This window comes from Petaurus breviceps, unplaced genomic scaffold, assembly GCF_028583685.1.
Source record: "Petaurus breviceps papuanus isolate PSGF00001 unplaced genomic scaffold, PetGlider_PUasm1.0 183, whole genome shotgun sequence".
NCBI classification, from domain to species: domain Eukaryota; kingdom Metazoa; phylum Chordata; class Mammalia; order Diprotodontia; family Petauridae; genus Petaurus; species Petaurus breviceps.
In genome coordinates this window covers 26,903,855-26,975,943 of record NW_027185791.1, presented here as the reverse complement: position 1 = coordinate 26,975,943, position 72,089 = coordinate 26,903,855, and positions in this window count along the sequence as shown.

Genomic DNA, 72,089 nt, shown 5'->3' with positions numbered 1-72,089 from the left:
TGGAGGGGGGGGAAGGGCTAGGCTCGGCTCCCAGAGTGCTGCATTGGCCACTTACTTCTGGCCCTAATTATTAATTCCTAACCCTAATTCTGCTTCCCTGTGCATTTTGTGGGTTCTGTAGCTCTAAAGTTTGTTCAGAGTCATGTTTTACATGAATTGGGGGAGTTGGAAGCCAGAACCCCACAGAAGTCCTGTTTCTATCCCACTATCTTGACTCTGCACCCCCCCCCCAATTTTAGTATTCTATTCACTATTCTCATTATGTATACAATTTATATTTTGCAGTAAATATTCATCCATTTCATTTAGATTGCCAGATGTATTGGCATGTAATTGAACAAATTTTTCCTATTTATTTCTTTAATTTCATCTTCATTGGTGGTTAATTCAGTCTTTTAATTTTTGATATTAAAAGTTTTGTTTTCTTCTTTCTCTTTTTAAAAATTAAATTACTCCATGGTTTACCATTTTTAAAATAAATCTAACTCTCAATTTTATGATTAGTTCAATGGTACTTTATTCTTATTTTTATTAATCTCTTTTTTGACTTTCCAAATTTCTAACAGGTTTTAACTGGAGATTTTAAAGTCTTTCTGCCTATGTTTGTTGTTGTTACATGACCAATTTTTTTTTATCTACTCTTTCTCTAATTTATTAATGTAAGCATTTAGTAATATACATTTTCCCTTAAATATTGCTTTGGTTACATCATATAAATTTTGCTATGCTTTCTCATTGTTATTTTTAATGTATTTTAAAATTGTTTCTATGACTTAGTTGGTTACTCATTCACTTTTTTAGGATTATGAGGTTAATTCTCCAATTAATTTTTCATTTTGCTTTCTGTAACCATTTATTTTGGTAATTTTATTACACTGTGATCTCAAAATGATGTATTTAATATTTCAGCTTTTCTGAATTTTGTTATTAGGTTTTTATGATTTAATTAACTGGTCAGTTTTTGTGTAGGTGCCATATACCTATGAGAAAGAAAGGTATGTTCCTTTTTTCCCATTCCATTTTCTACTGAGTTCTATCATATCTAACTTTTAAAATTTCTATTATCTTAATATCTTTCTTATTTTCCTTGTTTTTATTTTTTTGAGTTTTATATGATTTTGAGGGGAAAATTTGAGATCCTTCCCTAGTATAGTTTTACTTTCTGTTTCTTCTTGTAATTCATTTATCTTTTCAACAACCTTTCATCCCTCTTTCTTATGCCCTTCCCCTCCTACTTCTCTATAGAGTAATACAGATTGCTATACTCAACTCAGTATTCACATTATTCCTTCTTTCTTCAATTCCAATGACATTAATGTCCAAGTGTTGCTCTCTCTTCTTTTCTACCTCTCCATCTTTCCCTACCTTTTAAAGGCAATTTTTTGTCTCCTTTATGTGGGATCACCCCCCCCCCCATGCTACCTCTCCATTTTCTCTTCTCCTAGGTCATCCTTCTTTCTCATCCCTTAATTTTATTTTTGACATAATCATCCAATCATTATTCAACACATTTGTGTGCTCTCTATGTATACTATTTCTAAGTTTACTAATAATTATAAAGCTCTTAGGGTTCACAAGTATTATTTTCTCATGGAATATTGCCAACAGTTTAACTTTTTTGAATTTCTTATGATTTCTCTTTCCTGTTTACCCTTTTATGCTTCTCATGGATTTAGAATTGGGAAATCAATTTTTTTTTCTGTTTAACTATGGTGTTTCATAAAAAAAATTTAAAATTCTCTATTTTATATATTCTGTTTTCTCCTGAAGGATTATACTAAGTTGGCTGAGTATGTGAATCTTGGTTTTAAGTGTAGTTCATGTGTTCTCCAGGAATTTTATATTCCAACCCCCCCAATATTTTAATGTAGAAGTTTCTAAATCTGGTGTTGTATTATCTGTGGCTCCATGATATTTGAAATTTTTTTTTGGATGCTTGTAGTCTTTCCTCCTTTACTTGGGAGTTCTGGAATTTGGATATATTATTCTTGGAATTTTTGTTTTGGTATCTCTTCTAGGAAATGATTGGGGGATTATTTCTACTGCATTTTAATTGTTTCTTTCTGTCTATGTGCAATATTTTTTTTCCTTGACCTGGAAAATCTAGAATTTGACTGTTATCTTCCTGGGGATTTTTATTTTGGGATCTCTTTTACCAGGTGATTGTGGATTCTTCTACTTTCTATTACTTTTCTTTCCATTTATATTGCTAGAAATCTCTGCTTCTAGTATATCAGGAGAGTTTTCCTTGATTTTTCTTGAAATATAATGTCTAGACTCCTTTTTTGAAATTTTAGCTTTAATTTAGATGATTAATTCTTCAATTATATTTTCCCAATTCACTTTCTAGGTCAATTGTTTATCCAATGAAATATTTCATATTTTCTTCAATTTTTTTCATTATTTTGATTTTGTGTTATTATTTCTTGATGTCTCGTAGAGTAATTAGCTTCCACTTGCCTAATTCTGATTTCTAATGAATTATCTTCTTCAGTGAGCTTTTTTTAACCTCATTTTTCATTTGTCTAATTTTACTTTTTAAGGAGTTATTTTCTTTAGTGAATTTTATACATATTTTTACAAAGCTGTTAACTCTTCTTTTCATGATTGTTTTGCATCACTTTCATTTCTTTTCCCAATTTTTTTCTTAACTTCTCTTATTTGATTATTAAAAATTTTTTGGACTCCTTCAGGAATTTTTTTTTTGACCTGACACCAATTGACATTTTTCTTTGAAGTTTCAAATATGTCCATTTTGATAATGTTGTCCTCTTTTGAGTTTGTGTCTCGATCTTCCTTATAGCCATAGTAACTTTCTATGGTCTGAGTATTTTTGTTGTTTGCTTATTTTTCCATCTTATTTTTTGACTCTTTATTTTATGTTATAGTTTGGCTATGCTCTTGGGCTTTAGGGAGCACCATCCTAAGCTTCAGGTTTTTCATGCTATTCCATTGAGAGCTAGTTCTGAAGGTCTATAAATGTTAATTCCAAAGTTGTATGATCTAAGGAGGCAAGTGTCTTTCAATTAATTAACATTCCAACTTGTTGCTCCATACCTTTACCATGTATGGAATGATAACTGTTAATGTTGCCACTGCTGATTCAGTCACCCTTGAGTCTTGTTCCTGACTTGTCAGGAATCTGCTCCATGTATGCATTCATGTATATGAGTGCATGTATGCATGCATGTATGTGTGCATATGTAGATACAAATGCATATAATATGTGCATGTGTTTGTATGTTTGCTTGTGTGAATACCCACACTCATTTTAACATTATTTTAGATTCTTTTTTTTAATATAAGATAGCTTTAATGGCCAGACTTTTAAAATAGATGAAACTAAAGATGATGTTAGAAATTAGAACTGTGGACTTTTTTTTAAAAGACCATGCCTTAATATCTGTATGTATGTATACATGTGCATATGTATGCATGAGTATGTATGTATGTATTGTGCATGTATGTATGTATGTATTAGAGAATAAGAGAATTGAAATGTGGAATTTTTTATTTAAGAATATAGGAAAAAGTGGAAACAAAAGAACAAGGCAAGGAAAGGACTAAGTTTGAAAGCAGAAATCTGAGAGTAAATTAATCAAATAAATGACTCAGAATGTATTCATTCTTGACTCACAAAGGTAACTGCTTAAAAAAATCAGATCTAACAGGCAGAATATATCTTGTCTATATGACATGTAAAATATGAGATCCTAAAGTTTGGGAGACAGTTATAATTGTAGCAGACTTAGAAGCACAAAAGCATTTAAAAATCATATTGGGTGTCATTTTTCCAAACAAATCTGATTATATGTTCAACATGGACTTCCAAATCCTAAAACTGATGAAAAATGAAACAGTCATGGAAGCTATGACTCATAGTGCTGCTATTGTAACTCCTTAGGCAATGGAGACTTGTGTATTAGCAAGCACCGTAGCACACATAGGATGGCTTGCTAGCATATTTCATTGATCTGCTTTTAAAGGAAAGATTGCTCAAAAAGGGGTTAACAATTATATTTTTAATTACATTCACTAGTTCAAGAGAAAGGTTAGCACACTGAACATGGAGAAAATACAAGCAGAGAAATTAGCAGAAAGACCAACAGATAGGACTGCAGTTGTCTGAACATAGCAATAATGCTATACATTTTATATATGTCATTGAATGAAGGGAGCACGACATCTAATCAGTCCAGGGGTTCTGAAGATATGGCTCCTTAGAGTCTTGTCCAGGAAATCAAAATATCCTTCTCATGAACAAACCCCCAAAGCAAAATGTCAATCTCCCAGAATATATAACAAAGACTCAGCCAGTGACTTACTCAAAGTCAGAAAGCATGAAACCTACTTAACTAAGCATAGATTTAAATGATCAGGGTTCAAAAGAGATTAATCCTTCAGATGATTACACTTTAGTCTGAGCCCGGGAAACTGAACTTCAAAAAGAAAAGAAAAATCCCACCTTGCTTGCACTTTCAACTTGTCACCACAGAGTTTAACTTATTATCTATTTAATTAATAAAATTCTGCTTTTTCATATGAGAAACATGGTCCTCAAGGCACAAACACAATAAACAACTAAAGTAAATAGTGATCAGCATGTCCCAGATAATTAATTGTCAGTTCAGATAGTTTGGTCAGTCTGTCTCTACTAGACAGTATTCAGGTGATATCTGCAGAGGTTACTCTAGCAGCCAGCTGCAGGTTTGATTGTTGACATTATGAAAAGAATAGTGGCACAGTCTGCTTTCAAAATTTGAGCAAGTAATGCTGTCTCTTTATCACTCAATTATCCTATCAAATAAGTATGGATGATAATTTCTTTAGTATTAACTCGTAGGGGAATTATGAAAATCAAGTGAACTAATAAGTCCATAACATGTTATCATGTTTTATAATTAAAAAGAGATCTTATCTATGTGAGTAATTATTATTAACATATATTTAAGGGTGGCATTGCTTTCCCCCACCCCCACCAAACTTTTGATGTTTTTTTATTCTGTTCTCTGGGTTCTTATTCTGATCTCCACCACAATTGCTAGTCTTAACTAATTTCTTTTTCTATTTTGATTTTGCAACCTTGCTCAGATTTTTGACATTTTAAATCATCATTTCTACTCTTTCCTGTGCCCAAATATGCACACATACAATATGTGTATTTTTATGTATAGAAATACATATTTTGTATGTGATCTTTATAGAAACATAAAGACTATATATGTATACATACAAATATACATATATATATATACAATAACATCTAGTATATACAAAGGCAATATGTACTACATACGTGTCTATATATAAAATTAAATATATTACCTATATATGTACATATATAGATATATTTTTCCATCCATGTCTATCACCTGTCTTATCTCTCTATCTCTGTCATCTACCTATATTTATTACCTTTTTGTTAATCGACTGATTTTGGAATTGAATAATCAATTATTTGCCAATTTTCTTTTGACAATACTGACTCCTTTTGGTACTTTAACAACAAATAATTCAGATACTGCAGCTCAGCAAGGCCTCATCCAATCAAAGCATTATGTCCTATTCAGTTGCCATTAAGGACTTTGTCAGGTTAGGGTAGCGAAGGAGTACCTAAAATTAAAGCCCCATTGAATGCTCTTTACTTTTAAATTCAAAGCTTGCAGGAATGTAAATGATGGTGACTGAGTCTGCACTAGGCAGATAATGAAAAAAAAAAAGAAACTCAATCCTCACCATTATAGACATTAACAAAATTATTTTGATTCTTTCAGACTCATTAATATAACTACACTCAGGGTCTGGGGAAAGTAAGTTTGGCTAATAAACATTTTTTGAACCTAGACTAAGCACTGTGGAAAACCTTCAATGTTTTTTTTTTTCTCATCAGGGAGCTAGATATTTGAATTCCTTATGGTTGTTTGATTTGAGGAAAGAGTTATTGAGATCAGAAATTTAACTCACTTTCTTTGGTTCATTGATATTATTACTTTTTCTGTTTTCCTTGGCAATTTCAAGGGAAAGGGGAGGGGATGGTGAAAGGCTAATACTCTGGGCTTTGAATGCTTCCTTCCTACTGATTGAGGCTAGGGAAGCTTCATATAAAAAAGAATGTTTTGTTATGTGGAAAGGGATTAGTTTTTTGGCCACTAGGGTCTGGTTAAAAATGAAACACCAGTGTCCTCATTTTTCAAAACCAGTTTGTGTCATGGCTAAGCAGCAGGTAAGGAATTAAAATATTGGAATTTCATGAAAGAATAGAGTCTCCCTACTAGAGAGTTTTACAGATCCCCATCCTAGCTATTGTTTAAGCTCATATTCAGCTTTAAAGGAGCTGAGAAAAAAGAATATTTTTCTAAAGATTTGGGGGAAGTAAATATCTTTGAAAAAGTGAAAAAGTAATGATGGATTACTTTAAGCTGGACATCCCCATGAGTTTCAGAACCAAATCAATAGCATCTGATGGGCACATGTTCCAGAACAATTTTACAGTTTTATTGACAGCCAGGAGGGTTAGAGAAAATTATGAGCTCCTCCAAACACAGACATACAGATTTTTCTGAAAATCTGTCTTCTCAAGAAACAATATTTTTGACAAATAGTTTGTGTTTCATAGTCAGACATAATAACAATGGATTATTTATGAGACTGGAGGAGGATGAATGAAAAGAAAGAATCAAATCAAATTCTATCACCATATTGACATATTTTTATTTATTGGATGGTAATGAAAGTTCCTCATATTCACACTACTTGGGCCATTGAAATGAAATGAGATTCTTATCTTAACTTGAAAACTTTGTTCCCTGAACATTAATGATCCTTAAGTATCATTTTCATGAGAAAGCTATATATAAAGAATGAATTAGTGTCTAGTTAAATGAGTTTTAGATTGCTTGTATTTCGAAATGTAACAAATAATTGTGCTAAAATGATGTACAATACCTTATATCTTGATAGTATCATGGTAACAAGGAACATGAGGTTAGACAGATTTCAGGAGACAGTGGAGGACAGCAGGTCCTCTTGGTCCACGGAGTCATGAAAAGTCCCATAGGGCTGAACAACTGAAGAATAACCACAACCTAACATTTTGCTACCATTCATTCATTCACTCAACAATTATTTATTAAAGACTGTAAAGGTAAAAACTTGAATTCAAGCAATTCTTGTCTTACATATTTACTGTGTACCATGTCCAGCAGGTTACAGGCAGCACAAAACATGTATTACGACAGAACAAGCATTTATTAAGCAATTACTCTTTGTCAAGCAGTGTGCTAAGCCTCAGAGCTACAAATGCAACCAAAAAGAAAGATAATCTCTGCCCTCAAGGAGTTTACATTATAATGGGAGAAGACTACATAGGAGAGGGAACTAAAAAGGTAAACTGGAGGAAGTCACATATGGGAGCAGGGTGACAAAGTCCACACAGTTAACAGCAGAGCCATGAGGGGAATGCAGCATGGCTGGCTTGGATTTGCACCCAAACTAGAGACGCCAGGAAGAAGTTGGTCATGGCAAAAAGGGGTCCAGTCTGTCAGAAGGAATGTAATTGAATCATGGTTGCAAAATAAGGAGAGTCAGAAACCTCCAATATATGTGTATGCTCAAGGGTAAGTCCTTCTCTCAGTGACCAAGACAATTCTCAAAACAAGTAAACAAACCTGTAAGTTCTAGAAGAAAGAATGACTTGGATTGGTGAACAGTTTTCATGATGAGAATTCCCTACATCAATGAAATCATGGGTTACCACCCCCCAAATTTTAAAGATTAAAAAATAAATAAGATATAGTTCCCTCTTCAATGAGATTGTAAACTACTATGTGAATTATGCTATATCCCAATAGTCAGTTTTACATTCCATTATTGTATTCATCATTAAAAATATAGTTTTAGATCTATATCTATATCTATATCTATATATGTTTGTGTAAACACACAACTCACACACATGTTAATTTAGTGCCCTTGGAAATTCATATTCATGAGAGTGAGCAAGATTTTAGCTGGAGCCATATTCATGTGTCAGTAGAAATTTTGACAATGTGGAAAAAAGCAGGAAGAGCATATAGAAGTTAATTTTTAAAAGAAAGAAACCACAGTATTCAGAAGAAAAGAGGTAGTCGTCTCATTCTTCTAAAATATATTGCATTTGAGGGGTGGCCAGGTAGCACAGTGAGTAAGAGCACCAGCCACAGAGTCAGGATTACCTGGGATCGAATCTGGGCTCAGAAACTTAGCACCCACCCAGAAACACCTGCCTGTGTTACCTTGAGCAAGTTACTTAAACCCAATTGCTTTAAATATGTATATGTATATATATATATATATATATATATATATATTACATTTGGCTTTAGTTGTCACGTCTGGAGGACAGTCAGATCATTGTGAAAACTAGAAATTATGTCACACAAGGACCTATTGGAATTGCTAGCTTGAAGAAGAGAATACTGGGGGTAAGCATTACATTACCATGGTGCAAAACATTAATCATCAGGTATTTTTTCTTCTATTTATCAACCTATCACAATTAACTTAATTGATCCTCAGACAATCATAATCTATGGATCAAATTCCAGGCCTTTCCAACTTGGTAGAACCGTCTAGAGGTTGCATTCCATTATAATAGGTTTTGAATACCAAAGTCAATCTACACATTGTTATAGAGTAATTAAGTTGGATTTAATTGTAAGATATGTACTTTTTTTTTTAAAGCAATTGGGGTTAAGTAACTTCCTCAAGGTTACATGGCCAGGTGTTTCTGGGTGGGTGGTAAGTGTCTGAGCCTGGGATTCCATCCCCAGGTCATCCCGACACTGGAGACAGTGCTCTTACTCACTGTGCTACCTGGCCTCCCCAAGATATGTACTTTAAAAAAATGTAGACTCCCAGGATAAGTGAATAATAAGATGGAGAGCTAAATATTTCCTCTGTTCTCCACAATCTCTCAAACTTCTCCAGAACAGAAATTATATGAGAAAGATAAAGCAACTCCAGCTCTCTCCATGGTCTAGCACAAGTGGAATTCAAGAAGTTTAAAAAAATTGAAATCATGAATTGAAACTTACTCTGAAATCACTCAGAAACCCTCCCTGACCTCCAATGCCACCATCAGTTAGACTTCACTAGCCCCAAAGACACAACACAGACTTACATCAAAATGAACCCTATGCCCTGATCCCACTTCTCTCTTTCCATTGTCAATGACTCCATGCTCTAGAAATGTTGGGGGCCTTCATAGGCATCTTGGCTACAGATCTTCAAGAACAAAAACCTAATTAATAGGTGGCTCTGATCTTACAAAGTTCTGAACTGCATGTGCCATGCAAGGCACTGAGGAATATGTGGAGTGGGACAGGTCACTAGGTCTGGACACTGGGTATGCAGGCACCTATGTAGCCCTCCATCAAAACTGAAAATAGTAGCACAACAACCAGTTGGGGCAGTTCTACCCATGCAAAAGTCAACTGGGGAAGAGATCTAAGCTGGTGAACAGTGAAGTACCCAAAGTGGGAAGGGGATGAAATCCATTGAAGTTCCAGACCAAAGGAAACAACAAGCAGAGGGGAGTAGTTTACAAAGTGAGTGAGTATAAAGAGAGTTTAAAACTCAAACCTACACCTTCTAACTCCTCAATCTGCTTCCCTTTCCACTATACCATATTGGTCTTTCCCTGTATGCTGACACTAAACACACTCCAGCTTTGATGACCCTCTCCCCTAAATGATGGTTGGATAGAATAAAAGGTCACCCTCAAAAATAGTTCAGCATTACTTCATAATAACAGAATATATTTTCCTATCTCCAATATCACATATCTTTTAGCAATTTTGTAGTAAAGCATTTCTACTTTCTACATATACAGAATTTCTGTACTTGATATCAATCTAGATTTAGAGAAGCAGAACAAATTGTGTACAAGGAGCACAATCACATAGACCACAGTTTAAATATTTTTTTCTTTGATCTTACTAGCTCTATGATAATGTGAAAGTCAGTGTCTTACAGATCCAGTTATCTCATCAATAAAAATGGGTATAAAATATTACCTTCCCCACAGCGTTGTTTTGAGGTTCTAAAGAGATAATATAAGTTAAAATATATTATACATTTTAAAGTATCATGTAATCCATGCAGGTGTACCTCAGTAGCAGTGCTACCCACTTCTATACTGGAACACAGTGGACTCTTCAGCATGTGACCATTGCTTATTGTGGTAAAGGAATTAGAGAGATATTTTCTTCCCTCCCTTTTTCTTTTGGGTACAGTTTTGGGACTCTACCAGGTATTCAGAGGTAATGTGATCCAATCATTGGTATTGTGATTCTCTGATCTACTGTTGCCATTTTTATCAAATGATCTCAAAGAGCTTTGAAAGCATTACTGGCAGTTATTGCTGCTTTTCTCCATTGAATGCACAGTTTATCTCTCTTTTGGACCTGTTTCAGAAAACCATTTCTATTTACATTTTTTGCCTTGCAAAATGCTAATGTGATTCCTATTGTTCAACTTTTGGTAAACTATATGTCATACATAAATGATTCTGTGACATTCTTTGAGAGACAGCTACAAAAGGGGAGGGGTAATTTTAAATCACCTATCTACAAAAATGCTGATGTGCTCTAGTAACAAGACAATTTAACATTTATAATGCATAATTCACTCCCAAGCAGTACTGGTTGTTAACATAAGATAAGGAACCTGGCTTCTTTAGTGTATAAGCCAGTCTAGAGTCTTTCTGTGAGCAATGAAACAGAGAGTGCCAACTCTTGGACAAATAGATGTTCTATGAAATTAGAGAAATCAATAGCGCTGCATTTAAACAAAGGATTGAAAAGAATTGAATTCTGAGCATGGTCTTTAATGTATGTAAATGAATTTACTGAAATTGTAGAGACCTTTGTAATTTCTTTCTTTCTCCTTCCCTCCTTCCCCTCCCATTGCCTCATTTACTCTTCTCTCTTTTCTTCCTTGTGGTTTAAACAAAAGTGAGAATGGTTCTCCCCCCCTCTCCAATCCAGCTGCACTTTGTATATAAGCATGTGGTATTAAGAATATGTGCCTGTCTAATAAGCTTAACTCCCTGCCTTTTCTGCTCACAGGCCAGTCACCAATCATTCTCTGAAGTGACCATTTCCAAATTTGTCTGCTACCCAATAAGTTTGAGTTCTAAAGTCAGGCACTGGTCATCTTATTGGAAGTAACATAAAACATCTTTGTTTTTAGAATAAAAGAGAAACAGCACAAGTAAAATTTTGTGGAATAGAATAATGTTTCCCCCCAATTTGTTTATGCAAAATTTGGAGGGTTATATTTTTATTTTAAGAATTTGCTCTGGGGGAGAAGATTCAAGATGGTGGAGTAGAAACACAACTTCCTTGCAGCTCTGGCTCCCACCTCCCCCCAATTCATGTAAAAAATGACTCTCTACAAACTTTGGAGCTGCAGAACCCACAAAATGACACAGAGAAGCTAACCTCCCACTGAGGACAGCCCGGAAGGCTGTATAGCAGCAAGCACCCCAGCACCCTCACGTGGCTGTCAACACAGGTTCTCTGATATGCTTTGCTAAAGGAAAACAACTCAAAATGGCTTAACAAGCTTACTTTAATCAATCAAACATATATCATTTACCTAGTTCAGGGGAAAAAATGTCAGCATCCTGAACTTCAGAGTATACAGACAGAAGTTACAAGACAGAGAAACAGATCAAGCAGATAGGCTTCCAAATTGTCCAACCATTAACACCCACATCAAATCACAGTTACCAGAGAGGGAAGCATCAAAATCTGGGTTTTCAAAGCTGGAAGGCTCTCAAAGTCTTCCCAGAGTCTCATCTGGTCAAATCAAACATCACTTCTCAAAGTGAGCCACAAAGTCAAGCCTCCCATCAGGGCTTATATAGCCTTCTCCTGGCTCAGAGAATATAACAACCCTCTTGACCCACTGACCAATCACAAAGCACCAAGGTGAGGGCATTCCTGAAAAACAAGGCTACCACCATGGGCTCCAAGTGCACTTAACCTAGGGGCAGAGAAAATCATAAAAATTTACATTCCTATAACAGCCTGGCAGCAAGGGGCCAGAGCAATGCTCTGTGAGCTAACCCCAGTTCACTAGATCATGAGGTCTAGCCTCAGGGAAGCCTGACCAGCCCCTGGCTGGAGGGACTTCAGATCACCAGCAGCTGTGGCAATTTCCAGAATTATGAACCCATAGATGCCACAAAGTGAGAGGTCAGCGCAGTGTGGACTTTGGGACCTGGGAATTCCTTAGTGCAATCTGACCATGGTCCCTGGGGCAGGAAGCAGCTGAGGTGGCAGTCATGCAGTTGCTTCCAAGTGGCACCTTCAGCTCCTGGCCTGCAGATTGTAGGGGGACCAAGCAACAAGTTTGAGGGATAATTGCTCTTACTTTAACCTGCTTGGAACTGGATTGCTATCCAGGGTGGAGGTCTTGGGGTGTGTGACCAACTTGCCAGAGGGTGTTGAAGCTTCAGAGAGAGCATGCAACTAATACCTTTGGTAGCTGAGAAAACCCCAGCATTATGGATAAAGCTCCCATTTCTGGTAGCAGAGTTCTACTGAGGCAAAAAACCCAAAAGTCAAGTAATTGAGTGGCAATATGAGCAAGCAAAGGAAGCAAAGTAGACAGAGCAACCCAAATTTACACTACTATTTTGGGTACAAAAAGGATTAAAGGATGTAGGGAAGGAAGACAGTGAAGTTAGATCTCCTGTACCAAAAGTGTCAAAGAAAAATATGAACTGGTTACAGGCCATAAAGAAGCTTAAAAAGGATTTTGAAAATCAAACAAGAGAAGTGGAGGAAAAATTGGGAAGAGAAATGAGGATGCAAGAAATTTATGAAATGAGGGTCAACAACCTAACTGAAGAAAATAACACCTTAAAAATAGACTAACTCAGATAGCAAAAGAGGCCCAAAAAGGCAAAGAGGAGAAAAATGCCTTAAGAGGCCAAATTTGCCAGATAAAAAGAAATACAAAAGGTCACTGAAGAGAATCATTCCTTGAGAATTAGATTGGAGCAAATGGAAGCTAATGAGTTAATGAGAAATCAGCATAGCATTAAACAGATCCAAAAGAATAGAAAGTAATGTGAAATTTGTCATTGGAAAAACCACTGACCTGGAAAATATCTAGGTGAGATAATTTAAAAATTATTGGACTACCTGAAAGCATGATCAACTAAAGAACCTAGAAATCATCCTTCAAGAAATTATCAAGGAAAATTGCCCAGATGTTTTAGAATCAGAGGGCAAAATAGAGGTTGAAAAAGTCTTCTACCAATGGGGTGGCTAGGTGACACAGTGAATAAGAGCACTGACCCAGGATTGGTTCCATCCTGAGATAATTAATAGCCACACACACACACACAAATACACACACAATGGCTGTGTAACCTTGAGCAATTTAATTAACCACAATTGCTTAAAAAATAAAAGAAAAGAAAGAGTCCACCTATGACCTCCTGAAAAAGACCCCCCCCAAAAAAAAACCTCCTAAAACTATAATAGCCAGGTTCTGGAATTCCCAGACCAAGTAAAAAATATTACAAGCAGCCAGGAAGAAACAATTCCAATATTGTGGAAACACAGTCAGGATAACTCAGGACCTGGCTGCTAAAAAGAAATAAAAAAGGAAAAAAGAATTTGCTCTGATGGAAGACAGTTGTCTTATATATAAGAGTTGCATTACTCACTAACTAACAGGGAACCTATTAACCTGTGCTTGGGAAGACCTTAAGAGTAATCTTTAAGAAGTTTATTTCAGAATTCTGGGGTAGCTAGTATGATGAACCAGAAAGGGGCAAAACAGCTTCACTCTTTTATGGCCTTCATAGTTGGGAGCATGAATATGGGTTCACCTGAGCTCAGAATTAGAGTCCTTTATGGGAAGGGATTCCCTGGTATATATGTGAGATATAAATGATAATTTAAACTTTACTATGTAGTAACTATTAACACTGAAGGGAGGATAACTGGTTAATTCTTTAAAACATACCATTACTTTTCATTAGACAAAATAGATCCTAACAACATAACTATGTTAATATTTTTGAGAATATAAGAACTGAAAAGTACAAAGAAAGTTACTAACTTTTGATCATACGCTTTGATTGCATGATTCCACTACCAGATACATAATTCAAGGATGTCAAATAGAGAAATAATTGTATACTACATACAAAAATATTCATAACAGAACTCTGTACTCCATCACAGGAATGGAAGGAAAATGAGTGCTTATTTATTGGAGAATACTTAAATAAACTACAGTATATGATTATAATCAAATATTACTCTGCAGTAATAAATGATAAATATTATGAAAACATGAAAAATTTGAATAAAATTATGTAATATGAAATAATCAGAACTAAAAGAACAACATAAGAAAATCACAACATTGTAAACAAAATGATCACTAAATATAAGCCAGAATATGAATGACTGAAAAATTAATAATGGTCCTGCAAGAGTAAATGAAGTAGAAGTACTTTCTTTTATAGATTAACAGCAGATTACTGTATTGACAATGTAGTATTCACAATACCTACAGTAACTATAAATATGCTGATAAGGTTAGTAATAAAAATATAACAGGCTTTCTACATGGGGGGACAAAACTAGAACTTTTATTCAAATACCTGAAAACTGAGTCCCAAAACCAGAAAGTCAAAACCATCACAGTAGCTAGAGAGTTGGCACACATAGTTAATGCAGTAAACAACCACATTCTCAAGCCTTCAAAACATAACAGGTTACCTCAGGCAAAGGTCCTCGCCCCTTGTTCATGGCAACTGTTCAGCATTCATGCAGCTTGCTCCCAGCAGTTCCAGCCCTCCATAGTTCCTGTCCCCAGCAGCCCTCAGCAGCAATCATTCGCAGAAATTCTGACTGGCTCAAAAAAAAAGGAGTTTACACCACTGCTGCTGATGCCATTGTCACCCATGCTTCCAGTCACCACACTAGCTCCAGCTTTACTCTGACTTCCTCCTGCCTGACCCCTTCCTGCTATGTCAGCAAGTCAAGGCCTTATCTAAAGTAATAAAAGCAGAGGTAGTAATCCTTATCTCAGATAAAGCAAAAGCAAAAATAGATCTCATTAAAAGAGATATGGAAGTAAACTATATCTTGCTAAAAGGCACCATTGAGGATGATCCAATATCATTACTTAACATATATGAACCAAGTGGTATAGCATCCAGATTCCTAAAGGAGAAGTCAAGAGAATTAGAGGAAGAAATAAGTAGCAAAACTAAACTAGTGGGGGACCTTAATCTCCCTCTCTCTGAATTTGAAAAATCTAACCTCAAAATAAACAAGAAAGAAGTTGAGGCAAATTGAATTTTAAAGAGGTTAGATATGATGGATGTCTGGAGAAAACTGAATGGGGATAAAAAAAATGTACCTTCTTCTCAGTGGTATATGGCACATAAACAAAAATTGACCATGTAATAGGGCATAAAAACCCCACAATTCAGTGAAAAAAGGGAGTTATAGTAAATGGATCATTCTCAGGTCATGATGCAATAAAAATCATATGCAATAAAGGGCCATGCAAAGATAGACTAAAAACTAATTGAAAACTAAACAATTTATTCTTAAAGAATCAGCAGGCCAAAAAAAAATTATAGAAACAATCAGTAAATTCATTCAAGAGAATGACAATAATGAGATAACATACCAAAACCTGTGGCATTCAGAAATGCAGTTTTTAGGGCAAGTTTTATGTCCCTGAGATCATGCATGAATAAATTAGAGAAAATGAATGTAAATGAATTGGGCATGCAATTGAAAAAGTTACAAAAAGATGAAATTAAAATTCCCAATTAAATACTAAATTAGAAATAATGAAAATCAAAAGAGTGATTAATAAAATTGAAATTAAGAAAACTATTGAATTAATAAACAAAACTAAAAGCTGGTTTTATTAAAAATAACAATAAAATTGTTATACCCTTAGTCAATATGATAAAAAAAGGAACAAGAAAACCAAATTATCAGTATCAAAAAGAAAAGAATGAATCTACCTCCAACGAAGAGGAAATTAAAACAATAATTAGGAAATATTTTGCCAAACTGTGTTCACATAAATTTGAGAATCTTAGTGAAATGTATGAATATTTCCCAAAATATAAATTACCCAGATTTACTGAAGATGTAGTAAATTACTTAAATAACCTCATCTCAGAAAAACAAATTGAAGAAACCGTCAGAGAATGCCTTAGAAAAAAATCTTCAGGGCCTGAAGGATTTACTAGTGAATTCTATCAAACATTTAAAGAACAATTGATTCTAATACTCTACAAAAATTTTGGGACAATTAGCGAAGAAGGAGTCCTTACAAATTCTTTTTGTGACATAAATATGGTATTTACACCTAAATCAGGAAGAGTTAAAATGGAGAAAGAAAATTAGAGACCAATTTCCCTCATGAATATAAACAAATTGTTAGCAAAAAGACTACAGCAACTTATCACAAGAACAATACACTTTGATCAGGTAGGATTTATTCCAGGAATGTAAGGATGGTTTAATTTTAGGAAACCATCAGTATAATTGATTATATTAACAATAAACCTAGCAGAAACCACATGATTATCTCAATAGATGCAGAACAGGATTTTGAAAAAATACATCCATTCCTATTAAAAAGACTAGAAAGCATAGGAATCAATGGAGTCTTCCTTAAAATAATAGGTAGAATCTATTTAAATCCATCAACAAGTATTATATGTAATGGGGATGAGCTAGAAGCATTTCCAATAAGATCAGGGGTGAAACAAGGTTGTCCACTCTCACCTTTCTTATTCAGCCTGCTATTAGAAATGTTAACATTAGTAGCATTAGAGAAGAAAAAGAATTCAAATGAATCAAATTAGGCAAAGAAGATACCAAGCTATTACTCTTTGCAGATGATATGATGACATACATAGAGAAACCTAGAGAACCAAGTAAAAAACTACTTGAGACAATAAATAAATTTGGCAAAGTTGCAGGATATAAAATAAACCCACATAAATCCTGTGCATTTCTGTATATTTCTAATGTAACCCAAGAGCAAGAGATAGAAAGAGAAATCCTATTCAAAGTTATTGTAGAAATTATAAAATATTTGGGAATCTATCTGCCAAAACTAACCCAAGACCTATATGAACACAACCACAAAACAGTCTAGAATATGAAGGGAATTAATGAAAATTAATGCTAGGGAAATTGGCTTAGTCATACCTGATTTTAATCTGTATTATAAAAGAGCAGTCATCAAAACTACTTGGTACTGGCTGAGGAATAGAGTAGTGGATTCATGGAATAGATTGGGTAAACGAGACTCAACAGTTAGTGTGTACATTAATCTACTGTTTTATACACCAAAAGACCCCAAGTTTTGGGGTAAGAACTCAGTGACAAAAACTGCTGGGAAAACTGGAATATAGTATGGCAGAAACTGGGCATAAACCATTATCTATCACCATATACCAAAATCAAGTCTAAATGTGTGCATGGTGTAGGTATAAGTGCTGATACTGTAAACAGTCTGGGAAAGCAAGGAATAGTTTACCTCTCAGATTTATGGAGAGGAGAAGACTTTATGACCAAAGAAGAAGTTGAGAGCATTATAAAATGCAAAATGGATAATTTTTATTACATTAAATTGAAAAGCTTCTGTATAAAGAAAGCCAGTGTAACCAAGATTAAGATGGAAGTGGAAAACTGGGAAAGAATTTTTACAACCAATGTTTCTGATACAGGCCACATTTCTAAAATATACAAAGAATTTTGTCAAATCTATAACAATGCAAGTAATTCATGGATGGCGAGGTGGTACAGCGAATAGACCACAGGCCTTTGGTCAGGAGGACCTGAGTTCAAATCTGACTTCAGAAACTTAATACTTACTAGCCATGTGACCTTAGACAAGTCATTTAATGTCAGTTGCCCCTCCAAGAAAAAAAAAGATAATACAAGTTATTCCCCAGTTGATAAATGGTCAAAGGATATGAACAGGCAGTTTTCAGAGAAAGAAATTAAAGATATCTATAAATGTATGAAAAAATGCTCAAAATCACTATTAATTAGAGAAATTCAAATCAAAACAACTCTGATGTACCACATCTCACCAGTCAGATTTGCTGAGATGGCAAAACAGGAAAATGACAAATGCTGGAGAGGATGTGGAAAAAGTGGAAAACATGCATTGCTGGTAGAGTTGTGAACTGATTCACCCATTCTGGAGAGCAATTTGGAACTATGTCCAAATGGTTATAAATAATTTTATATCCTTTGATGCGACAATGCAACTTCTAGGGTTGTATCCCAAAGAAATCATAGAAGTGGGAGGAAGACCCTTACTTACAAAAATATTTATAACAGCTCTTTTTTTGGTGGCAAAGAATTGGGAATTAAAGGGCATGCCTATCAATTGGGGAATGGCTAAACAAGTTGTGGTATATGGATGTAAGTAAATACTACTGTGATATAAAAACACAAGGAACAGATGGACTTCATATTTACATGGGGAGGCTTATACAGATAGATGCTGAGTGAGAAGAGCAGAACCAGGAGAAATTTGTATGTAATTACCAACACAATATATGTGTGATGACCAATATAACTTGATAGACTGGACTCTTCTCAGCAATTCAGGGGTATAAGTCAATTCCAAAAGACTCAAGATGGAGAGAGATGTCTACATTCATAGAAAGAACTAGGAAGAACAGACCTTGAATGCAGATTGAAGCAAACTACCTGGTATCTTTCTTTTTCTTGTTTGGTTTAGTTTCCTCTTTCCCATAGTTCATTCCATCTGATAAAATCTTTCTTTATAACCTGACTAATGTCTAATTTGAAAGTATTGGCAGATCTCATAGTTGATTGCATGCTGCCATGGTACAGGGAGGGCAAGAAGGGGGAGAGAATTTGAAACTTAAGGAATGGTGGAACTAAACCTTGTAAACAAAAAGTAAACAAACGAATTAATTAAAAAAACATGTCTAAAAAGCAGCCTTATGTCCAGAAGCTGAAATGTAGTGTGAGGAAGTAGGTCAACTGAGTGTAAACAGATCCATTTGGTTTTAAGCCTCTATGTGGTGATTGTTATGCTTGTTTATCTTTTTTGTAATTAGATAAGGACTCAATGGTTTTTCTTTGGGAATTATGTGTTGCTCCACTAAATATGAAAAACAACTACTAATGATGTGTTCATCTCTCTAAAATTATCTGGCAAACAATAGATTTTTTAAATTGTTAATAACATTAGGGATTTTAAACTTTAATAATTTCCTTTGATCAGAAGTTTAAGTCATCAATCACTATTCAGAACTTAGATATAACTTGTATATTTCCCATTTTTGTTTATTATTCAGTCCTTTTCAGTTGTGTCTTTATCCTCATGATTTCTTTTGCTATTTTTCCTGGCAGACATACTGGAATGGCTTGCCATTTCCTTCTCTAGATTATTTTAGAGCTGAGGAAACTGAAGCAAACAGGATGGAATGTCTTGCCAAAGGTCAATTGGCTAGTGACTGTCTGAAACTAGATTTGAATTCAGGAAGTAGAGTCCTCCTGGCATCAGACCCAATGCTCTATTTACCGTGGCACATAGCTGTCCCTTAGGCAGAATCATAAAAATTCATCAGGGGTCCATTCTGTTTCTGAGTGACTACCAGAACTTCCTCTTGCATTTTCCACAATTGGATACTCAAGAATCTCATGTTGTCTCAAGAGCAGTGCTGATTGATAGAGATTTAACATATTTCCCCCTCAGAAAGAGACACCCAGCTAGTTAGAATGGGAATCTTGTCATAAGCACCTGTATAACAGAGTTGCCAGGAAATTTAGGTGTCAGATTGATGATTTCTTCTAGACAATGTGAATGTTATTTCAACTCATTCATTGATAAAGTTTAACTGTATGCAGTAAAAAGTGTAGGTATAATTGGTGTTTTCATTCCACTAGTTTGCACAAATAATATCAGTTTTATGTGTATGTTCTACGTTTCATCACTTGATTTCATCCTATTGTAAGATATAATATTTATAAAGTGTTTATTATGCTGCCTGGCATATAGTAGGCAATATATATAAGTGCTTATTCCCATCTTTTTGTTCACCAGGTGACTGTTCTAGTCCTTCTTTCATCTTCCCTTCTCACTCAATAGAGAAAAAAACCCAATGAAACAAAACAAAACAAAAATACCACCTAGTTCTTGTTCTTTGCTTCACTTTCCTTGTTTGGACAAATAAAGCACCACCATATAATGTCTCTGTACAAGAAAGCTTTGGGATCTCTTTCCTAATGTCATCAATTCCTCCTCCTTTCCTGGTGGAATGAAATATTATGAAATTATTAAAATTACAAAGTGATGAGACTGAATTTTTTTGGCTGATTTAACATAATCTCATGGGGAAAAATAACTTTTACTAGCCTGTGACTTATTTGTACCCTGATCTGTTTCAGTATCTTTTCTTTCAGATTCTCCACCTGTGACTCAGAGTAGTAACATTTACCACCAATGTTTCCCCTTGTCTTCTTATGGCTATGATGAATCAAAATGTTCTATATAGATTGGGGAGGTATGCATTCTGAATTAATTTTTTTTACAGTTTTTGATTGTGGTAATAAAAGGTTAGACTAGTTAAAAGGCAACATATTCTACAAATATCTTCCTCTTCAACCTCAGCTACATTTTACTAGACAGAATCAGTGCTGTGTGTGTGTGTGTGTGTGTGTGTGTGTGTGTGTGTGTCTTTTGGGAGAGAAATGAGAACACACAAGTGAGTTTTCCAGCATTATTTCTTTAACTTTCACAGTACACTGTATAAACTTGTCATTTAACTAGTACTCCTATCACCATAGTAAAGTCAGAGCCTGGTGGGGGATAGGGCCCCTGTGTGAGTACTTTAAGGATTAAATTCCTCTGGATTTTACTTTATCAGGATTCTCACTTTTTAGTTTGTGGATTTAGCTATAATTACTTTATATCTGGTGTTTAATCCACACCTTTCTCCTTTTTTTTCCAGAAGGTGAGAGAGCTGAATTTGAAGAAAATGATATCTTGCTGCTCCTTTAAGTCAATTCTATTACTTTATTTCTTGATCCATTCATGGAGGTTACAATCTAATGAGATTATAGAGTGTAAATAATACTATTATACATATAAAACTTCATCATATCAATTGATTAACTGGTCAGTTTGATTAAAATATCTGGCTCTTCTGGGATTATATAAATTGGATTGGGATAGAATCCATCCTTTGCATAATTCTTCCTTATTCAAGGTTAAATGTTTGCAATTTCTTTAATTGTTCTCAAGACCATTCACCTTCCTATTTTCCTCCTGAATATTCCCTACAGTTTATCAGTGACTTTTTAAAAATCAAATGAAGATTTTAACTCTTACAAGAAGATTGCACATTAAAATTAACTGTGCTCTATTTTCAAATTTGATTTTATGGACAATGTTGCTGACATGGCTATTTTGCAAATAGAAAAATTACTTGCACTTATCTTAATTACTTCAATGTTTCACAAAATTTTCTCTATCATAATCACTTTCAGAGATTACCAAAATATTCATATGACCCTATAATTCATTCTTTAGACACACACACGTAAAAATATACACACAATCTTCTTTTTCTGATATCCACTATTATCATATAGTATTCAGAATATCATGCAGGGAGATGACCCCAATATAAGTATGGTCCAACACTGTTTTGCATGTATATTTTGGTCTCAATCCTTTTATTTTCTCTCAATCATCTGAATAATTTACTTTGTGTTTAAAACCTTTTCTTGGAAAACATTTATTTAGTTTTTTAAAAAATATACTATTTATAGGATCCCTGAATTACAGCAAGACACTATTTAAGCTCCATTATAATTATACTGATTTTATATGGTAAAATAGCCTCAGCACAAATACAAAATGAAGGTTTGTCCGTGGTCGTCATCTATGCCTCTGACAGCCAATCCTCCTCTTTCAGTGTTCTTTCCTCCCTGTCATTTATCAAAACTCTTGTACGCTATCATAATGAACTTATTTTTCATTATCCGAGAAGAAAGCTCTAGAATAATCATCTGTTTTAGGCTAAATTGTTCTTGCCAATGTGAGGCAAGATGACACAGTGGGCAGGATCCTGGGTTTGAAGTGGGATAAAGTGGTGAAGATTCCCACTCATAATTTCCTGACTAGGCAATGTCAATCAATTCACTGAATGTCTCTGTGATTCAGTGCAATTATTTCAAAAATAAAGTGGTTGGACTAGGTAACTGGCAACTAAGCCATTTTCCAGGTTTGTATCTCATATCTTTCTCACAGAAGTATTTGACTCTTGAAAAGACATTGAGAAAAATTCTCAAAAAAGAGAAATGAATCACTAACATAAAAATTTTGAAATCAGAGGAAGAAATTTAAACTATCCAAGTACTTGCAAATACACATCTCAATGTCATAAATGTTTTTCATCTGGAGTTTGTCACATTCTCCTCTGATGATTTGTACCTCAGCTCAGGCCATTCTCCCTACCTTCCTTTCTGTTCCACCTGTTAATGCATTCACCTTTAATATCCAAATCAAATGCCATTTTCTCCTCAAAGCCTCTACTTTGCACCACTGACAGAAGGGATATATTCTTTATTATCTCCCATAGTAACGTTTTTGCACTTCAGCCATCACACAGTGTCTTTCATTGTCATTATGTGTGAATGTCTGATCTCTTCACTTATATTTTTAGCTCCTGGTACTCAACTGTCATACCTTACTAATTTTTATATCATCAGATCGTTGATTTAGAACTGTTAAGATCCTTGGTGTCATTCAGTTAGATCCTACATTTATGCAAAAATCTAAACTCAGAGATGTGAAGTCACATATCCAAGAGTCACAGATAGAGCTATTAAAGGCAGAATTGTTGCCATTTTGTCTTTTCAGTTGAATCTGACTTTTTGTGACCCCATTTTGGGTTGTCTTGGCAAAGATACTGGAATGATATTTCATTTCCTTCTAAAAGCCATTTAATAGATAAGTAAATGAGGCAAATAAGGTTAAGAGACTTGCCCAGAGTCTCATAGCTAGTTACTGAGGACAGATTTGAAGTCAGGAAAATGTGTCTTCCTTATGCTAGGTCTGACACTTAATCTACTATGCCACCTAGCTGCCCCATGGATTGGGTCCTGGTATTCTCTGATGAAATATTCTTTCCATTAAACCAAGAATCTTCCTCATCCATAGAATCTAATGCTTACCCAGTGCACAATAAATAACTGTAGACCAGATGAAGGAATCAATTAATAATAATGTTTATGGAATGGCATAGTGCAAAATGCATTGCTCTTGGATCCAGAAGACCTGGTAGAAGATGGCATCATCCATCACAGTAGGACCCATCTATCTCTTTCATAATTGATATATCTCTCCCAGAACTTAAAAAAAAGCTAATAGTCTTCATAGTTAATAGTTATATAATGTTTTAGCATTTGCAAAGCCCTTTGTATATGTCAAGTTATTTGATCTTCACACATCTGTAAAGTAGATATTACCCCTATTTTACAGATAAGAAAACTAAACCCAAGTGATGCTTAGTGATTTTTCAAAATTAAGTGTCTGGGACAGGAATTGAACTTAGTTATGTATGTCTTCAAGCCTGAACCTCTATTCACTATGCTCTTTATCTGCCTTTCTCTCCCCTACAGGTGTTAGAATCTCATCGTATTTAGTGCCATCTTGGATTGTGCAAATTCCTTCTGTGAATTGTACTGTAAACTAGAAAGTGAAATGCAAAAAATATGTTTTGTAGTTTATTCTTCTCCTGATTATTTGTAACCATTTACACTTATGGCTCCTTGTAAACATCCCTCATGGAAAAATTTCCTGGAAGGAGAAATTTGTAAATGAATAAACAATTAGGATTTTGAATATTTGTCTCATAGTGAACTTTGGAGTCAGCATTAGTATGCAAAATAAAATACAGGATAATCAGAACTACAGCCCATTGGAGAATCAGAAATGGCATGTATAGAGTGTCAAATTGTAAGGGTTATGGGATTTAAAGATCTTCCATGCCCCGTTGGACTTGCTGACGTGGCAGGAAGGGGCAGAGCAAGAGAAAGCGAAAGCCAAGCTAGCATTCCTGCGGTGGCTGGTGGTGGTGATGGCGGCGGCAGCAGCAGAGGCAGTGGCAGCGCGAAGCCCTTTTTGAGTTAGGACTACTAAGGACTTTCTGCTAAGGACTCCTGCTGAGGACTGCCAGGGGCCGCGCTGCTGGGAGTGCGCTTCCAGGACGCTGGGTGCTTGCTGTGAGTGGGGAGAGGAGGACCTTTGCCTGAGGTAGCCTGTTCTGTTTTAAAGGCTTGAGAATGTGGGTGCTTTCTACTTTATCTACCTGTGCCAATGTCATAACTACTCTGATGGCTTTCACTTTCTGGTTTTGGGACTCAGTCTTTTGGTATCTTAATAAATTTTCCAGCTTATTCCCTTATATGACAAGCATGACATATTTTGTGATGGATAATTATATCAGCATATTTGTAATCTCTATAGGCATTGTGAATATGGCATTGCTGATACACAAATGAAGTAAAATATTAATACATTATGTACCAGTGATTGTTGTTATTTTCATAAAGGGTCCTTGAGTATTTTCATCTGTTTCCATTCAAATAATATTGGATTCTAATAATAATTGCTGAAATCTTGGCAGTGTAGAATAAGAATGAATGGAGAAATGCATTCTTGAAGCCTGAATAAATTTTTGATTCTTACATATATACCAGAGCATAAATCAGATAAATTTCTGACCATTTAATATAATTCCTCAGCCTTTTCTTCCCTCTCTATTCTTCTTCTCTGTATCTGCTGCGCTTTCTTTTATTCAAAGGGTTTCTAGTGGTGGAAGCATCCACTAAGCTCCCCATATATGACATTCTTGCATTGTCAATCTCCCCAGAGTCTTCAGAAAAACAGATTATTGTCTTCTTTTTAGAATGTTTTCTAAGATATTGATTTTTTTCTAGTTCTTCAATTTACTCTTTAATTATTAATTTGGTATTATTTTTTCTTTTAAAAAAATCTTTCCACAAGATTTTGAGTTACAAATTTTCTCCTCATCTCTCCCCCACCCTCACCACAAGATGTCAAGCCTACTGAATACTCCTTCCCACAATTTTCTCTCTCCTATATGCCCCCAAATGTCCCCTAACTTTCTAGTAGAGCAAGACGGATTTCTACACCCCAGTGCCTGTATACCTTATTTTCCAGTTGCATGTAAAAATGATTTTTAACATTTGTTTTTAAAACGTTGATTTCCAGATTCTTTTCCTTCTTCCCTCCTCATCCAACCCCACTGGGAAGACAAGCAATTCAATATAGGTTGTACATGTGTCATTATGTAAAATGTTTCCTCTGTAGTAATATTGTGAAATGCTGTGTTTCTCTTCATCCTATCCCACCACCCACTTATTCTATTTTCTACTTTGACCCTGTCATATTTCAAAAGTATTTATTTCTAATCACCCTCTCCACCAATCTGCCTTCCTTTCTATCGTCCCCCTGCTTGTCCCCTTCCTCCCCTTCTTTCCTATAGGGTAAGATACCCAATTGAGTGTGTATGTTATACCCTTCTTAAGCCAAATTTAATGAGATTAAAGTTGACCCATTTCTGTTCACCTTCTTGTTCTTCCCTTTCATTTTAACTTTCTCATTGACTCTTTTATATGAGATAATTTAACCTATTCTAGCCCTCCCTTTCTCCTCCCATTATATTCCTCTCTTACCTCTAAATTTTATTTTTGAGATATCATTCCTTCTTAATTTAACTGATCCTGTGCCCTCTTTCTATGTATACATGTACACAGATATACACACACTCAATATGTTTTTATATACACATACACCATCCTATACACACATATACATATATTCCCTTCAACCATATTCATACTGAGAAAAGTCTAATGAGTTATAATTATTGTTTTTCCACATAGGAAAGTAAATAGTTCATCTCTAATAAGTTACTTATGATTTCTTTTTACTGTTTACCATCTCATGCTTCTCTTGCTTCTTGTATTTCAAAGTCAAATTTTTTGTTCAGCTCAGCTTTTTTCATCAAGAATACTTGAAATTCCTCTATTTTGTTGAATTACCATATTTTTGCCTGAAGCATTATACTCAGTTTTCTTGGGTAGGTGATTCTTGGCTTAAATCATAGCTCCTTTGACCTTTAGAAAATCATATTCCAATCCCTTTGATTCTTTAGTGTAGAAGTTGCTAGATCTTGTGTTATCCTGGTTGTGTTTCCACAACACTCAAATTGTTTTTTACTGACTCTTTGTAATATTTTCCCCTTTACCTGGGAAGTCTGGAATTTGGCTCTGATATTCCTGGGTGTTTTCTTTTGGGGATCTTTTTAGGTGAATTCTTTCAAATTCTATTTTGCTCTCTTGATCTAGAATACCAGGGGAATTTTGCTTGATAATTTCTTGAAGGATGATTTCTAGGCTCTTTTTATGATCCTGGCTTTCAGGTAGTCCAAGCTTTTTAAAATTATTTCTCCTTCTATTTTCCATGTTGGTGGTTTTTCAAATGAGATATTTCACATTGCCTTCTATTTTTTTCATGTGTTTGGATCTGTTTTATAGTATCTTGATTTCTCATAAAGTTTTTAGCTTCCATTTGCTCCAATCTAATTTTGAAGGAATGATTCCTTCAGTGAGTTCCTGAAATTCCTTTTCCACCCAGCAAATTTGGCTTTTTAAGGCATTATTTTCCTCATTGGCTTTTTGGACCTATTTGGCCTTTTGATTTGGTCTATTTTCTAAAGAATTATTTTCTTCAGTGTTTTTTGAGTCTCCTTTAGCAGGCTGTTGACTCACTTTTTATGATTTTCTTGCATCATTCTCATTTCTCTTCCCAATTTTTCTTCCACTCCTCTTACTCGATTTTCAAAACCCTTCTTCAGTTCCTCCATTGCCTGTAACCATTACATACATAGTATGGAGAAGTTTCTATTTATTCAGTAACAAACGAACACAAAACAAACAGAAACCAAAGTACAGCATTCACAATGTTATAACATAACAACTCACCACTAAAGTGATCACATAGTTTTCACCAAAGTGGCTATATAGTTTTAAGCAAAAAGATATCATTCAGTATGTCCTTAACTCTATCATTCTTAAGGAACAAGCCTCCTTAAGGGACACAAAGTATAAAGGTAAAAGTTCTCCACCCCTAGATCACATTGTCTTAATCTTTCAGTCAAAAAATCTTCTTTCTTCTTAACTGGAGAATAGTTTTCAATAACCCTTAACTCACTCATTCTTAAGATGTACACAGTACAGAATACAAAGTTCTCCCACCCCTAGGCCACAGGAAATCATGATCTTTTCAGTCTTGACTTGAAGCTGCCTCTCAGATTCCATGGTTCCTCTTCCTTTGTCCCAGTTCTTGCCTGAATTCACCCAACTGTCACCTGGATCCACAGGTAGGTAGCTCTCAGCTCCTTGTCCAGTTCCCATTCCATACTGAAGCTCAGAGTTTGTGGTCCATCCCAGGGCCTTCAGTTTCAGTTTCTAGGAAATCAAAACTTAACAGAGCCAAAACAACATTCAAACACATTTTGGCTATCATCATCGATTTACTCTCTGCCTATGAAGTCAACACAGAACCACAAATAAATTTGGAGAACTCAACACAAATTGTCAGTATAGTCTCAGAACCTTGAAAAACCCTCCTTGAAGAATTCTGTAAACAGACAACAAGAAAATCCTCTTTCAGGACTTCCAGGAAGGTCCCAGGGCTTCTGTACAAAGTATTACAAACACAAATCAACACAGATGGAACAGAGTGCCAAGATACCACAATTTTTCTCCTTCACAACTCTGCCATCACAAGTGTTCCCTTCTCAGTTCTTCTCTTTCCTAGCTTGGGCTTCTCCTTATATATGGTTATTAGCTCCTGTTCTGCTTCTTCCTGTTGCATCAGGAAGTTCCTCCCACTGTGGGTTTCACATGTTCTATTTGTTAACAAAAACTTGATATAATCAAGGGCAAGTCTCAACTGAAACAAGGTTCTAAGTACTTGTTTGCTTGCCATTACTACAAGTCACTTAACACCAAATGCTCTGCCTTCCCCCCTTCAAAAAAAGAAGCAAAAAATAAAAATCTAACAGTAATTATAACTAATTAAAAATTAACTTTCTCTTTTTAGAGTTTATATTTTCTTAGGAGAAAGACAATAATGTCACTTAACCTAAGTAACTGGGAGCCATTGTATTTGCTGTAGGGTTCAGCTTATTTGAATAATAGTGTCATATTCACTTATATTGTTGTAGTATATATTTTCTTTTGTTTATACTTTTTTCATTCTGCATCATTGTATATACCTTCTCAAGGTTCTCCGAATTGTTTTATATTTATATTTCTTTACAATTCTAAAATTTTATTTAGTTTCATATACCACAATTAGATTAATTCTCCAATTATTGGGTATATAATCCATTACCAGCCTGTTTCTGTCCATTAGAAATATTACTGCTATGATTTTTTGTGCAAGAAAAATTTATTTTTATCATTAAAAACTTTGTTACAAAAACTCACTAGGAGATCTGCTATATCTGAGGTTAATAATAGCTTAGTAAGTTTTCTTCTAATTTTACAAATTGTTTTTCAGACTTTTTGTATAATTTCAAATCTAGATTAGCTTTGCATTGCTGTATGGTGCACCTGTCTTTCTACACCTTACCAACATAACATTTATTTTAAAAAATAATGTCTTTCTTAGTTCTGTTCCTGTGAAATAGTCTTCAAAATTCATTTGTTTTAATTTCTCTTATCATTAGTGATATTGATCATTTGTGATATGCACATGAAAATGTGCATATTTTATTTTGAAAAATCTTCATGCCATTTGCGTACTTCTCCATTGGGGAACTCCTCTGAGGCTAATAGAGCTGGATCACGTAACTACGGCTTTTGTGGCAGATTTTTCAGACATTAGATGTAATATTTTTTCACAATCCTGGGTACATTGACTGTAGCTCTTGTTTATTTATTATATCACAAAAATCAGCTTTATTTTGTAATAAATGTCATTTAATAAAATGTTTATTTTATATTGTCAATGGGCATCTGGTATAGATAGGTACTTTTCATTCCTACTTAGATATAAAGGTTTCTTTGACATTAATCACATAATGAACCAGCAAATAATTTTGCTATTATTTGCTTAAGTTTCATAAATATTATTTTGGTAAATTGATTGGTGTATTGCTAAATCTACAATTTTGTGCAAGCAGTATAATTTTAAAATTATATTGGAACAGATGTGTACATGTCTTTGTGAAAATTTTGCTGGGAAGTTTTAATTATAAAAGCCATATGTTAATTATAGAATTATTATTTCAAATAGAGTTTATCATTCTTTTTCTACATATAAGAATTATGCAGAAATGATTATCTGGTGGTTTCCTTCTGCATGCCACTTCTTTTATGAAGCTGTTAATTGTTTTGATTTGTTTCTTCCTTTTTGGAAATTTTTTATTCCTGATGCTTAGCACAGGGTTGGGCACATGGTAAGTGCTTGATAAAAACATAAAAACATTTTTGTCCTTGAAAATTTTTAGTTTATGCTAAATTTTGGAATAATTACTTCTAGGTTATGAACAGTTTAGTAATTATCCTTACGTAGTTTCAAATACATTTCACAAATTTTAGATCAAATCAAAACTCGGCTAAAATATTCATTTGTCTTCCTGTTGTCTTTACAACACTATTTACATCTTTTGTCTCCTATACTAACTTGGCAGGCATGGAATGACACTTTAGAATTGGTTTAATTTTATTTTCTCATTTATGTGAGGGGGAAATTATGCTGTATTCTCTGATATAGACTTCACATCTCAAACATATTGAAAACATTCAGATTTAGAGAAGTAAAAGCCATTTCTCAATTGATAAATGGGCAAAAGATATGAGCAGGTTCCAGGCAAAATAATCAATGCTATCTATAGTCATGAAAAAAAATGCTCTGAATCACTATTGATGAGACAAAAACAAATTAAAACACCTCTGAGCTATTACTTCCCACCTGTCAGATTGGTTAATATGATAGAAAAGAAAAATTACAAATGGTGGAGGCAATGTGGGGAAATTAAAATAATAACACACTATTGGTAATGGTGCATGCTGATTCAAGCATTCTGGAAAGCAATTTGGGATTATGTCCACAGTAATATAAAATGTTTTACCAAGCAATACCACTACAATATCTCTATCTCAAAGATATTAAAAAAGAAAAGAATCTATGTGTAAACATATTTTTATTGGTTCTTTTAGTGGTGGCAAAGAATTGGAAATTAAGAAGATGTCCATCAATAGGGTAATGGTTGAATAAGCCATTGTATTTGAATATTTGGCATATTATCATGCTATAAGAAATGATGAGCAGGATGCTTTCAGAAAATATGCTTACCTGAACTAATTCAAAGTGAAATGAGCAGAAGTAGGACAACATTGTCGACAGTTAACAGGAACATTGTATGAAGATCTACTATGAATAACCTAGCTATTTTCAACAATACAATGATCTAAGCCAATTCTATAGGATTTATGATGAAAAGTGTTGTCCATCTATGGAGAAAAAACTGGTAGAGCCCAAATGCAGATCAAAGACACATTTTTTTTTTTTACTTTTTTATTTTTTGTCTGTGTTTTTTTCCACAGAATGACTTATAGGGAAATGCATTTGCATGGCTACACATGTATAACTGATATCAAATTACTTGTCTTCTCAATGAGGGAGGATGGTTAGGGAAGGAGAAAATTTGGAACTCAAAACTTTCAAAAAAGTGTTAAAATTTTTTTTACATGTAATTGGGAAAAATAAAATATTAAATAAAAAAAGAAAATTAAGCATATATAATTATGCTATAATACTATTCTGTTACATTCATATAAAATACTTTTTAAGCCATTCTCCAAAATTACATGAACTTACTTTGTCTTCTATTTTTGTCTTATCTTTTTTTTTCTTCAGGTTTTTTTAAAGCAATTGGGGTTAAGTAACTTGCTCAAGGTTACATAGCCAGTTATTTCCGAGTGTGGTGGTAAGTATCTGAGCCCAGATTTGATCCCCAGATCATCCAGACACTGGAGCCGGTACTCTTACTTGCTGAGCGAACTGGCCACCCCTATTCAGGTTTTGTTTTTGTTTTTGTTTTTTTTTTACTAATTTCTTGGGAGGTAATATTTTAGTGTAGATATCTTTATTTTCCTTCTTTTCAGTTATTCTTAGTCTTTTGGCACATTTCTTGTTTTAGGATGGTGTAGGGAAGCTTAGTCTTTGCATAATTTCTGATATGGTCAATTTAGCAGAACTAGAACATAGTGTCATTGCTGCTATTCAAAGCAAGGTTTTTAGAAGAAAAAAAGAGAGTTTAACTAGAGATTAAAGGGTGGTGAATTTTTCAACCAGAACTTAAAATGCAGGAATGACAGGCTTCTGATCAGGAGGAGATAAAAAGAGTTAGAAAATGTATTTGTCTGAAATCCTATCAATATAATAAAGATATTTTTACATGGAAAGAAAACAGAAAAACAGAAAGAAATAGAATTGCTTTCATATATTTCCTCAGCTAAATTAATGGGGAATTACAATGAAGTAAGTAAAATAACAGGGATATGTCAAGAAATTCAGAAGAAATAAAATCTGAATTAAATCCATAGTCAAAGATGCTTATGTAAATTAATCAATGCACAGGCATCAATTAAAGTAAAATAAACAATGAAATCCAAAAATCAAATTGCACATCATAGATATCACTGATACTTTGGGGATATATTAATGAGGGGAAAATATTATTCTGGAACAGTGTATCTTATTCAGAAATGAATAGTACAGGTAAAAAAATCATTTTAAGTATGATACTGGCATAGTAAGTGCCAATAAAAATATGGAAGTTTTAAAAGAAATCTACAGCCACTAAATAAGAATATTATTGGAAATCCTTTTGATGAATATCTATTGAATTAGAAACAGAAAGAAAATATTATTAGGGGGTTCTGATGACCACATAGGCTAAAAGAAACTGCAGATAAGACGTTTCAGCAATAGATCACAAGCTTTACACAGACACATGAGAAAAGTGATGGTGGACTTAAATCATATGAATATCTTTTGCTGACCTTTCATGAAAAAGTAGAGTAGACAGTACTTTATTTTGACTTACCTTGATGAGAATGTTTCAAATAAGAACATTATCTTATGAAACCACAAATAACACACTGTCAAATCTGGTGGGAATGCTGGAAACCTTAAAGGAAAGTGAACATTCCATCTTAGATTTAGTGATAGAGAATTTTACAAAGTCTGGTATGCATCCTACATTTTTGGAGAAAGATTTCAACATGACCAGTGAAAAGAATGACAAAGATCCCATGAAAAAAAATTGTCTACATCTCGAGTCAGTCTAAGGATGAAGGAAAGAATAAAATGAAAATAGAAAGAGTTTTAATGAATAGAAAATGAAAAGAAATTCTGCATGGGACAAAAGTGTATCTACAAGAAACTCATCAGATAACAACTTTTAAAAAGACATAAAAATATAAGAAAGAGAAAAGATAATGGAGAGGAAATAGAAAAGTTTTCCATAATGCCATAAAATAGCGTCAGGCATGCTAAAGCTTAGTTAGAATGAGCTGAGCTTAATGAGTAAATCTATAGAAACAAAAATGGGGCTTATTTTAAATGTCAGAAAAAAAGATGAAGTAAAATATGTAGGACTACTCCTTGGGGCTGTCAATGATAATGAAGGAAAGGCACCACTGATCACCTCAACTTTCTGAATCATCTTCAGATGAGAAATGACAAAACAAAGCAGAGTTACATGAAACTGATACCCAAGGTATTTAAGGAAGTTGCAAGATAATAAAAAACGGACCTTGATGAGTTCAAGTCACCAGGGCAATGTGAAGCAATGTAACATTCATAATTATGATACTATAATAACTGCACGATCATTGAGCCATTGTCAATGATTATTGAATGACTGTTTGTGCTAGGGAATTTTAGGATAATGTCATCATTTTATTCAATGGTGAGAAAAATGGATTCTGTAAAATTCTGTAAAAAAAGTCAGTGAATTTAACTTCAATTTTCAGACAAATTCTAAATTTTATTATGAAAATATAAATATTGAACATCTAAAAAAAGAGCCAGCATGGCATAATTATAAAGAGGTCATCCAGAGTAATATATTATTAATTTAAAATACTTTACAAACTTTGAAAAATAAATTTTAGGGAATTGCAATTGTTTCTCTCCAAATTTAATTATATTTTTATTGTCTGAAAATATGAAGATCTTATTTATGAAGAAATAAATCATTTCTAGGTTCTACTCTTGCTTTGCATAATTATATTCTAGAAAGACATTTCAAGCTTATAATTGTGATTGATTTCTTCTTGGATAAAGAGGTGGGAATGCTGGCATACCTAAAAACTATACATAGAACTGGTGATTTAAATACATATTTGCACAAAATCACATAAGTACATTTCAGAATGACTCTTCTGTTTTGCTATTTCTTTTTAGAGAATAGGATTCTGTATGACTTTTTAGTACACATACACATATGCACACAATAACATTTCAATAAAGAGATTAGTTTTAGTGATATTGCTGCAGATTAAATGGCATATCCAAGGATTATCTAGGTGACTAAATTTTGATCCCAAATGAATTTCTAATAATTGGTTTGTAGTTACCTTCCTACTGCCCAAGGAAAGAATCATAATTTTTATATTAGCCTAATAAAATGGTGCTATTATGTTAAATCTCATAAAAAGAAGAGAATGAAACTCAATACTTAACAAAATTTTTTGTAATTCTGAAATTCAGAAAAAGAATCAGCACTTGTTATGCTACATCATGGTTTTATTCTTGGAAAGATTTTATGGTTATTGCAATTCAACAAAATACTTTATTTACAGTTGAAAGACTACTTCTCTCTCCTTTTTTTCTGAAGACCTCCCACTCAACATATCTGCAATGTAAAAAATAAATGGTACTTGGGGATAGACCTCTTTTTATCTTGTAAAAAGGGAATAAATACAAATAATCTTTGAACTCAATCTGAAAAAATTCCTAAACTTTGCTGTCTCTGTAAACATTTCATATTTCAAATCAACGCTGTAATTTTAATAAGGTATTAGGTAAAAGTGAAAATTTAGAAAACATATGGCTCTTGTATTCATGGGTATGAAAATATACAAAATATCATAAAACAAACATTAGGTCATAAATCTGGGAAGAAAAATGAGTTAGACACTTTACTTACTAGATTTGTGTCTATGGACATGCTTCATTTACATTTATGCTCCTAGATCTTATTTCCTTATGAATGGTATTCAATTGCTTAAAATTTTACTTTCATAAAGTCTTTTTTTTTTCTCTTTCCAAGAATGCAAAAACTTCTGAAGATAACATCTAATTATTTCAGAGTAAAGATTACATCATTTTTAGATATGCTTTCCAGTTAACAAGAAAAATTCAAGGCAAAAAGGGAGAAGGATCAGGGTTAGAGAAAAAAATGGAAGATAGAGAATCACTCAACCAGGCTCTCCCAAATTCACTTCCAAACAACTCTAAAATAACACCTCAAATTAATTATGGAGTGGGAGAACTAACAAAAATTTAGGTGAAATAATTTTCTATCCCAAGACAATTAAAAAAGGCAGCAGAAAAAGTTAGTCTCACAGGATGGTAGAGGACCCAGGGCTGCAGAGCACACATTGAAGAGTGGTGCCTGTGTGTGTGTGTGTGTGTGTGTGTGTGTGTGTGACTGCACTGAAACAGCAGTAGCTTCAAAAGTTTAAGTCATTTAGGTAAAAACTAGATAACTGAGAGAAGTCATCAAGTTTCCTGAGCTCTGCTGTCTCCATTAGAAACAATATTTAATTAAGCCTTTAGAAATATTCTGGCATGACAGCACCTACAGAAAGAGGGAGTGACATGATTTTCCAGCTTAAGATAACTTAGGACTTGAGGAAAGATCTGTGTCACTTGGGTAAAAGGGGAATGCAGCTCAGCAAAAATGATGTCCAGAAGTGCCAGTGGGAGGATCTTGGTCACAGCAAACATTCAGTCCTGGCTCAGCAGTCTAGTGGCACAGCAAGCCAACTGTGAGACCTCCAGCCCAAGCAGAGAAGGCAAACTGTCAGCTCTGAACCTCTGGCACAACAGGTAGAACAAGGACAGGTACCCCAGTGCAGTGGGAAAGCCATGAGCCCTAATGGAAATGGCACAGGAACCAGTGAACAGACCTTTAGCCTCCAGTGCAAAAGATTGGGACAAGTCCCCCTTTGCCTAAGAAGCACAACATAACTTTCAAAGTCATGAAATAAGCTAAAAATGAGCCAAAAAAAGAAAGAAAACCAGAAAAGAGTCTAAACCATAGAGTTTTACCATGGGGACAGGAAAGATCAAAACACAAACTCAGAAGACATCAGCAATGTCGAACTGAATATATGTGAAGCCTCAATGTGGGATATGAATCAGTCTCAAGTCCAAAGAACCTTCTTAAAAAAAAAAAAAAACTTGAAAGGGATTTTAAAAATCAAATGAGAGGTAGAAAAAAATTTGAAAATAATGAAAGTTATACAAAAGAGAGTAAACAGCTTGAAAAAGGAAGAACAAAAATTGAAGAAAAAAATTCTTTAGGAGGGTGGAGTCAAGATAGAAGAGTAGAAACAGGACTTCCACAGGACTCTGGTTTCCACTTCCCCCAATGCATGTAAAAGGAGTCTCTGAACAAACTTTGGAACTACAGGACCTACAAAATGACACAGAGAAGCTAACCTCCCACTGGGGACAACCCGGCAGGCCAGGAAGGGGTCAGAGCAGCACTCTGGGGTCCGACCCCAGCCCTGCTGAGCCAGAGGTTTTAGCCTCCAGGCAGGCCTGACCAGCCACTGACTGAAGGGACTTCAGATCACCAGTAGCTGTGGCAGTTTCCAGAATAATCAACCAATAGATGCTAAGCACAAAGTGAGAGGGCAGTGCATTGTGGACGCTGGTATACATTAGTTTGTGAGTGCAGTCAGCCTTTGCCCCCGGCACGAGAAGCCACTGAGGCGATGGGGCCATGCAGCCACCACCACGTGGCAGCTTCAGCTCCTGGTCTGCAGATTGCAAGTGGACCAAGTGACAAATATGAGGGATAATTGCTCTTGCTTTAACCTGCTTGCATCTGGATTGTGGTCTGGTTGGGAGGTCCTGGGTGTCCAACCAGCTTGTCAGAGCATGTGGAGGCTTCAGAGAGGGCACCCAACTAAGACCTTCTGCCACTGAGAAAACCCCAGAGTTTGGGATGAAGATCCCCTGTCTAGTAGCAGAGTCCTATTGTGGAAAAAAACCCAAAAGTCAAGTAATTGAGTGGCAACATGGGTAAAGAAGGGAATCAAAGCTAACAGAGGAATCCAATAGAATTCCATTTTGGGGGACAAAAACAATCAAAACACAGAACAGGAGAAAGACAGTGAAGTAAGAATTCCTTCACCAAAATATTCCAAGAAAAATATGAGCTGGTTACATGCCATAGACGACCTTAAGAGGGGTTTTGAAAACCAAATAAGAGAAGTGGAGGAAAAATTGGGAAGAGAAATGAGAATGATGCAAGAAAATTATGAAATGAGAGTGAACAAACTCACAGAAGAAAATAACACCTTAAAAATAGACTAACTCAAATGACAAAAGAGGTTCAAAAAGACAATGAGAAGAATACTTTAAAAGGCCAAATTTGCCAGATCTAAAAAGAATCTCAGTGAAGAGAATCATTCCTTCAGAATTACAATGGAGCAAATGGAACCTAGGGATTTTATGAGAAAACAAGATACTATTAAACAGGTCCAAAGAAATAAAAAAAATAGAAGGCAATGTGAAATGTCTAAATGGGAAACCACTGACCTGGAAAATAGATGGAGGAGAGATAAAATAAAAATTATTGGCCTACCTGAAAACCATGATGAGCAAATGAACCTAGAAATCATATTTCAAGAAATTCTCAAGAACAATTTCCCTGATGATTTAGAACCACAGGGCAAAATAGAGGTGAAAAGAATCCACCAATCACCTCCTGAAAAAAGATCCCAAAAATAAAACTCATAGGAATAATATAGCCAGGTTCCAGAATTCCAAGATGAAAGAGGGAATATTATAAGCAACTAGGAAGAAAAAATTTGAATATATTGGAAACACAATCAGGATAACCCAGGATCTGGCAGCTTCTACACTGAGGGATTGAAGGGCTTGGAATATGATGTTCTGGAGGGCAAAGGAGCTGGGATTAAAACCAAGAATCACCTACTTAGCAAAACAGGGTATCACATTTCAGGGGAAAATATGGTCATTCAGTGGAATAGAGGATTTTCAAGAATTCTTCATGAAAAAAACCAGAGTTGAATAGAAAATTTGACATTCAGATCCAAGCAGCAAGAGAAGCATGAGAAGGTAAGCAGGGTAAAGAAATCATAAAGAACATTTCAAATTTGAACTATTTACATCCCAATATGGAAAAACAATTATTTTAACATTTGAAACTTTTCTCAGAATGAGAATAGTTTAATAGACTAGAAATGTGTATATATAATATATATGTATATATATATATATATATATGTATGTGTGGGTATGAATATATATATATATATATATGAGAATATATGGGTGTATGAATAGATATGTGAATTTTTGTATATGTGTGTATGTATGCATGTATATATATGTGTATGTGTGTGTGTGTTTGTGTTTGTGTGTGTGTGTGTGTGTGTGTGAGAGAGAGTACAGGTATACATAGATAGAGGGCACAGGAAGAATTTAATTGGAAGGGATAATACTTTGAAGGTGAAATTAAGAGGTAAGAGAGGAATATAATGAGAAGAGATGGGGAGAGCCAAAATGGGGTAAACTATTTCATATAGAATAGGCAAGGGAAAATGGTCACAATGGAGGGGAAGAACAGGAAGGAAAAAGGGAATGGCTCCACCCTATTCTCATTGAATTTGGCCTAGGGAGGGAATGACATACACACTAAATAGGGTATCTCACCCTATAAGAGAGTAAGGGGGAAGGGGATGAGAAGGGAGATTATGGAAGGGAGGGCAGGCTGTGGGGGAGGGAAGTTGGAAGCACCCACTATTGAAAAGGGACAGGATCAAAGGAGAGAATAGAACAAGTGGGAGGTGGGATAGGAGGGAGGGAAATATAGTTAGTCTTTTACCATATATCCAGCATGGAAATATCTTCCATAGCTCCACATGTCTAACCTATATTGAATTGCTTATCTTCCCAGGAAGGGTGAGGGACAAGGGAGGATGGGAACGAATCTGGAATTCAAAGCTTTAAAATCAAATGTTTAAATATATATACTGATATTAGTATTATTTTACATGTAACTGGGACATAAGATATACAGGCATTGGGGCATAAGATACACTGTGTCCTACTGGCAAATTGGAGAGAATATTGGAGAAGACATGGGATAGAGTAGATTGGAGGAGGAGATATCCAGTGGAATCACTATTTGGGGTGGTGGGTAGGGGGAAAAAATAGGGAGAAAATTTCTAACTCAAAATCTTGTGGAAATGAATGATGTAAAATAGAAATTAAAGCATTTGATTAAAAACATCTGTCAAAAATATAATTGGCCAAATTGGGGGAAAAACAGTGAAGATAACAACTCATTAAAACTTAAAACTGGCCATATGGAAAAAGAAGTACAATAGCTAACTGAAGAAAACAATTCATTTCAAATTGTGCAAGTGGTAGTTAATGACTCTATGATACATTAAGAATCAGTCAAACAAAATGAAAACAATATAAAACAGTAAAAAGGCTATATACCTCATTGGAAAAACCACTGACCTGGAATATCCATCCAGCACAGGTAATTTAAGGATTATTGGACTACCTGAATGCTGTGATAAAATAAATAAGAAATTCTCAAGGAAAACTGCTCTGATAACCTAGAAACAGAGTGTAAAGTAGAAATTGCAAGAATCCACTGATCACCTCCTGAAAGTGATAAGTGAAATGAAAGCTCCAAAATTCCAAAATTAAAACTCCAAGGCATATTATAGTCAAATACCAGAATCATCAAATTAAATAGGACATATTGCAAGCACTCAGAGAGAAAGAATTCACATATCAAAGAACCAGAGTCAGGATTATATAAGATTTAGCAGCTTCTAAATTAAAGTGTCAGAGGGTTTGGAATACTATATTCCAGAAGGCAAAGAAGCTTGGATGACAACCATGAATCACATATCCAGCAAAACTGAATGTAATCTTTCAGGGGTAAACATGGATATTAAATGAAATGGGGAACTTTCAAGCTTTCCTAATGAAAAGACCAGAACTGAACATAAAATTTGCTATACAAAAACAAAATTCAAGAGAAGCATAAAAAGGTAAACAAGGAAAAAACATGTTTTTCAATAAGATTAGTTTTTATATCCCTTCACAAGAAGCTGATACTTGTAACTCTTGGGAAGTGTATAACTATTAGGTTAGAAGGAGTGTACACAGACAGAGGCTGTGGGTACAAGTTGACTTTGGTCTGATGATACAAAAAGATCAAGGGGTTAAAAAGCACTATACTGTGAGAAGAGGAAAGGGGGATTCTCAATAAAGGAAATTACATCACATGAAAAGGCACAAAAATCTATTACACTGAATGGAAAGAAGAAGAGGATGGACATTGTTTGAATTTTACTCTCATTGTATGTGGATCAAAAATGGAATAATGTACACATTTAGTTGGGTATAAAAATTGATCTTACACTATAGTGAAGAAGGAAGGGAAAAGGGAAAGAAAAGGGACGGGGTGATAGAGGGATGGTAGATTAAGGAAGGCAGTGATCTGTAAGAAACAATCGGGGGAAGGAGAGAAAAGAATAAAGAGGGGGAATAGAATGGAAGGAAATACAGTTAGTAATAATAACTGTGAATGTAAATGGGATGAGCTCTCCCTTAATATAGAAATGGATAGCAGAGTGGATCAAAAAACGTAATTCTACAACATATTGTTTACAAGAAACATGTTTAAAGCAGCAAGATACATACAGAACAATAGTAAAAGTCTGGAGCAGAATATATGAAGTTTCAACTGAAGTAAAAAAGAAATCAGGGGTAGCAATCCTAATCCCAGACAAAGCAAAAGCAAAAAGAGATCTAAATAAAATCGATAATGAAGGAAACTACATCTTGATAAAAGGTAGTATAGATAATGAAGTAAATACTAAACATATATGCACCAAGTGCAATATTTTCCAAATACTTTTAGAGAAGTTAAGTGAGTTTCAGGAAGAAATAGAGAGGAAAACTATGCCAGTGGGTGACCTCAACCTCCCTCTCTCAGAGTTGGACAAATCCAAACACCAAATAAACCAGAAACAAAAAAAAAAAGATGAAGAGGTGAATAGAATTTTAGAAATGATAGATATAATAGACCTGTGAATAAAATTGCAAAGGAATAGAAAGGAAGGTACATTTTTCTCAGTAGTACATAGCACCTATAAAAATTAACCATATGTTAGGGCATTAAAAATTCTCAGAAAGGAACACATATTAAACGCAACCTCTCCAGATTATAACAGAATAAAAATTTCATTAATAAAGTGCCATGAAAAGATAGACTAAAATTGATTGGAGACTAAATAAAAACAGTAAGAATTAAAACTTTTCTTAATTTGATAAAAAAGAAAAAAACTAAATTAATGGTATAAAAAATGAAAAGGGTGAATTCACCACTAATGAAGAGGGAATTAAGGCAATAATTAGGAGTGATTTTGTCCAACAGTATGTGAAAAATATCTGACAATCTAAGTGACAAGAATGAATATTTACAAAACAATGTAAATTACCAAGATTAAAATAAGAGGAAATAAAATTCTTAAGTAACCTCATTTTAGGAAAAAAATGAACAAACTCTCCATGAATTTCCTAAGGGAAAAAAAAATTGCAGGGACAGATGGATTTATGAGGGAATTTTACCAAACAAAGGAAGGACAATCAATTCCAATATCATATAAACTATTTTCAAAAATTAGACACAATGTTGTGCCAAATTCCATTTATGATACAAACATGGTTCTTTACCTAATCCAGGAAGAGCTAAAACAGAATAAAAATATATAAACCAATTTCCCTAATGAATATTGACACAACATTTTAAAATAAATTATTAGCAAAGAGATGACTGCAACTTATCACAATGATAATATATGACCAACTGGGATTTAAACCAATACTTCAGGACTGGTTCAATATTAGAAAAACTATCAGCCTAACTGACCATATCAGTAACAAAACTAAGCAAAATCATTTGTTTATTTCAATAGATGCAGAAAAAAAAAAACTTTAGGCAAAATACAGTACCCATTTCTATCAAAAACACTAGGGAGAAGAGGAATAAATGGAGTCCTTCCTAAAAGAATAGGTAGTGTATTTATAGCCATCAGCAAGTATTATATATAATGGGGATAAGCTAAAGACTTTCCCAATAGGATTAGGGACAAAACAATAAGACCCATGGAAAGCCAAGGACAAGCAGCATTCTAGAGGACTGCTGCTGTGAATTGCTTTAAGGATCTGATCACATAGTATAGTGAACTCTATTTTTTCAGCAGTAAACTAAAGCAAAACATTCACAGAAACCAAAGTACAACATTCACAATGATACAATATAACAGTTTACAACTAAAGAGGCCACATAGTTTGAAATGAAAGATAGCATTCAGGATACAAAGTACAAAGGTCTTAATCTCCTCAGTCAGAAAATCTTCTTTCATCTTGATTGGACAATAGGTTCCAGTCATTATTAATTCAATCATCCTTAAGGGATACAAAGTTCTCCCACCCCTAGGTCACAGTAAATCATGATCTTATCAATCAGCACTAAGTACTCAAAGAAAAGTCCATTCATCTTGGCTTGAGGCTGGTTCCCAAATTCCGTGGTTCTTCTTCCATGCTTCCAGCTCTTGCCTGATTTCACCCAACCATCACCTGGATTCACAGATAGGTAGCTCTCAGCTCCTTATCCATCTCTTCATCCTGTTCCTTGTCCAGTTCCTCATCAAGTTCCCATTCCAATTTTTTTTTTTGCATTTTGCAGGCGCAATTTAGGTTAACTGACTTGCCCAAGGTCACACAGTTACTAAGTGTTAAGTGTCTGAGGTTGGATTGAACTCAGGTCCTCCTGACTCCAGGGTCAGTGCTCTACTGTACCACAGAGCCATCCATCCCATTTCATATTGAAGCTTGTGGAGACCAGTCCACCTCACGCCTTTCACAGTTTATGTTTCTAGGAAGAGAAAGCTTAAAAGAGATGCAACAACATTCATTCACATTGCCAGCACTATCATCAATTCACTTTCTTCCTGTGAAATCAACACAGACCCACAAATAAGGTCTGAGAAACCAACACATCTGACAAAATAACAACAACACAAAAAGACAAAGTGCCAGCTGCCACAGCCATGCTTCTTCCCAGATCTGCTTAGTCCAGCTGTGCTTATTATTATTTTTTTAGTATGGTCTTTAGCTCTTCCCTGTTCTGCCCACCTCTTCCTTCCTTCCTATTTGGTCTTTGGCAAGTCCCTCCCACTGTGGGTGTCACAGGATCTGTTTCCAACAGAAACTTGATATAAACATGGGCAACACTCAAAGACACTTGCACTGAAAAAAGGTTCTAAGTACTTCTTTGCTTGCCTTTACAATCCATTATCAACACTATTACCCAATATGGTACCAGAAAAGTTAGCTTTAAGAATAAAAGAAGAAAGAGAAGTTGAAGGAATTAGAACAGGTAACAAGGAAATAAAACTATCTCTTGTTGCCAAACTTATGGTGATATACTTAGAGAATCCTACAAAATCAACTAAAAACCACTTGAACAATTAAAAACTATAGCAAAGTTGTGAGATATAAAATAAATGGATATAAATCTCCAGTGCTTCTATATATTAACAACAAATCCCAGCAGCTGTAGCAGCAAGCACCCCAAGCGCGTCCTCAGGGTTTGCTGCCCATACAGGTTCTTGGATCTGCTTTGTTAAAGGAAAGCAACTCAAAATGGGTTAACAAGCTTACTTTAATAAATCAGACATATATCGTTTACCTTGTTCAGGGGAAAAAGGTCAGCACCCCAAACTTCAAAATATACAGACAGAATTATCAAGACATTAACAGATCAAGTAGAAAGCTTTCCAAACTGTCCAACCATTACATCCATACCCAGTCAACATCTGGGTTTCCACATCTGGGTTTTTCAAAGCCGGGGGACTCTCAACAACTGCTTCCCAGAATTCAGATCAAATCACAGAACACTTCTCAAAGTGAGTCCCAAAACAAAGCTACACATCAGGGCTTATATAGCCTTCTCCTGGCTCAGAGAATGTAAAAACCTTATTGACTCACTGGCCAATCAAGAAGTATCTACTGAAAAACAAGCCTCCCACCCCAGGCTTCAGGTGCACTTTAGCCTAGGGGCAGGGAAGATCTTCCAAATCTGCATTCCCATTACAGCAACAAGAGATAGAAAAATAAATTATATTTAAAATAATTATACACAATATAAATTATTTGGGAGTCTATGTGTCAATTAATCCAGGACTACATAAACACAATTACAAAATAATTTTCTTTCTTTCATTTTTCATGCACCCCCTCAGATGACAGGAGAAGACTGTAATGGGGTGTAAGGTCAACAGATTAAGAAAATTCACATGGAGTACAAAAGCAGAAGATTCATTGACAGGGAAAGGGGCGAGTACACTGATTAATAGGGGGAACTCCTAGGGAAGGATTCACCACCTCTAGTAAGAGCAGCAATGTATCCCCAGGAGGCAGGTCTACACAGAGGCTCTCCTACCCTTCAGAAGGATAGACCAAGAACCTGCCTTTGTTCCAGGCTCCAGCTACTGAGGTCTACTAGGCATAATATGGACTGTCTTACCACACTTTACCTCTATCTCAAGACATTTTAAGACAACAATCCCTCAGGCAGATCTCAGAAAGCCAAGAACAGCCCCTGTGGCCTCTGACGGGACCAAGGAGGCACTATGAGGAAAGGGAAAGAATGAAGTGTAGCCTGAAATCTCTCTTCACTGCACATCTCAGGGAAGAGGGGTAGGGAGAGGGCAGGTCTGCCCATACCCACTGCCCCCAGTAAAACAATTGGAATTGGTTACATTGCTTAAAAAAAAAAGACAAAAGATTTCAGAGTTCTACAAGCACAGGGTTTTAAATTCCAAGGCATTAAAAAAAAAAAAACTGTCCCAGACCAGGAGACTGGACAATCGATAACCAGGTTGATTCACTGACTGTGTGCTTGCAGGTCTATGGCTGTTTTTCTTCCAATACCATGCTATCTATCCAGCACTTGCCCTGCATTCCCAAGCCCAGTCCCTCCCATTGCCCCAGGGTTCTTCAGAGCTCCAGCAGAGCAGCTTTGCAGAAAGAGAAGAGAGGAGGAAGCAGTCACAGATGCAGGCAGATGCTGTAAGATCCTTAAGAATTCCTCTGCCACTGTATGAGCTGTAGAATTGACCTAAGGATTAATTTCATTGATCTCAACAATCTCCTCCAGGAAGTGGATCACAAAGTCCATCAGTTTGTGTTTGTATATTTGCTCTGTGTGGAACTTTATTATCAGGAAATCAATATCATAGCCCTGCACAGGCTTCCTATGCAAGATGAAGAAGTTTTCTCTCTCATCATCATGAAGAACATGAATTTGTGGCAAAGTATCTTCTCAGTCTCATCAGCCTCTGTCACAGCAATGCTGACTCTGACAGAGTTGATGGAACCCTCCATCAAAACCTTTTCTTTCTCATTCCTGCTGATGTTCAAAGATGGTAATAGAAGTTCCTTGCTGTTCCTGACTTCTTCCTCTGGCTTTTTGTGTGTCTCCACTTGGGAGGAGAAAGTCTCCACTCAAAGCACAGGCTACAGCATGGCCTGAATTGCGCTAAAGTAGGATCAGAGAGTGGCAGTCATTGCTGCAGCTGGCTAGAGAGGAAAGTGAAAGTGCAAAAGTCTAAAAAACGAATTACATGCAAATAAAATAATATGTAAACATTTGGAAAATATCAGTTCCTCATGGGTATGACTGAGCTAAAAAAATTAAAAAGACAATTCTACATAAATTATTTCATTTAATTATTGCCATATCACTCATACTAACAAAAAGAAGCATTTTATAAAGTTAGAGAAAAATGTAACAAAATACATCCCAAAGAATAAAAGTTCAAGAATATAAATGTTATGGGAATGTAAATATTTAAGATCTTCCCTGCCCCTAAGTTAAGTGCACCTGGAGCCTGTGGTGGGAGGCTTGTTTTTCAGGAGATATTTGTGATTGTTCAAGAGGGTTGCTACATTCTGTGAGCCTGGAGAAGGCTATATAAACCTTGATGGAGACTTTGTTTTGGGCCTCACTTTGAGAAGTGTTGTGGGACTTGACAAGATGAGGCTCTAGGCAGCCTTTGAGAGACCTCCAGCTTTGAAAAACCCAGATTTTAATGCTTCCCTCTCTGGCAACTGTGATTTAATATGGATGTAATGGATGGACAGGTGGAGGCCTGTCAGCTTGAAATGTTTATGTCTGTATACTCTGAAGTTTGGGGTGCTGACCTTTTTTCCCCTGAACTAGATAAATGATATGTTTGATTGATTAAAGCAAGACTGTTAACCCATTTTGAGTTGGTTTACTTTAGAAAAGCACATCTAAGAACCTATGCTGGCAGTCATCTGGGAGATGCTGGGGTGCTTGCTGTTTTAATCAAGGGAAATAATTTTAAAAAATCATAGAATGGAAGATAATTTAGTGGTACCAGATCTAAAACTGTATTATAAAGCAGCAATTATCAAAATGATTTGATACTGGCTAACAAATCATGTTGGAATTGTGGAATAGGTTAGGTACAGAGGACACAGTAGTAAAAGATTATAGTGATTTACTATTTGATCAACCCCCAAACTCCATTTTCTGGTATAAGAACTCACTATTTGGCAAAAAACTGTGAGGAAAAGTGGAAAATGGTATGGCAGAAACTAGGCATAGACCAATATCTCACAACATATGGCAAGTTCAAAATGGGTATATGAACTAAACATAAAGGGTGGTACCATAAGGAAATTAAGAGAGGTGGGCATAACTTACCTGCCAGATCTATGATTAAGGCAAGAATTTATGACCAAACAAAATATATAAAGCATTATTAAATGCAAAATGGATCATTTTGATTACATCAAATTAAAAATTTTTACTGAAACCAAGCCAGTGCAAATAAAGCAGAAAGCTGGAAGCCAATTTTTCCAGCCAGTATTTCTAATAAAGGTCTCCTTTCTCAAATAAATAGGGAACTCAATCAAATGTATATGAATACAAGTCATTATTCAATTCCTAAACGAACAATGGAATCAATAGGAACAATCAATTTTCAGATGAAATAGTAAAAACTATCATAAAAATAAATCACCATTGATTTGAGAAATGTGTATTAAAACAACTCTTAGGTACCTCCTTACATCTATCAGATTGGCTAATGCAACAGAAGACAAAAATGATACATATTGAAGAAGATATTGGAAAATTGGAACACTAATACATTATTTGTCTAGTTGTGAACCAATCTAACTATTATGGAGCACAATTTGATCTATGACCAAAGGGCTATAAAATGTTGCATACCCTTTGATCCAGCAATACCACTTCTAAATATGTATCCCAAAGAGGTCATAAACATGGTGAAAGGACACACTTGGTACAAAAATATTTATGGCATTCTTTTTGTGGAACTTTAGGAAATGCCCATTCATTGGGGAATGACTGAACAAGTTGTGGTATATGAATGCAATAACATACTATTGTGCTATAAGAAATGATGAATGGGAGGACTTCAGAAAAACCTGGAAGGACTTAGATGCACTGATTCTGAGTGAAGTGAGCAGAACCAGGAGAACATTGTACAAAGTGATAGTCACATTGGTCAATGACTAATTTTGATAGACCTAGCTCTTCTCAGCAATGCAAAGATCTAAGACAACAACAAAAGACTGATGAAGAAAATGACATCCACATCCAGAGAAAGGACTGTGGCATTTGAATACAGATAGAAGCGGACTATTTGCTCCCCTTTGTTTTGTTTTGTTTCTCATGGTTCCTCGCATTCATTCTAATTCTTCTTTACAACATGAGTAATGTTAAAAGGTTTTAAAAAAAGAAGGAAGAAGAAGTGCCAGGGGTGGATTCAAGATGGCAGAGTAAAAACAGAGACTTGCTTGTGTTCTCCCCTGAACCCCTCCAAATATCTGTAAAAATGACTCTAAACAAATTTTAGAGCAGCAGACCCCCACAAGATGACAGAGTAAAAGAAATTTACACCTCCACAATAACCTGGAAAGTCAAATGGGAGAGGAGCCCACAATGCCAAAGGCAGCTTAGAATGTCAGTAGGAAAGGTCTGTCAGATCTGGGCAAGATTGGAATGGTGTCTGACCCCAGCCTCAACATGGTGGCAGTGGTGTTGGTGTATACTACCAAATTGCTCTGCCCATAGACCATGCAGGCATCATGGCTGAGCAGAGGGGAATTGCAAGGATGTCTTTGATGGCACTAAAGGAGGCTTCTCTTATTTTTCCCATGCTTGTAACTGGGTGGAAGTTAGGGGTGGTGTTTGTAAGGTGAAGATGAACTCTAATGTGGCAGAGTTTGTGGTGGCAGTGGAGAAGGAATCCTCCTCATAGTTGCAAGGCAGAAAAGAGTGCTTGTTGTCACTCACAGACCAAAGCATAGTCCAAGAAAGGAGAAAACACCTTCCCTTTGTTCATATCACCTTGAAAGAACTGGAAATGTAGATGTCCCTAGAAATATCTCTGAAAACAGCCACATAAAATCCCCTGAAGCTTGTTATAGTACATCCTCCCCACTGGAAGCAGAGCCCTACCATGAGAAAGAGTTAAAAAGTCAAGTAATTAGCTAGAAAAATGAACAAACAGTTTGAAAATAATCAGACTATAGAATTTTAATTTGGTGACAAAGAAGATTGAAAAATACAACCAGATCAAGACAATAGTCAATATTCCTAAATCCAAAGCCTCCAGGAAAAAAAAAATATGAATTGTTTGCAGGTCATAGAAAATGTCAAAAAGAATTCTGAAAACCAAGTAAGAGAATTAGAGGGAAAATTGGGAATAGGAATGGAAGTGGTGTAAGAAAATCATGAAAAATGAGTCAATAACTTGCTAAAGGACAAACCACAAAGACTGAATAAAATAATAGACTTACCCAAATCTCAAAAGAGGTCCAAAAAGCAAATGATGAGAGGAATGGCTTAAAAAACAGAACTGACAAAATTGAAAAGGTGGTCCTAAATTTCATTGAAGAAAATAATTCATTAAAATTAGAGTGGAGTAAATGGAGTCTAATGACTCTATGAGAAATTAAGATATCACAAAACAAACCAAAACAATGAAAAAAATAGAATACAAGTGTAATATCTCATTAAAACACACACACGCACACACATACACACACACAATGGACCTGGAAAACAAATCCAGAAGGGTGAATTTTACAATTATTGGACTACCTAAAAGCCATCATCAACAAAATAGCCCAGACATTATATTTCAGAAAATTATTGAGGAAAATTTCTTTGATATTCTAGATCCAGAGGAGAAAACAGAAATGGAAATAGTTCCCTGACCACTTACTGAACAAGATCCAAAAAAGAAATCTTCTAGAAATATTATAGGCAAATTCCATAGTTCCCAGGTCATGAAGAAAATATTGCAAGCATTCAGAAAGAGAAAATTCAAGTATTGTGGAAATACAATCAGGATAACACAAGATTTTGCAAATTCTACATTAAGCGATCAGAAGTCTTGAAATATGATATTCCAGTTGTCTAAGGAGCTAGGATTATAACCAAGAATGACCTACCCAGTAAAAAAAGGAGTAAAATACTTCAGGGGAAAAATGGATATTAAATGAAATAGTGGACTTTCAAACTTTATTGATGAAAAAGCCAGAGGTGAATAGAAAATTTTACTTTCAAAGACAAGAATCAAGAGAAGCATGAAAAAGTAAACAGAAAAGGAAAATCAGAAGGGACTTATGAAATTAAACTGTTTATATTCCTGTATGGAAAAATGAAATTTGTAACTTATGAGACCTTTCTCAGTATTAGAGTAATTGGAGGTAATATGTGTGCGTGTGTATGTATCTATATGTGTGTAAATGTACGTATATGAGTATATATGTATATACACACAAATACATACACATATATACATACAAATATGTACTTACACACAGACATACATTGGGCACAGGGTGAGTTGAATATGAGGGTATGGTCTTTTCACAATAAAATTAAGGAATGAGAGAGAAATGTAATGGGAGGAGAAAGGGAGAGGTAGAATGGAGTAAATTATCTCACTTAAAAGATGCAAGAAATATCTTTTGTAGAGCAGGGGAAAAGGGCACAGGTGAGAGGGATTCAGTGAACCTTACTCCCATCAGAATTGGTTGATGGAGGGAATAACATGCACACTAAATTAGATATGGAAATCTATCTTATCCTACAGAAAAGTAGAGGGGAAGGGGATAAGAGAGGGGAGAATGAAAGAAAAGAGAGCAAATTGGGGGAGGGGGTAATCAGAAACAAATATTTTTGAAGATGGACAGGGTCAAAGGAGAGAAGAGAATAAATGGGGGTGGGATGGGATAAAGGGAAATATAGTTAATATTTCACAACATGACTGTTATGGAAGTGTTGTGCATGATTATACAAGTATAACCTACATCAAATTGCATGCCTTCTAAATGAGGGTGGGTGGGGAGGGAGGAAGAGAGAGAATTTGAACTCAGAATTTTAAAAAGAAATGTTAGAAAGGTGGGGGCTTGATAGAATGGAGGGCAGATTAGGGAAATGGCTAATCGAATGCATGATATCTTGGGGTGGGGGAGGGGAGAGATAGGGAGAAAGCTTGTAACTACAAATCTTGTTTAAGTGAATGCTGAAAACTAAAAATAAATAAATAAAGAAGAAAGAAGAAGGGTGAGGAAAGGAGCAGACTGTGCAAAGATATGGAAATAGGATATAGAAAATTGTGGGTGAAGAAAAGCATTTAGATCAATTTGGCTGACCAGAGAGCTTATAAAAGCAGAAAAATGCAATAAATTTAGAAAGGTTACCTGGACTCAAATTATGAATGCAGAGGACCTAGTTTATATTTCCAAGTTGAAAAATTTCTCTCTTTTATATCAGGATTTTTCTTCTGTAAAACCTGTGTATATATGGGAAGAGGGGGGTAAGGAGAGAATAATGGGAAAAGAAGGGAGTATGACTGAGTTCTGAGGTGTCTTCCAACTCTAAGTGATGTGGTGTATGTGTGTGTGTGAATTTGTGTGTGTGTGTGTGTGTGTGAGAGAGAGAGAGAGAGAGAGACAGACAGACAGACAGAGACAGAGACAGAGACAGAGACAGAGAGAGATAGAGACAGAGAGAGGAAGAGAGACAGAGAGAGAAACAGACAGACAGACAAAGAGATGTAGACAGAGAAAAAGAGACTGAGAGAGAGAGACACACAGATAGAGAGAGACAGAGAGTGGTGAGACAGATAGGAGTTAGGGGGAGTCCACAAAGACAAATAAGTACTACTTAAAGTTTTTCCCATTCCCTTCCCTGAAAGAGTTCTACTGGCAGCAAGATACTTTAGGAAAAAGAAATACAAACATCTTTCTAACAATTTTTTTGAGTTTATGTAGTGCCTAAATATATATTCAGAAGACATAGTGACATTTTTGTGAGATTACTGTAAATCATGTTATGAAAGAAGTTCTTTTGCCTCTTAGAAGACAAAACTGAAAAAGGAAGTAAGAGACAAAGAACACTTCAATTTGGAGCAAACTTTTCTAAACACATCCTTTCTGAGCATTCTAACTAAATATTCGCTGAAATTATCCTCTTAGCAATGTTTTCACCTGATCACTACAGATGGGCAGTGGACTTGGTGCAAAGTAGCTGATGAATAGATCACTAAATATTTGTATTTATAGATTGTATAAGGAACTAGAGCTAGAAAGGAGTTCAGAGGTCATTTAATCCAACCATATTGTTTTACAGATGAGAAAAATGAAATATTTTGAGGAAAAGTTACTTATCCACAGTACTACAAATAATAAGTTCCAGAGGTAGGATTTTAACCTGGATTCTCTAACTGCAAAAAAAGTTTGTTTGCTTTTTTAATTGTTGTACACCACTTTCTAAATGGAATCAAATCAAAGCAAACTTTTTAGTTTTAAAATACTGTTTACTTTTTGTTTTGGTATTCCTACTAACTAGAATGTGCTTTGTGGATACTAAGCACTTAATAAATAGTTGCTATATTGAAGTAAATTGACACGTTTATGGCTTGATAACTCCTGTCAACTATTTATACCCAATTGCCATATTTAATCACTATTTTTTGGACCCAGGAAGACTTAGTTTCTAGTGACATGTCTGACTCATTGGCTGTGCACCTCCAGCAAGTAACAATCTCTCTGTTCTAGGCAAATCTCTGTAAGTAGCGCAGACAGTTTATGCCCACATCAGTGAAAAGAATTTCCTCACTAGGCACTACCTATGCTAATTAAATCTAGCTCATATGCCCCTATCATGATACAACAAAAAATCTTTAGCATATGATTACTTAAAGCTTTCTCTTGGGTATGCAAAAAGATTTAGGCCAACAGAATGCACATATTTCCTATGTTTTTTACTTAGTATGCTTTCAATTTGAAATGTCTTTTTACTTGCAGTTCATTAAAATTCATGAGACAAAGAGAGAAGAGTTCACTTTATTTGGAATATTATAATTTCTTTGAGGCAAACTCATATATCTTGACTCATTCAAATGTTCCTTGATCTGCTGCTTACAAAATACAGAAATCCATGTTGAAGGAATCCCATCAAGGAATAATATGTGCAGCAATATTTCAGTGACTAAGTGCTGTGTTATGAGCCAAAGCCCTTTCTTTTCTTTCCTCATTAGGTTCCATATATAGAGTTTTTTTTTTTAATTTATGTATTGTTGAAACATTAAGTCAATTGAGTCTATCATGTAATTATGAAAGGGGGAGTTGTAGGGTGCAAATTCAAGAGGCATGTGTTATATTTTAGCATAACAGAACGTCTGTAAATTCATTATAGTCTCAAGACTAGCTGATAAAGCAACTCTTTTATATGCTACCATGAGAGCTTATTTTGAAAAGAGCAAAGGATCAGCTGTTGGAAATGATCAAAGGTCTGGATATTTGTATTATTGTGGGTCTGGCAGGTAGGTTGGTTTTAGTTATAATAGCATAACCATGGAAATGTTGTATTTACTGATAGTCCAGAAGCCTGCTTTTCCCAGTGCTGCAAAGTATGCTTGAATTTGATCTTTCTATTCATAGAATAACTCCACTGGGGTTCAGTCTCATGAGGCTTAAAACTCAGATTATGGAATGGGGTGAGCAGCCACCTAAGCAATTTTATTGGTATCAACATTTTAATTTCCTCTTGATAAGCAAATTATTATTTTTTTCTTAAAAAAGTTTCACTTAAACTCATCTAGCTTTTGGGGAAGAGAGCAAACAGAAATAAGATATGCAAAGGAGACAGGAAGCTTGTTGGAAGAGCATGCCAGCTTTTCTTTGTTTTCTGGAATTCTGCCCATTTTTTTGTGGCCTATCAGCTTTACAACCATTTCTAGGGATTGGTTGCCAGGCAGGAGCAAAAAGGGTAACTATCAAAGAAGCATCAGTGTTTGAAAAGATCTCAGCTGAACTGCAGAATTGAACAGTATTCCTATGCCCTTTATTAGTAAGAATAAAGAGCTGGTGACCTTCAATTGGGCAGGATGATGAAAACATTGACTTGAGTGGCCCAATTGGTCACTAGTGGACAGGAAATCTAGGCAAGAAGATAAGATGTCCAGCCTGATTCATGTGGCCCTGGAGGTCTCACTCTAATAACAGGTCAATGATCCTTCTCCGATGCAATCACTGCAGGAACCGTCAAAAGATCAGCCCCGAGTTTTAGAAGATGTCCGCTAAGAATCTGGAAATCCATTGCTGAGAAAAGCAGAAGAGCGTGGTGTCAGTATAGGACATACCAACAAAGCAGGGAAGCACAGCGGAGAACGTCTTAGCCGCTAGGGGAGGTGATCCAGGATGGAGCCAAAGGACAAGAGGGACCCTGGAAGGGATATGAAAAAAAATGGGGGAATTGCATTAGATCATCTCTAAGATGCTTCTAATGTGAAAATGCTAAGTTAGAATTCCATTGGTCAAGACAAGGAGGGATTGACTGAGTTTGTTTTTTTTCTTATTCTTCCAGAAAGCAGTTAACTGCAGGTCATGACATGCAAGTGAATTGGATTTAAGTGAAGGAGGCCTATGGAAAGTCGCCAGCCTCACTTTCTCATCTGAGTCATCTGGGTCAGTGACCAGATGTAGATAAGGACAAGGCAAACTCTTTTCTGAAAGACCACCTCAAAACAAATTCGTCTGACTCCTAGACGAGCCAACAATGGGTCTTCACCCACCTCTAACTGGTCATTGCCTGGGCCCTGTTTGGCTCCGAATGACTGTAAATAGCCATGGTTTCTGTTATGCCCAGGAAACCCTAAGGGTCTTCCTCTTCTAGATCTCATTTTCCCCCTGTTTTTTAGAGGACATTCTTTGCCTTCTTTCTCATTAAATCCTTAAGTTGTGTATGGGAGTTGCCTCAGCCAAACTGCGACCTGGTAAAGACCAAAGCTTGACAAGTCCGAGGTCACCCACTTCATCCTGGGCCATCTCTAGTTGTCTTCATCTGTATCTTTCCACTGGACCCAGAAGGCTCCAGTGAAGGTGAAGTTGGTGACTATGCACAGCCCTCTCTCACTTAAATCCAATTCACTTGTACATCCTGGCATCACCTCCCTGATGTCATGATCCTCTTCCAGAGTGAAGGGCACACAGTAGCAGTCAACAGCCACTCTAGGTCAGGAATAGTTTGGTTTATTTCAACATCATTTGAAGAAAAAATCTGGGAGAATTTGGGAGTCGTTTTTCTCTCTTGCCCCTAAAAATCATAAAAATTTAAAAAAGGGAAATTCATTGCTCTATAATATGCATTTGGGTACTACTAACAATGGGCTAATGTGCTGTCCTTAAGAGTTTCAAGTATACTATTAATGCTATACTTCTTCATTTTAACTGTCACTAAATTCTTTTTTATGAGAAATATAATTTCAGCATTAGCTTGATTTTACATATTTCGTAACTTTGGAACAAAGGTTAATTTCCATAGATTAGATATTTGAGCTTTTGTTTCATGAGTGGCTATCTGATTAATATTATAAATGCTAAATCCAACATCCCTATTATATCTTGTAGTGCATTTGCCTGGTAAACCCCTTCTTTCTCTTCTTCTTCTTTGATGAAGTATGAACTCTTTGATGATATAACTTCACCTCATCTGTGTCTTTGGCATGTTGATGTGGGACTTATTCTGGGATTCAGTTGAGTTTATGGATTTGGAATTATAGCAGAAATAAAGATGAATGAGTTGATATGATATTGACAATGAAATGTCCATATTGGTACTGGAACTTAGACTGGGCCTTGAAAAGGTGATGAGACTCAGAATGAAGATGGAGAGAAAATAGGAAGCATCTGGATTACTGTCATTCAGTTGTGTCGAGCAATTTGTGACTCTGTGGACCACACCACACCTATGCTGTCCATGGGGTTTGCTATTTCCTCCTCCAATTGATCAAGGCAAGCAGAGCTTAAATGTTTTGCCCAGGGACACTCAGCTAGTAAGTATCTAAACCTTGTTTTGACCTCCAGGCTCCTTGACTCCATCCATGCCCAGTACTCTATTCACTGAGCAACCTAGATGCCTCCTGAGTTTGGATAGAGAAAAGTAAAAAAAAGAAGTCTTATGGTCTCATACCCTAAGCCATAAAGAGACAATCCGTATTCCCTCTCTAACAAATGAATGAAGAAGTATTTCTTAAATATTTACTATGTGCTAAGCCCTGAAGATGTAAATAGAAAAGACATCCCTCTTCACAGGGAAGGAAAGAGCTTGTCTTCAGTGAGAAAAGAAAGGACTCAATAAAGGGCTATAAAAGAGGTCCGAATAGTACCTGGACGGGATCAACCTGCCACCACTGCAAAGAAGTCAGTAGAACTAAGGTTCAGAATGGAGTATGTATTGTGAATTCCTTTAAAAAGACTTGAGGATAAGTGGAACAATGCCTATCTAAGAGGTAAAAAGGAATCAGGGGGCAGTAGCACGTGGAGCCTAGGAGACCAGGGTCACAGGTCGGGGAGGAAAACAGCAAAGCAAGGGTTAACTTGTCTTAGGCCCTCTGGGTGCTTTGATGGAGTCTGAGGAGACTTTAGTCAAGGGAGATGGCAATGCCTATATCCTTTTTGATCCCAGAGACTCCTATGGCTCCACCCTGCTAAGGCGCATGACTTCAGAATCTTGAGAGTCAAGAAGCCCCAGTCTGCTTGGCTTCATCATCACACAGAAAAAGAGATATGTCAGAATGACTCCTGCAGCCTATGGCTCCCTACATACATATTTCTGCCAACTTCTGTCCACCCTGCTAAGGCGCACGACTTCAGAATCTTGAGAGTCAAGAAGCCCCAGTCTGCTTGGCTTCATCATCACACAGAAAAAGAGATATGTCAGAATGACTCCTGCAGCCTCTGGCTCCCCGCTGTGCTAATAGTTCTTGTGCCATGCAGGCCTTTCTCAAGGAAACCAAACCTGTGTCTGCTGGGTCCCTCCCTCTGCTTGACTCAGGAGCTCCCACAGCTATTGGCATCCTTACGGGCTGTACAAGTATGCAGACTCCTCTAGAGAACAGAATTAGAATTCCAGAAAACCATGAAAGTGATGACAGACGGAAGCGGAGAAGGAGCAGAATGAAGGAAGAAGAAGCTATATAGTATTCACATAGACACCGAAACAGCCTTGGCTCCCTGTAGACAGGCTTTCACATTCTTTTGCCTTCTGCAGGCTGCCACGTAGCCTACATGGAAGCAAAAAGAACTCACACCAGATGAAAGCACTGACTGATAAAGAACTGAAAATACAGGAAAGAAGGAGCTGCTTGCAGATGAAAATGTGAAGAAAGAAATGGCTATGTGGTGCAGTGAGTAGAGCACCGGCTGTGGAGTCAGGAGGACCTGAGTTCAAATCCTGGCATCAGACATTTAACACAAAACTAGCCATGTGACCTTGGGCAAGTCACTTAACCTCAATTGCCCTCCCAAAAAAATGAAAAAAAGAAAATGTGAAAAAAGAGAATTAGCAGAGTGGGGTTACACTATATGAAGTAGGAATCGGTATCTATACTTATACCAATATAATGAGTCCTATAGAACTGAGCTATCCAGAGAGTGTATCTATTCTACAGAAACTCTGAGTAATTTCCTTTTGTGAGGGTATGCAGATCAAGTCGAAATTGAAAGTTCAGTCAATGAGGAACCCATCATTAGAATTGTTACTATTTCTGGTAAATTATATAGAACACATAGAGATATCACCTTCCCAGTCCCAATTCAGCACATAGAGTTTTGGTGAATTGATTTCTGGCCATCAATGACTAGTGACTGGAAGATTGTTTTTGAGGACAGAGTAAGTACCAGAAGACAGAAGAGGAAAGAGAGTTCATCAAGGATGACTGCAGTATCAGAGATTGTGACTCATCATTTTGGAGAGAAATATTGACTATGAACGTAGGAGACACTGAACCACTGAGTTCAACAGAGAACTACACCAAAGGGAACATCATGAGTACTCTTTAAAAGGAGAAGAGTATTTCTGGATGCAGAAAACAGGAGGTATCCCTTGACTACACATATGTCTTACTATTATACTTTATATTTGAGCTCCCTATTTCTAGAGAGTTTTTTATACGAGGGGGAGTGTATCCTGGTACAAAGGATCAAAATAATAGACTTCATTCATTTATCTTACTAAGTGACCACTATGTGCCAGGCACTGTGTTATGGATGGGGAAAAAAATAAAAATTAAATTAAATCCATTATCTAAAGGAGTATATATTCTCTCGGGTGAAACAAGATATAAATGTACACAGAAAATTTATTGCAAAGTAGATAAGTAATATTTTTAGAGGAAAGTCACTATCATTGGAGGTTATCAGGATGATCTTCTTTTATGAGGTGACACATGAAGTAAACTTCAAAACGATAGAGTTAGAGATGAGGAGGGGGGAACTCCAGACATGAGAGAAATCCTGTAAGAAGGCACAGAAAAAAAGGTAGAATGCAGTGTATGTCATATAGAGCAATTTTTTGCATAGTGACTGGGGGTGGCAAGGAGGTGCAGTGAATACAGCACCAACCCTGGAGTTAGGAGTACCTGAGTTCATATCTGGCCTCAGACACTTAATGCAAAAACAAACAAACAAACAAACAAAAAACCTGGCCGTGTGACCTTGGGCAAGTCACAACCCCAATTGCCTTACCTTCCCCCTCCAAAAAGAAAAAAAAAAAGACTGCATAGTGATAATAGGAAAGGCAGGTAGAGTCAGATTATAAAGACTTTAGAAGCAAAATAAGCCTCATTGGCTATGATACTGCTCTTATGCAAAGAACATACAGAGGACGATGTTATCTGCATCTGTAATGCTATGCACAGGCAGATTTCCAGAGGAATACTCCTGTGAGCAGCTTTTAAGTTTCCAATTACACAGAGTACTGAACACTCTGTTTATTCCATAGCAAATCAGAGCAAAATATTCACAGAAAATCAAGGTACAGAATTCACAATATTACAAGTTATCACAGCACAGCAGCTTATCATTAAAATGGCCACATCATTTTCACCAAACTGGTCACAATATTTAGAGCAAAGAAGAATCATCTCAAAGTGCAATAATCAAAGTCTTCCAACCATGGGGCAAAGTCTTAAGTTGACTCCGTCAGTCACTTGTTCAGCAACCAATTACTAAGCATCATTAATCACTTAGTACATTAGAAAATACAGACCCTCCACTTAGGTCACTAGTAAACTATAATTCCATGATTACTCAGTACCCAGGAGAGGTCTTTTCTTCTTGACTTGGGGCCTGTTCTCAGATTCCCTGGATCCCCTTCCATGCCCCCAGATCCTACCTGGATTCACCATCCTGTCACCTGGGTTCAATGGCAGATAACTCCCAGTTCCTTGTCCAGCTCTCTGGGGACATCCTGCTCCACACTGAAGTTCACAGGGTCTGGTCCATGTCAGATCCTTCACCATTTCTGCTCCAGGGAATTCAAGGCTCAACCAAGCTGAAAAAAAGCAAAGTTTCAGCATCCCAGTCATGCTTCCTCAGTCACCTGGGCTCCTGGCTCCTGGCTCCTGGCTCCAGGCTCCAGGCTCCAGGCTCCTGAGCTCATGGGCTCCTCTTCAGAAGAAGTTCCACCACCACAAGTTCTCAGGAAAATCTAGCTCAGTTCTCCATTCTCTCTTCTGTAGCTGCTCTGCCACTAGATACTGGTCTCAAGCAGTTCTGCCTGTACCTCTCTGGGGCTTTGTCTTATATACACACAGCATTAGCTTTCTGTTTCAGCCAACCCCTCCTGTTACATCAGCAACAGGAGACAGAGTTCATACCTTCTGTTCCCCCAACAGAGGCTTATCAGTTACTAAGTGCTAAGTACCTGCTACCTTTGTCAACACAAAGGGATCTTCAAATTCAAATCCCATTACCATTACAGCATCCAGAGGAAGAACTGATAAATAGAAGTGTATATAGGATGATATCATGTGCACACACACACACACACACACATTCACACACACAGATATCTGTGCCTAATGGAAGTCATCTCTAGGGCAGGAGAGGGGGTAGATGAATAAAAGAAATTGGAAGCACCCACTTTTGAAAAGTGACAGGATCAAAGTAGAGAATAGTACAAGTGGGTGTTGGGACAGGAGGGAGGGAAATAGAGTCAAGTCTTTTACAATATATCTTCTATGTTAATTCACATAACTTTCTGTGAAAGTAACTATTATATATTTTAAAAGAGTAGCAAGTTATACATAATAGGTTTGCAGTTTCATGTGCAATCCTTGTTCTGTTTTACTATGCTATAGAAGTGCTTGTTTTTTCCATAAATTAAAAAAAAGACAAATAGAGTAATTTTAATATTCACCCTAGAAGCTAGATGAATACACTAAGAATTCTAGAATAAGGAAATACAAGACTTAGATCTGTGTTTTGTGGATATCAATTTAGCAGGTGTTTTGAAAGTTAATTAGAGAAAGAAAATAAATTGGAATCCAGGAAAACAATTATAAGGCTAATTAGTGATGTGGGATTTTAATTCAGCATAGAGCAGGGGTGGGGAAACTATGGCCTCAAGGCTACATATGGCCCTCTAGGTCCTCAAGAGTTGCCCTTTGTCTGAATCTAAACTTCATGTTCTGTCAAAAAGCTTCACTTGAGGATGTAGAGGGCAACATGTGGCCTAAATGCTGCAGGCTCCCCAAGCCTGTTACAAAATGGTGCTGATTATATAAATGTAGCAGTCAATTGCATGGAAATAATATTTGAACCCCCTGGTGATGAAAAGATCACCAAAACCTTGTAGAAATGGAAGAGAGGAAGATGGCGGAGTAGAAGCAGGACCTCCACCGGGCTCCGGCTTCCACCTTCCCCGATCCATGTAAAAAGGGGACTCTGAATAAACTTTGGAGCTGCAGAACCCACAAAATGAAACAGAGAAGCTAATCTCCCACTGAGGAGAGCCCATTAGGCCAGCAGCAATCAGCCAGCACAGTGCTCTGGGAGCTGAGCCCAGCTCCACACCAAAGTTTTAGCCCCGGGGTGGGCCTGAACAGCCATGAGCCAGAGGGACTCCAGATCACCAGCAGTTGTGGCCGTTTCCAGAATTATCAACACATACTTGAAAAGGACAAAGTGAGAGGTCAGTGCACTCTGAACTTTGGAACACAGAATGTGAGAGTGCATTGTCTTTTGCCCGGCTAAAGAAAATAACACCATAAAAAACAGACTGACTCATTTGGCAAAAGAGGCTCAAAAAAGCAATGAGGAAAGGAATGCCTTAAAAAGTCAAATTTGCCAGATGGTAAAAGAATCTCAAAAGCTCAATGAGAAGAATCTTTCCCTCGGATTTAGATTGGAGCAAAGGGAAGCTAGTGACTTTCAGAGAAATCAAGATGATGTTAAACAGATCCAAAGAAATGAAAGAATAGAAGGCAATGTGAAATATCTCATGGGAAAAAACACTGACTGGAAAATAGATCCAGGTGAGATAATTTAAAAATTATTGCTCTTCCTGAGAGCCATGATCAGGGAAAGAACCTAGAAATCATCCTCCAAGAAATTCTCGAGGAAAATTTCCCTGATGTTCTAGAACCAGAAGGCAAAATAGATGAAAGAGTTCACTTATCACCTCCTGAAAAAGATCCCAAAAAGAAGACTCCTAGGAATATTAAAGCCAGGTTCCAGAATTCCCAGATCAAGGAGAGAATATTATGAGCAGCTAGGAAGAAACAATTTGAATATTGTGGATACACAATCAGGATAACACAGGATCTGGCAGCTTCTACCTGAGGGATCAAAGGGCCTGGAACAGGGTATTCCAGAGGCCAGAGGAGCTGGGATTAAAACTAAGAATCACCTACCCAGAAAAACTGAATATCATCTTTTTTGGGGAAATAAGGTCATTCAGTGGAATAGAGGACTTCCAAGCATTCTTAATGAAAAAAATAGAGTTAGAAAATTTGCCATCCAGATGCAAGAAGCAAGAGAGCTTGAGAAGGTAAACAGGGAAAAGAAATTATAAGCCACTGATTAAAGTTGAACTATTAACATTCCTACATGGAGAAATGATAATTGTAACTGAAGAAACATTTCTTGGTATGAAAATATTTGAAGGAAATATACATATATATGTCATAAGAGGGTATATGGGAATATGAATACATATGTGAATGTGTGTATATGTCCTTACAGGTATACATAGATAGAGGGCACAGGGCCAATTTAATAGGAAGGGATGATACTTAATACACGAAAGTAAGATGTGAGAGAGGATTATAATGAGAGGAGATGGAAAGAGACAGAATGGGGTAAACTATCTCATAAACAAGAGGCAAGGGATAAGGGTTATAATGGAGGAGAAGAATAGGAAGGCAAAAAGGTATGGGTCAAACTTATTCTCACTGAATTTATCTTGGGGAGGCAATGAAATACACACTAAATAGCGTATCACACCCTACAGGAGAGTAGGGGGGGAAGGGGATGAGAAGGGGGATGATGGAAGGGAGGGTAGGCTGGGGGGGTAGGGAAGTCGGAAGCACCCACTTTTGAAAAGTGACAGGATCAAAGTAGAGAATAGAACAAATGGGTGTTGGGATGGGGGGAGGGAAATAGTCAGTCTTTTACAATATATCTTCTGTGTTAATGTTTTGCATTAGCTACACATGTACAGCCTATACCAAACTTCTTATCTTCCCAGTAATGGTGAGTGACAAGGGAGGAAGGAAACGAATCTGGAATTCAAAGATTTAAAGCCTGGGACAGTATGCCCACCACTATCCCCAATACCACCACCACCGGAAGCAGAGTTCTACTTTGACAAAGATTTGGAAGGTCAAGTATTTGACTGGGATGATGAGCAAACAGCATAAAAAGAGTTAGACTATAGAATCTTACTTTGGTGACAAAGAAGATCAAAACATAAAACTAGAAGAGTTCAACAAAGACAAAACTGCTGCCCAAGATAAAAATATGAATTGGTCAAAGGGCATGGAGGAGCTCAAAAAGAATTTTGAAAATCAAGTAAGAGAAGTAGGGAAAAATTGGGAAAAGATGATGCAAGAAAATCATGAAAAGCAAATCAACAGCTTTCTAAAGGAGATGCAAAAATTACTGAAGAAAATAACATCTTAAAAATAGACTAACTCGAGTGGTGGCCAGGTGATGCAGTGAGTAAGAGTGTCGGCCCCAGTGTCAGGAGACTCAGGATCGGTTCCCGCCTCAGATACTTGTCACCCACACAAAAATGACTGGCCATGTAACAGTGAGCAAGTTACTTAACCCCAATTGATTAAAAAAAAAATAGACTAACCCAAATGGCAAAAGAGGTTCAAAAAGTCAAGGAGCAGAAGAATGCCTTAAAAAGCTAAATTGGTCAAATGTAAAAGGAGGACCAAAAGCTCACTGAAGAAAATAATTCCTTAAAAAATAGAATGGAGGGGCAATTAGGTGGCACAGTGAATGGAACAGTGGCCCTGGAGTCAGGAGGACCTGAGTTGAAATTAGACCTCAGACACTTGACACAATTACTAGCAATGTGACCTTGGGTAAGTCATTTAATGTCGATTAACTCCCTCCCCCCCCCAAAAAAAAAGCAAAAAAATATAGAATGGAGCAAATCAAAGCTAATGAATTTAAGAGAAATCAAGAAATTATACAACAGAACTAAAAGAATGAGAAAATAGAAGACAATGTGAAACATCTCATTGGAAAAACCGTGAAACTGGAATAAAAAGATCCAGGAGAAAGAATTTAAAAATTATTGCACTACATCAAAGTCATGATAAAAAAGGGCCTAGACATCATGTTTCAAGGACTTATCAAAGAAAGCTGCCCTTATATTCTAGAACCAGAGATTAAAATAAAAAGATGAAAGAATATACTGATCCCCTCTTGGAAAAGGTCTCAAAAGGAAAACTCCAAGGATTATTGAAGTCAAATTCAAGAGGTCCCAGGTCAAGGAGAAAACATTACTAGCAGTCAGAAAGAAACAATTGGGGTATTGTGAAAATACAATCAGGATAATACAAGATCTAGCAGTTTTTACATGAAGTCATTGAAGGGCTTGGAATATGATATCCTGGATGTCAGAGGATGTAGGATTAAAACCAAGAATCACCTACCCCACAAAAATGAAGGTGTCCTTCAGAGGCCAGATTGTTTATTCAATGAAATTGAAGATTTTCAAGCATTCTTGATGAAAAGACCAGACCTGAATAGAAAATTTGACTTTCAAATACAATAATCAAGAAAAGTTTAAAGGATAAACAGGAAAGAGAAATCATAAGGGACTTATAAAAGTTGAATGTTTACATTCATACATAGAAAGATGACATTTGTAACTCAAGAGACCTTTCTCCATATTAAGGTAGTTGGAGGAAATAGATAGATTGATAGATACATAGATAGATAGATGTCACAGGATGAATTGAACATGAAAGATGGTATTTAAAATAAATCAAATTAAGGGGTGAGAGAAGAATATAGTGGGAGAAGGATAAAGGACAATATAGAATGGTCTAAATTATCTCACAAAAAGGCAAGAAAATGGTTTCACAATGGAAAGGAAGAGGGGGAGATGAAGAAGAATGAATGAAATTTATTTTCATCAGATATGACTTAAGTAGGGAATAGCATACACAATCAATTTGGTATCTTATGCTACAGGAAAGTAAGGAGGAAGAGGATAAGAGGAGAGGATAATAGAAAGGAGGGCAGATTTTGGGAGGGGGTAGTCAGAAGCAAATAGTTTTGAAAAGGGACAGGGTCAAGGGAGAAAATTGACTAAATAGGTGTGGGATAGGATGGAGGGAAATATAGTTAGTCTTTCATAACATGACTGTTATGGAAGTGTTTTGCAGAGCTAAACATGTATAATCTATATTGAATTGCTTGTCTTCTCAATGAGGTTGGGTGTGGAGGGAAGAAGGGAGAGAGTTTGGAACTCAAAGCTTTATAAACAAATGTCAAAAATTGCTTTTACATGCAACTGGGAAATAAGATATACTGGTAAAGGGGTATATAAATCTATCTTGCCCTACAAGAAATTAAGTGGGAAGGGGATAAGAGAGAGTTATGACAGAAGGGAAGGCAGATTGGAGAAAAGGACAATCAGAATGCATGCCATTTGGGGGCGGGGAAGGGGAGAAATGGAGAGAAAACTTGGGACTCAAAATCTTGTGACAATGAATGTTGAAAACTTAAATTAATTAATATAAAAGGTAACTATAAAGAAGATATTTCAGCAAGCTTGTACAAGAAACAAGTAGATGTTGGGTCAGAATCACTTCTTTCTCTGATACTACAGCAAATAAAGATATAATGAAGGATTATATAGTGGTGATTTGAACTGTAGAGATATGGAGAAGAATCCATCTTGCACCAGAAGTCTAACTTTATTTTCAAGTGAACTGTGAGGAAATGTATTTAATACCTCTGACAAGGACTTTATATCCCAAATAGCAAATAATTGATTGAATCACATACTACTTTTTATATGAATAAGTTAAGATCTTTGTGTATTTTTAAGGTACAGAATTTCAAAAAAAAAAAGAAAAAGAAAAGATAGCTGAGGATTTCAACTGAGCTAAAAAGAATAAAAATATGTACTCAAAAGAGATTTCATGTCCAGCTGAGCAGCATTCATCCGGTAGCACCTAGGGTAACAGTGTCCAGAACTATATAGAAGAATGGGGTCTGGAATAGACTACTGCAGAGCAGTATTGAGTGGACACTGCATGTGGAGATAAAGAAGCCTGCTGATGTCATGACTAGCAAAAGCAGCATTATATCACCCAAGACATTAATTACCCTCTAGTGTCAGAGATATAAGTTATTGCCTACGCATGTGAATCTCTCCATGAATATCTCAGTCATATGAGTTACTAAGATTCATGCCCTCCTGAAATAATGGGAAAAAATATGAAAGAAGGTGCCCTAGCTGTACCAGGTCTCAAACTATATTGAAAAGTAATAACCATCAAAGCAATTTGATACTGGCAGCAAAGAAATAGAGAGTTGTGATTAGTGGAATAGATTAGGTACACAGTACACAGGAAACAGCCATAGTGATTTTGTGTTTGATAGAAAGATCTAGACTTTGGGGACAAGAATTCACTACTTGAAAACCAAAAGCTGCTGGGAAAACTGGAAAATAGTATGGAATAAACTGGCTATAGACCAATACCTTACCCCATATACCAAAATAAAGTCTACATGGGTTCACATTTTAGAAATAAAGACTGATACTGGAATAGTTTACCTTTAAAATTTATGGGGAAGGGAAGAATTTATGATGAAACAAGAGATAGAGAACATTACAAAATGCAAAATGGATAATTTTGATTACATTAAACTGAAATGCTTTTGATAAACAAAGCCCATGTAAGCAATATTAGGAGAGAAGCAGAAAATTGAAAAAAAATTTACAACCAGTGTTTCTGATGAAGGCTTCATTTCTAAAACATACAGAAAATTGAATCAAATTCACAATATACAAGTCATTCCACAGCTGATAAATACTCAAAGGATATCAATAGGCAGTTTTCAGAGGAATAAATTAAAGATGTCAATAATTATGTGAAAAAATGCTCTAAATCACCATTGATCAGAGAAATGCAAATCAAAACAACTCTTAGGTATTGCATATAGATAGATTGACTAGTAAGATTGGCTGGTCAGATTGACTAACATGAGAAAAGAGGAAAATGATAAATGCTGGACAGGATGTGGAAAAATTGGAATACTAATGCATTATTGGTATGATTGTGAACTGATTCAAACGTAATCGAGAACAACCTGGAACTATGCCCAATGGCCTATAAATAAGTACATACCCTTTTACCCAGTAATACCACTTCTAGGATTGTATCGCAAAGAGATAACACAAGTGGGTAAAAAAGACATGTATGTACAAAAATATTTATAGCAGCTCTTTTTGTGATGGAAAATAATTAGAAATCAAGGGGATGCCCATCAATTGGAGAATGTGTAAAAAGTTATGATATATGAATATAATGGAATACTATTATGCTATAAGAAATGAAGTGCAGATGGACTTCATAATAACCTGGAGATGCTTATATAAACTAATACTGAGGGGAGCAGAAACAGAAAACATTGCACACAATTACAGACACATTGTATCTGTGATAACTGACTTTATTAGACTAGGTTCATGGCAGTAATGCAAAGTTATAAGACAATTCCAAAGGATTTATGATGAAAAAAGCAATCCACATACAGAGAAAGGATTACAGAGTCTGAATGCAGACTGAAGCAAATACTTGCACCTTCTCTTTTTTGTTTTGTTTTATTTTGTTTCTTCTTCCTTTTTACTCATTCCATTGCTTATAATTCTTCTTTACAACTTGACTAATGTTTAACATGAATGTAGATATAAAACATATATTGAATTGCATGCCACCATGAGGGCTGAGGGGGAATAGAGGGTGGGGGAGAAAATTTGAAACTCAAAAACCTATGGAACTGAATGTTCTAAACTAATAGTAAATACAATTTTAAAAAAAGAATCAAGGTGTGTTATTCTTAAGCAATAAAATGATAATTTAATGGCAATAAAAAGAATTTATTATTTTACAAAAACTTTTAGGAAAACTGGTAAGCAATTTGACAGAAAATAGATATGGATTATTCATTACCTTATACCATATACAAAGATAAGGTCAATATGGGTACATAGATTAGACATAAAGAGTGATGCCTTAAGCAAATTAAGGAAACATGAAATAGATTACCCTTTAGATATATGGATAAGGATAAAATATAGGTAAACTAAGAATTTATTATAGAACAAGGAAAAGGGAACATTATGGGATGTAAAATGGATGATTTTGATTACATTAAAAAGCTTTATAAAAGCAAAACCAATGCAGCCAAAATTAGAAGGAAATCAGAAAACTGAGGGTGCAGTTATAGTAAGTTTCTGTGATAAAAGCTTCATATTTCAAATATATAAAGAACTGAGTCAAATGTGTAATTATATCAGTCATTCCCTAGATGATAAATGGTCAACAGATATGAACAGATTTATTTTCAGATGAGAAAATCAAAGGTGTTTGCCACCATGGGAAAAATAATCTAAATCATTCTTCATCAGAGAAATACAAATTAAAATTTTGACATACCACCTAAAACCTATCACATTGGTCAATATGACAGAAAAATAAAATGACAAATATAAAAGGAGATGTGGGAAAATTGGGACACAAATTCACTCTTAGTGAATTGTGAATTGATCCAACCATTTTAGAGAGAAATTTGGAATTAAGACCAAAACACTATAAAACTGTACTTATATGTTAACTCAGTCATATTTAATTTTTCTTTTTTTGGGCGGGAAAGGCAAGGCAATTGGGGTTAAGTGAGCAATTTTTCTAATAAGTCTATATACAAAGACAGAAAAAGGAAAATGACCAAGGTGCACAAAAACATTTATAGCAACTCTTTTTGTGGTAGCAAGGAATTGGAAAATGAGAGAAAGTTCATTGATTAGATTTGGGCAGAAAAAAGTTGTTCTGTATGATTGTGGGCAGCAATGATGAAAAAAAGATATCCATGTGCAGAGAAGGAATGAATGGAATCTGAATGCATATAGAAGCACACTGTTTTTTTTTTTAACTTTATTTTTTTTTCTTTTCTTCAGTTGTTTTCTTTCACAACATGACTGATATAGGAATGTATTTTTCATGACTGCATATGTGCAATCTTTATCAAAATGCTTGCTTTCTCAGTGATGGAAAGGAAGGAAGAAGAGAATTTGGAACTCAAAATTTTAAAGAAAAATTATAAAATTGTTTTAACATGTAATTAGGAAAAATAAAATATTTTTTAAAATACTGCTCTCCACATATTTGAGAAACACCTGGAAAGACTTACATGAACTGATGCTGAGTGAAGTGAGCAGAACCAGAAGAACATTGTACACTGCAGCAACAACACTGTGTGATGACCAACCTTGATAGACTTAACCCTTCTTAGAAACACAGTGGTCTTCTAAAACAATTCCAATACACTCAGGATAGAAAATGCTATCCATAAATAGAGAAAGAAATATGGAATATTAATGCAGATCAAAGTATAATATTTTCTCTTTATTTTTTTCCTTTTCATGTTTTTTTTTCCTTTTGTTCTGATTCTTCTTTCAAAATAAGAGTACTGTGAAAATAGGCTTAATATGATTTTACATGTATAGCCTACATCAGATTTCATGACATCGTGGGGAGAGAGGTAGAAAAATTTGAAAGTCAAAATTTTATAAAAGTGAATATTTGAAACTAAAAAGGAAGGAAGGAAGAAACAACAATGGTCTCCAATGCATTTATCTTGGCCTCATGTGTTACCTATTTCTGCCCACTCTCCCCACTGAGCCTTTGTGTATTTGTGAGAATCTGTATTCTAAGTTTCTGAGTGAAAAATCTTTTTTCTACTTCTGTTACTTTTATTAAAAATTCATTTTCTTTGAATCAATTGCACATTTTGAATGACTATTAAATGTAAATACATTGGTGGTGCCTCACTGACTACAATTAAAGTAGAAAGTATTTTGGACCTGGGGTAACCATTCCCTAGGGGACATGTATTCTAGATTGGAGAGTACCCCTAGGTATGAGAGAGTGAAAAAGAGAATAGCATCATCATCATCTTCATCATCATCATCATCATCATCATCATCTTCATAATGTGTAGTTGTGAGATTCCACTTGAATTTACATAGTAAACTTTGGAGAGACCAGTCAGAATGATTCTGTGGCTTCCTCCATCACGGTTTAGCAAAACAAATGATGAGATGAAGTGAGCATATGGTGAGAAGAATTACCTATTGGGCTTTGGAGAAAGATGAGTGTTGATATGCAATGCAACAAGGTATTAAAAGTTAGAAGACAGAGTAAAGTTAACTGATTAACTGCAGGTACAGAGAGGAGCAGTTTGTCAGTGTTGAAAGCACTGAATGTTATTTCCTAATATGACCCAACATTATCTACAGTTACTGAACTGTCTTTCTGCATTGTAACTAAAAGATACATGGACTGAATAACCAATTATAACTGCGTATCCCGTATAGCCTGGACAAATTTTCCATGTGGATGTTGTTTCTTTCCCTGCTGTGAATGGTTACATAAACCCATTTCATGTTGCAATAGATTTCTTTGAGAAGGTTCTGAAATCTTCTAGGGCTAGATGCAATTACTGATATGTCATTTGTGGAAGAAACATTCATAGAGCCTTCTTTTTTTTTGGAATAAATAATACTTTTTTACCTGACTTTGCACCTTACACTAACATTTAAACAAATATATTTTGTAGTCTTACTTGTTGATGTCAATATTCTGTAGATTTTGAATAAAGTTATCTCTGTGGTTGAAGCTGTAAGTGTTTTGAAAGTACAAGTAGAAAACATCTAGTCTGAGGAGAGCCTTCAAGGACATATTTTGTTCAACTGAATTAAATACCTTCTTAAAAATCAATCAACAGTCAAAGCCACATGATCTTATATTCTCTATATCTTTTGGATATTTGTGTGACTGAAAGAAACAGCTTTCAATAGCAGTTCCCATGAAATCTTGTCTTGTCCCTTTTCATTTTTTTTTTCTGAAGATATGTCGGTGCATGCACAGTCTATTCTTATAAAGATATTATAGAGATGAGAAAGCAGACATATAGATCAGAAGTTGCTGTCTTCTCATTTCTTCTTTATTCCTGTGTGCTGGAGGAGGTAGTGAAAACACTGTTGAAATATCCCTTTCTTTGAGAAATCTTGAAAAGATCCACGTGCCTTTAAAAGTATATTGCCTCTAGCATAGATATCTTTAGTTCCATACACATTTCAAGTTTCATTATTACTCCATTGCATAAAATTTAATCCCAAGGTGGCAAAAATCAAATGTACTGACTGAGTTACAGCTCAGTACAGTTTAGTGTGAATAAGTCCCAGGAAGTTTTCTCATGTATTTGAATTTCCACCTCTCAAAGTTATAATTATGAAAACATGGTAATTGGTTTCTGCCCAATGAAATATGTAGTGTGAATTCAAATAATGCAGTGACTTCAGGGGATTCATAGTTGTACTAATTGAAAACTTGCTGTATTGTTTTCATCACAAACATGCCCTTTTCTTTACAAAAATGCCAAAAAAATCTGTTCCATTTCATGACTGATCGTTCTCTCCCTTTGGTTTTATCCAAAAGCATTCTTTGTAAGCTCTAGCTTAGAGCTCATGCCAGGCTCTCTGTAGTTTCATTTTCCTTCAATAGATTTTCTCTGTATACTTCTCATATATTTCAATCTTTCTGCCCAATGTTTTTAAAAGGACAATTTGCAAAATTAAGAAATCAATATTGTTTTCTTGTTGTATTTATAGTAAATATGTCAATAGGGATATGGTTCAGCTCCTTTTACAATTTATCAACTCAAAAAGCAACAAATGAGAATATACTCAATTAAATTATTATCAGTTGTTCAAAAACTATGTGATTCTTTATTATCTTTGACCTCTTTTTTAGCCCCACTGTCACTGGGATATTCAGAACACATATTCAATCAATTCAGAAATTACTTTATATAAATATTATACAGTGGCAGAATATACATCCGGCAATATGACATAGGGTAAAGTCAATTCAAAGAGCAAACATTTGTCAAGTACCTACTGTATTTAGGCATAGGTGATCCATTCCAAAATTAAACAAGGAAGTCATATTGTACAGGAGTAAATTAGTACATATACAGATAATGAAATATAAGAGTATTTGATAATGGGGGTACTGATTAAGGAAGGGGGCATGTGGATAAGGAAACTTTGTATATAAGGTGGCATATAAATTGTCTCCTAGAGGCTGAAGTGATGATGGAGCATATATTAAATAGGAGAGAAAGAATGTACTCAGTCCTAGAAGGAGATGAAATGCCAAGTGTAGGGAACAGCTAATACATTAATATGGATTGATGATAAGGTGCTAGAAGTCAAAAAGTGCTAGACAGGGAAGTGATATGAAATATCCAGATAATTATTTGGCAACTGGATTGCAGCAGCATTTAAGTGCCATCCTGAGGAGTTTTTAGATTAATGTAAAGAACATAGTGAGCAACTGAAGATTTTTGAGCATGAGAGTGACCTAAATAGACTAATAGTTCAGTAAAATGTATATATCATCTATCTGAAAGATAAGAGACTTGAAGCAGAGATAACATTTTGGAGACTACTAAAATTGTCAAGATGAGAAGTGAGGACATTCTGGACTAGATTATACCATATGAGTGGAGAAAGTAGGTAGATGTATGTAAACAGTAAAGTGGAGCGTGTAAAGAGGGAAAAAGAAGAGAGCTCAGGGTAATGTACAGAGGATATGAATGACAATCCAGAAAAGAAGAACTAAAAAAGATTGGTTTTATTGCCAGAAGGAAAACCAAGAAAGACAAGGCCCAATAAATTCATACAAGGAGAGAAGTTTTAGGAAGAGTGGAGTATCAACAATATGAAAAGTTGCAGTGAGTCAATTAGAATGAGGACAGCACAAAGGCATTTGGAATTATCAAGTAAGAAAAATGATAATAACTTGATGGGAGAAGATTTACTTAAAGGAAACCTTTTAAATCAAAAAGATCTGAGTTCAAATCTCAAGGTGATTATCATATGCCTGACCCTGGGAAACTTATTTTCTCTCTATTGCATTTTTTCCTTGTCTTATAGAAGGGGTGAGAAAATTGGAAGAGATTAATTCTATAATTTTTTATGATTCCTTCCCATTCAAATCTATCATTCTATGATTTAAATTATAAGGAGGAAAGAGTTGAGACATCCACAAATTTGAAAAATAACAATAAATAGGTGAATTTATTTGCTAAATTACTTCATTCCAAAATAAATTTGCAAATATGTTGGTGATGAATGAAGAAACATTATAATTCAATTCACCCCCCCTCCCATCTCCTAATATTTGAGCTCACAAGACCCCATTGATGAATTTACATTTAATAGTCAGGCAGAGGGCCAAGTTAGTTAAATGCAAATGCATTTAATGAATGAATATAGCCAGAAAAAATGTTAAAAGTAGATTTACTTCATTTTACCATTTGGTAAAATCTCTCACCAGTACTCGCAATATCAGTAGGAAGAATAGGAACATAGGGAACATGTGTGGCAA